We start from the raw sequence: 72,089 nt of genomic DNA on the forward strand, positions 1-72,089 counted from the left end.
CAACGATACTCGATACGGATTTAGAGGACAATGGAATTTTCGCTGTTATGACTGTTTTAATTACGTGACTTTAATTACACAAATACATCCGTATTGCGAATTTAAGCCAATTAGAGAAATAATGGCAGCGAGTGTGTGTATATCACGTGTGTTGTGACTGACGGTGCTCGCCGCTCCGCCTCGCTGCCAATCCAGCCCGATCCTTTTATTAATGTGGTTGGATTCTCTATAATGCAACGCGGATGGACTCCAGTACAGTGATTTACTAAAGTGTATATGTGTGTTTACATTTCCTATTAGACCAAGTACCGTCTAATGGCACGAGGTTGCCCGTTCTCTCGCTCATTACAAGGGGAAACTGCAGCGGAATTTGGCGTGATAGAGACAAATAAGAGCGAGGGATCAGAAACTTTAGCAATACTACTTGATTCTCTCTGACGTAAACTGGTCGTGAGTTCCAAGATAAGTTACGATTGATAGTTACGACACACGTGGGGCCTAGTGGGGGCAGGGCGGGGCAGGGGATGGTGTTCGGCAGGGTCAGGGTGTACGAGGAGCGGACCCAGGGGAGGTGAAGGTAGCCAGGCACCTCTGGCTTTCCTCCCTAACCCTTCAAACCCTGTCGCGACGCTGCCCACACCTCACACTTTCTGATAAAGAAGTGCCCGAAAAAAAAAAGTAGAATCGAAATGGAAAACATCGATACAAGAAGATAATTACACAGAACTCTAATATAACATAGAATGCACAAATAAAACTACTTCCCCTAACTTTTCCTCCACCCTTAATAAACAAATGGAAAATATTGATACGCACAGATGATTCCACTGAGTATTAATTTAACAAGAATACACAAATTAAATATCGATGAGGGGAATTTCGTACGTTTATGGTGACACATCTAACCTTATGCTAACAAGCGACGTGATTGGTTAATGTCGCCACAATGACAGGGGCGGGAGGACTATAACAGGGATGTGATTTCAAACTACTCAATACCACGAAATCTCTCTCTCTCTCTCTCTCTCTCTCTCTCTCTCTCTCTCTCTCTCTCTCTCTCTCTCTCTCTCTCTCTCTCTCTCTCTCTCTCTCTCTCTCTCTCTCTCTCTCTCTCTCTCTCTCTCTCTCTCTCTCTCTCTCTCTCTCTCTGTCTTTTGGTATGGGAATGATGACAAATTTCGCTATCATAAAAATCACTTTAATTATTTATCCTCTCCCTCCCCAAAATAAATATAATCAGCAAGTCAATTTATCAGTTTGACAAGTTGCAATGTGTGATGGAATGATGGAAAGCCCGTGCTACCCATTAACCCTTTAGCAGGTACAGCCACGAGCAGGTGCAGTGCCTCAACTCACCGTGTCCAGCCGGGAGCCTCGTGCTTCATTGCTCGCAGGACAACACTAACATGGGATCATACCCGTGTCCTGCATCGACGTACATCACATCAGCAACACACCTGACAGCGCTACAGCCTCCTCCTCTGCCTGCCGCGAGTAAGAGACGGCGAACTTTGTATTAGTGAAGGGTCTGAACATTTGATAAAGAGGGGAAAATGACGGGAACATAAATCATTATTCCCTTGCAAGAACATCACACTACCAGACAGCTGGAGGATGAGGTACATCAGCGCCACGTCCCGGCCTCCCTTCACCAGGCGGGGCAGTGAGCGGGATCGTCGGCTTAACGCCACACGTAAAGATACACTTGTCAGGGAGTGAAAGTGAGGTGGAAGTGTAAAGGCGCCGTCACACTAGTACCTTTACCATCATTTTTTTTTTCCGTCAACTTTTTGAAAATCGACAATTTCCTGAACGCGTCCCATCACACATGCAGCCGTTCGTCTGTACTCTCCATGTGTAAACAAACATCGCTTCGACACACAGGGAAGCAGTCGCTTGTTTGCACTTAATTAAGCGTCTTGTCAATCTTAGACGAGCCGAACTCATTAAAGATCGTGGATGGATGCGTTCATGGTTGGCTCGTCGGGAAACACAAAGCTTTCTTGAGGTACATGTCACCTTCGTGGTCCCGAAGACAATTGTGGCTTCGTATGCCCTCAGACACAAAGTCTTTTAAGGAAAGTGTCCACCAAGGATGATACATTGCGGCCTTATGGGAAATAAAGTTTCGTTTATGAAACGAAGAACTCCAAAATGTGCATATCAGTCTAGTCGTGCGGGGGACACTGCCGGTTGTTTCAAAACCACATTTTTAATGAATCATTATTAATATATATATATATATATATATATATATATATATATATATATATATATATATATATATATATATATATATATATATATATATATATAATATTATATACCGCAAAACTTTTGCCAGCTTTCCTGGACAGTTTCCCTAAATATCATCATTTTTCCGCTCTGCGTTGCCTTGCGCAATTTGCAGATTGCACTCTGCAATTTAGGCAAAGTTGGAAAATATTCTGACCGAGCGCGACAAGGATCAGGACCACGGCAGGGGAGCGGCAGAGTGTGACGCGGCCCGGCGGTGAAGCAGGGTGAATGGCAAACAGGTGCGAAGTGGGAGTGAGAGGCAGGCTTAGAGAGGACAGGCGCGTGCATAACGGGCAAGCATAAGCGCGCACACGCACGCACGCACGCACGCACGCGCACACACACACACACACACACACACACACACACACACACACACACACACACACACACACACACACACACACACACACACACACACACACACACACACACACACACACACACACACACACACCAAACTCCAGGAAACACTCACCCGGTCACAGGCCAGATTCCTGCAGGTTCTAATCCCCATCACACTGCTCCCCTCCTTGCTCTCGCCTCACTCCTGGCCTCCCAATCCTCTCAGCGTCCTAATCCTCCTTCCACAGTCCCCCCACTTACGTGCTTCTCCAATTCTCCATCTCCCCAAAAGGGCCAGTTTACCACCCCTCATCTCTCCCCGACTCTGGAACTTCCCGATGCTCGAGGTGAACTTGTTATGCGACGAAACCTCCAAGTCCATCTATCGATCATTTCATCTACGGCTTTGCCTCGCCAGGGTCTCTCCTCCTCTGACCTCCGAGGCTTTGATCAGAGGACCCACGGTATTGGACGGCCACTGTGTTCGGCTTCCAGCTTCCGAATTCATCGCTTATAACCTCCCTGCCCGCCTCAATATCTCTGGTGGCTCGCTCCCCTCTTCGGCCATGCCACGCCGCGCCGCAGCCACAGATGACGATGGACAGGTCTGAAAAGCATCTGACCGCCTATCCTTGCAAGGCCTACTGAGCCTGAGAAAGGAGGAGGAGGAGGAGAAGGAAGAGGAGGAGGAAAGTTATTGGGATGGGAGGATGGAGGGTGGCAGGAGGAAGCGGGTGGGAAAAGTAGGAGTAGAAGAAAGAGATGAGAGGATATAAGAGTGTGTAGTGGTGGTGGCAGTGATATTATTGCCCTCATTTCAGTTGTTTTCGTGGCGTTGGTTGCTGGGCTGTGGTGGTGGTGGTGGTGGTGGTGGTGGTGGTGGTGTCTCCACAGCACAGACATAAGACAGCTAACACATTTCAAAGCAGTTTTAACTTCTTTTCTTCCTTGGAAATAAACAAACTAATTATCTTGTGTTCCTTCTCTCAGTTTCTTTTCCTTAAATTGCTTCTGTGTTTCTTTGTTTCTTCGTCTCCTTTCTGTTTTTTTTTTCATTTTTAATTTCCTGCCTCCTTTCTTCAGACTAAATTCTCATTGTCTTTCTTCCACCTCTTTCCCTTTCTTCTCTGCTCAGCCTCTTACTTTCTTCTCCCTTTTTTTCATACCTATCATCTCCCTTTACATTCCTTCACTCTCCCTCTCTTCTTTCACTCCTCCCATTCCCTTTCCCTTTTCCCTCGTCCTTCCATAATCCCATTTGTCTATCACTTTTTCCTAATCTATCTTCCTCTTCCCTTCCCCTCTACTGCTCTCACCTTTCCATCCCTCAATTTTTCCTCCCTTCGTAGCTCCCTTCCACTAGTGTCCTCTCTCATTCCCCTTCCTTACTCTCTCCTCTCCACATATTCCTTGTCCCTTTTCTCGCATGCCTACCCTCTCTCATGTTCTCTTGTCTGTCTCCAACCCTCTACATCTCATTAGTCTCTCTCTCTCTCTCTCTCTCTCTCTCTCTCTCTCTCTCTCTCTCTCTCTCTCTCTCTCTCTCTCTCTCTCTCTCTCTCTCTGCAAACCAAGACACTCCTTCCCACCAGCTCACACACGCCGAAAAATTAGGATACACAAGCATTCCTCTTCTACGTAAGGGTCGAGTTACTGTGCACAGCTTCTTATTTCCCCTTACACGCTTCGCCTTACCACGCTCCGTTCCATCCCTGTCCCTTCATCTCCCCTTTCCCTTCCCTTCCCTTCCCTTCATGCCGCACTGTAGGGCCAGCCGTGAGATGGACGATAGTTGCCCAACACTAAAAGTTCTGCTATGGTATTTTCATTACCCGTTTCATCTCGCTTGTACTGCTACTGCCGCCGCCGCCGCTGCTGCTGCTGCTGCTGCGGGAAACGAGTGATGACAACGGCCACAGAATAGGAATCCAGATAACGGAGATGACGACGATGATAATGATGGTGGTGGTGGAGGTGATTGAGAGAGAGAGAGAGAGAGAGAGAGAGAGAGAGAGAGAGAGAGAGAGAGAGAGAGAGAGAGAGAGAGAGAGAGAGAGAGAGAGAGAGAGAGAGAGAGAGAGAGAACAAGGATTGGAAACAATGACTATAGATAGATAGGTAGATAAATGGATAGCTAGATCTAGATCTAGAGAGAGAGAGAGAGAGAGAGAGAGAGAGAGAGAGAGAGAGAGAGAGAGAGAGAGAGAGAGAGAGAGAGAGAGAGAGAGAGAGAGAGAGAGAGAGAGAGAGAGAGAGAGAGAGAGAGAGAACAAGCTAGGGGTAAAAATGAAAAATGACAGTGATGAATTTTCTGTTTTGGTTTGCAGAGACTGTTCTTGTTTTCTCGCTTTAATGAAAAACGGGCGCCATTCAGTCTCGTTTGCGCGCTCAGGACAACAGTTTGGGAAGCGATTCGATCCTATCAAATCTTTGCAAATTTAATCGCCTCTCCATTTTCTGTGATAATTGTCAATCCATTTTCTTTCGATCTCATTTCCAGGCAGGTAATGGAGGGTGTAATTAGGCAGACTATTTTCGCACTCCGACAGAAACTTTTTGACTTTTATGCGTGTGTGTGTGTGTGTGTGTGTGTGTGTGAAATGAAGTAACTCTCTCTCTCTCTCTCTCTCTCTCTCTCTCTCTCTCTCTCTCTCTCTCTCTCTCTCTCTCTCTCTCTCTCTCTCTCTCTCTCACACACTCACACACACACATCCGTACAACAACAAAACAAAGCACACACACACACACACACACACATAAACAACAACAGCACACAACAACAACAAAACACACACAACAACAACACACACACACACACACACACACACACACACACACACACACACACACACACACACTAAAGAAAAAAAAGAAAGCCATTAAACAACCACATTATAAGCAAACAACCGCTAAACAGGACAAAGAAAACCGCGACTTTATTTTCTCCCCTGCCAACCTCCCTCCAGTACACCTGCCTCACCTCACCTGCCTCATCTCACCTGCCTCCGTACACCAACACACCTTTAAATTCGCTGATCACACGCAACCACTTTCTAGGAATCACTGGAGGCGGAGAGAGGGAGCCTGAGGTGTGGGATGAATGGGGCGGGGAGGTGGAGTGGATGTTTAAAGGGGGCTGTGGATTTAGTGTTGGGCGTGTGGACCGCGGCGGATCGTGGTGGAGCGGTGAGGGCGTGGGCGTGATGGGTGGGCTGGAGGCTGAGGCGGGTGGGTGAGTTATGGGGGACTGTGATAAATGAAAGAATAAAAACGGACTTGGTTTATGGAGACTAGAAAGGGGATGGGAAGATATTAAACCATGGATGCGTGAGACGAGGGAAGCAACGTGGAATACGCAGAAAAGACACAAAATGAAGAGAGGAGTGGGGTAAGAGACGCTAAAACTGTAAAACCTCTAAGGGTAATGAAACAATAAAAAAAAAAAAAATGCAGTTTATGGAGAGTGGGAGGAGGGCGGGAAGATAACTCGGGGATGCAAGGCGAGGGAAACAACATGAAGCAAAATACAGTAAAGGCAAAAATGAAGGATTGGATCGTTTTGGTGCAGCGAGACTCCTTTGGCTAATGAAAGAATATAAACGAACTGAGTGTATTGCTGCTGGGAGGAGGACGAGAACGTAACAGCATTGTGTGTGTGTGTGTGTGTGTGTGTGTGTGTGTGTGTGTGTGTGTGTGTGTGTGTGTGTGTGTGTGTGTATAAAAGACAATGAAAACAACACGAAACAGACTCAAAAAAACACGCAGAACATGGAAAGACTATATCACTTGGACGAACTGAAATACCTTTGTACTAACGAGACTTAACCTGCAAATAGCCCACCCACGGCATTACATTCCTCGCTCACTGGGAAGCAGACTGACAATTTTATCCATTTCCATAACTCTTCCTGCAACTGCTGCCACTCTCTTCTGTCCCTCCTGCCTCCTTCTTCACTCTTTATACACTTGTTGATCGCCTGTCTCTCCCTGCTCCTCCTCCCCCTCATCCTCCTTCTCTCCCATGGACCATTCCTCCCTTTTGAGTGATTTCCGCTTCCCTCCTCCTCCTCCTACTCCTCCAGACACGATCACTCCCCGTCTAGTAAAGAAGACCCCCACGTGTCTAAGGCAAATTCAGCTTATCTCGATGCGCTCGCTGCTTCAACTATGCTAATGTTCCGAAGGCAAAGAAAGAACGGGAGAGGGCGGAAAAATATACACAAAAAATGGATATACAAGAAAATATTTAAGTCTCAGGGAAAGTGACGGGACAAAGACTGTAGTATTTTACGTTATGAAAAAAATGATAATAAAAAAAAAGGAAGAAAGGGAGAGGGCGCTTGAAAGAACAAAAGAAGACTAAAGTGAGGGAGCGAGAGAGAGAGAGAGAGAGAGAGAGAGAGAGAGAGAGAGAGAGAGAGAGAGAGAGAGAGAGAGAGAGAGAGAGAGAGAGAGAGAGAGAGTGGGGAAGGGATGAAGAGCAGCGAGAAAGGTCGTTTAAGAGGGTAAAGAGAGGGGAAAACAGGGTCAAGCTTGCGTGTTGTTGATGCCAAAAAATAAGCAAACATTAGATATATCTCATAAATTCTTCCTCGCTCGTCATTTTTGTATGTATTTCTTTCTTTTTTTTTATTTTATTTTTTTCATCTTTCCCTTCCTCTCCTTCATAATCTCTCGTACCTTTTTCCTGTCTTTGTGCTTTCCCCTTTCTCTCTCTCTGTCTCTCTCTCTCTCTCTCTCTCTCTCTCTCTCTCTCTCTCTCTCTCTCTCTCTCTCTCTCTCTCTCTCTCTCTCGCTCTCTCTCTCTTTTCTATTACATCCTCTTTTTCTTGATTCTCCTTCTCCTCTCCTCTTCACTCTCCCCTCATTTTTACTTTTCGTCTTCCATATTCTCTTCCTTATATTTCTTATGCATTTCCACATCTAACCACTTTTATCTCTCTTTTTTTTCTTTATAATTTTCCTCCTCTCTCTCTTGTTTCCATTTACATTCTCTCTTCCTTTTCCTCTTCCATATTTTCTTCTTTATCTCCCTTCTGATCCTATTCCACATGTAATCGCTCTTCTCTTATCTCCTCTCTTTAATCCCCCTTCTCTTCCTTTTCCATCTTGAACATTTCGTTTTTCTGTCTTTTATCTTTCTTTTTTTTTAAGATCTTCCGCATCGTCTTCCTCCTTTCCTTAATCCCCTATCCTATTTCTTTTCCTCCTTGTGCATTTTCTCTTCCTTCCTCTCCTTCCTCTTATTTCATAGTTCATGCGCATCTTCTCCATCTCCTTTGTCCATTTTCTTCTTCCTTGTACGCTTCCTTTTTCCCTCTTCTCATCTCTCCTGGCTTACGCATATTTTTCTTTGTTTCCTTTCCTTTTCCTTTTGTAGCATTTACACCTTTACTCTTCTTTCCCTTTAGTTTCTCTCCACGAATCTCCTCGCCTCTAGTATCAATTCTTCCATGTACATATACTATTCCTTTCCTCTCCTCTTTTCTTTCTATCCTCACCTCGCTTCTGATAGCTCTAGTATAACCTCCTTCATGTACATCTTCCATTCCTCTCTTCCTTCGTCTCCCAGCTTTATATAGGCATCCTCTTCAGCTCTTTCCTTACGCGCATCCTCTTCCGCCTTCCCTTTCCTGCGTTGGTGTCCTTCCTGACCCACACCTAAGTGATATATTGTGATGGTGTAATGGACGAGATGCGATGTCTCTAGCGCATCACACGGCCGGCAGATATAACCTTTTGTCGACGAAATGACGGTGATAATAGGAGCGAGGAAGACGAGGAGTAGGAGGAGGAGGCGACTGGCAACGGGGTAGACGGGATAAGCTAAGACAAATACATGGGAAGGGATGATGAGAGGGGGAAGGAAGGTAGAAGAATAGTAATAGTAGTAGTAGTGATGATAATGTATAATAATAATATGAAATGGAGAGCTTGTGAGGATAATGTCGAGAGGGGAAACTTGTTGATAACTACAGAGAGAGAGAGAGAGAGAGAGAGAGAGAGAGAGAGAGAGAGAGAGAGAGAGAGAGAGAGAGAGAGAGAGAGAGAGAGGGAATATTCACCCTTACACGTTCTGGGAGGTCGTGGCGGAAGAGAAAGGGACGTGGGAGGAGGAGAGAATGGGGGAAAGGGGGAGGGGAGTGAGGGTAAGAGTGAATAGGGGAAGCTCGATAGGGGGAGATGAAAAGCGTAAAGATAGTAGGGGAAATAATAAGAGGGGGAAAATATAGTGATAAGCTGAGAAAAGACTGAAGCACGTGATGGAAAAAACGTGTAAAAAATAATAAAATAGTGAAAAAAGTGAAGTAACAGAGAATCTTTGCTTAATTTTCATACGGAGAGAGAGAGAGAGAGAGAGAGAGAGAGAGAGAGAGAGAGAGAGAGAGAGAGAGAGAGAGAGAGAGAATAGGTTGGAAAAGATGCTACTATCGCTCAAAGAGTTTCAGGAAACCCCTGGGAAGACCCATTAATTACTCTATTCATCCTCCATACAGCCTTCTCTTGGCCTGGAGGGGAGGCGCGCGGAGAGAGAGAGAGAGAGAGAGAGAGAGAGAGAGAGAGAGAGAGAGAGAGAGAGAGAGAGAGAGAGAGAGAGAGAGAGAGAGAGAGAGAGAGAGAGAGAGATGAAATAATGTAAAATCTTTATTGAGTACATAAAAAGAGGAATAATTTCAGATAGTAATTTCCTATAATTTGTAACTTCACGACGCGGAGGTGGAAAAAGCGCGCCAGACGAAGCACTTTGGAGCAATTTACACGAAGACCCTCCGCGCGAAGTTAAATTAATCGCATTAAAAATTTCATGCACTCTGTTGGCATTTATTTTCACTTTAATCATTGGAAGTGTTTCGAGTGTTAATGTACCACCACCACCACCACCACCACCACCACCACCACCATCTCCAATCCCACATCTAATCCACCACCACCACCGCCACCACCATCACCATCACCAACACCAACACTACTATGGGTGGTAGCATAAGGCACAAAATCCACCAACTCAGGGTTTAGGATGCTCACTATAATCCTAAAACTATCCTGTAACACGATGCCTGTTTTGGTGCCTTCCCTGGCTCTGGATAAGCACTCTCTCTTAACGCCACCTGACTCACTCCGTCCTGATGAATGGCAGACGTTTAAGTGTGTTATGAGGGGATGCAGGAACGAGACAGGATTGAGTGACTGATTAACTACTACTGATTGATTAGTTGGCTGGTTGATTTGAAACGCCGCTACAACGGGATCATAAAGCGTTGTACATTAATTTCTAATATGCAACGAGCAATACTACCAAGATGGAATATCGTGAAAATAAACGATGTCAAAAATCAAATTACATCTAAAATCAGGTTAACTAAAGGACAGCAAGGGGAGGAAAAGCGACGCAAGATCTAATGAGTAACAGAAGACTTCAAGTGCCTCGGTCATAAGTGTGTGTGTAATGTGCTGGCTAAACACTCCTCGCCCTGACAGAGAAGTGTCGTGAATATTTTCTATATCTTTTGCAAGTAAATATTCCTCTTTTCCTGCATGTAAGTGTTGCTTGAAAAAAAAAAATGTTTTACCTTCTCAGCATCATCATTAGCGTCATCATCACCATCATCATCATCGTCATCATCACCATCATCATCATACTCAGTCTTCCAGTATCTCTTTCTGATGTCTCTCTATTCCAGGCCAACCCAGCAAAATTTCCTATCTCATCTCTCTATCTATTATTTTTTCTCTATCCTGCCTTCTTTTACAATTTTTTTTTATCTTCTATCGGAACAAATACTTTCTTTTTTCCATGTACTGGTGGTTGATATTTCCTTTGCAAGAGTGAATACTATTTCACGTGCTTATTTTCCTTTATATATCTCTCCTGAATATTACTCGTCTTTCCACAGATATTAAGAACCCGCACATACTACCGAAATTTTCTTTTTCTGTGTAAATACTTCCTCTTTTTCTGTAAATTAAATTAGTATTACTTTACTAATCTTAAAAGATAAAAAAAGATACTCCGTTCTTTGTAAGAGGAAAATTGATATCGTCTCCGTTTTTCTGTTACCTAAATTACTCTGCCGTACTTCCCTTTTCGTGTGTGGTAAGCAAACATTCCCTCATATTCCAGTGGTGCTAAAAGAGTAAATTCTCTCTTTCTCAACATGAACTCAATTAACACTTCATAAACATTCCCTCTCCTCCAAAGACGCAGAAAAGCAAATGATTCCCAAGTTTCCGAGTGACGCTGTAAAACAAACTGAATACTCGTACAAGTTCCTGCGCTTTTTGTTCTCTTTTTCCTCCTCTCTAATCGAATAAAGGTAAGAACTGTAGTGATTTTTAATGGTGCTTGGGTCCTCAGGAATGTGGTCCCTCTATTTGAAGTGTAAAAGATATTTTCTTGTTATTGATTTATTTTTTTTTTTTATTTATTTATTTTTTTAAGCTACGTTGGATTTGATTTTTTTTTTTTGTGTTCGGTGTCTTTTTGATTAGAATATTCCTCGTCAATGTAATGTACTGATGCTACCTACAATAAAACACGCGGGGAGGATGATCAGCAGACAACACGACTCTTTCTGTAACACTACACTGGAGAAATCAAGATTCTGCAACACAACTACCAACACAAAATGCAACAAAATCTTCATCCTGCAACACACCATCGATCCACATCACTAAGATACTTTCACCCGACACAATTTCACACCCTCCACCACACACCTTCCCCCTCCAGCACAACACGCAGCCACAAGAACACACACACACACACCACCACGGCAGCGTCATCATATTAAAAAAAAGTCTTATAAACAGCGCCACTTAATTGCATTATAAGCGACTATTAATAACCTGAAACGATCACCCTATAGAGCCAGGCAGGACAGGCTCCCTCAGGTCCTCCCTTCACCCTTTGTATCTTCCTCCTTTACCTGTATTCCCTATCTGCCTTCCCTCTTCCACCCAGACCTGCTTTATTGCCAGGCCTCTTATACTTCCTCTACACATCTTTATTCTCATCTCCTTTCTTTCTCGTCCTTTTCTCCCCTTTCCTTCCTCTCTCTCTCCCTCCCTCTCTCCCTCTCTCTCCTCGCCACTTCGTTTGCACAGTGTTAAACAAGAGGGATGGTGTGAGTTTGCCTCTTTTTTCTTTCTCGTGTCCTCCTCCTGTTCTCCTCCATGCCCGCCACCTCCTTTTCCTTTACTTCTCATTCCCTTCTCCACCTCCTTCACATTTTCATCCTTCTTTCCGTCTCGTTTTCTTACTCCTTTTTTTTAATTATTCTTGCTCTCACCTCCTCCATTTTCTTCTCCCTGTCTCCGCCTCCTTCTCCTCTTCCTCCTTCTCCCTCTTCTCTTCTCCTCGTTCTCCTCGCCATTAGTTTTCGTTTCCCTGTCGTTTTTCCTCCTTTTCTCAGTCTCCCTTTTCTCTTCCTTCTCCTTCCTCTTCCTTTTCTTGTTCATCATCTTTTTTTTTTCGTCTCATCTTCATTGTTTCCTCTTTCCTCGTCCTCGTCCTCCTACTCCGCTCCCAATTTCCTTTTGGTCCTCCTTCTCCATTTCCTCCTTTTCATTTCCTTCTCCTTCATTGTCGTTTTTGTCCCACTCCACCTCTTTCTTCTTTCTATCATCTTTTTTCCCCTGCTGCTTCACTCATTTTCCTCCTCCTCCTCCTCCTCCTCCTCCTCTTAAGTATAGGGTGCCAGGCTGGTGGTCATAATAATAATGTGAAAACTATGTAGTATGTAATTAAGAATAAGTAATAGAATACATAAAAAATGCAGAGAAAAACAGACTAGGAGATCAAAGCTTTTAGTTAAATCATGAAACTTATAACACTAGTATTTTTTTTAAAGAAAGGGAAGAAAATCATATTACACGCGAAAATTACGTACAGAGTTAGAAAAATATGACAAAAAAAAGAAGATACATGTTAATATTAAGAGTGGAGCAGCTTTCTTTTTTTCCTGTTTTATTTCCAAGCACGAAGACTAATAAGAGGTGAATAACAAAAAAAAAAAAAAAAAAAATGTAGAACCGATTTTTTTTTGACGCATAATATAACAAAAAAAAAGATACATGTGAACAGTAGTAGTCTTCCTTCTTCCTTCCTTCCTTTCTTTCTTTCTTTCTTTCTTCCTTTATTTCTTTCTCCCTTCTTCTTCCTTATCAGAACTTCATAAATATGGTATAAAAAAAACACGTGATAAAAGTTTCTTATGCTTTCCCTCTCCTCCACTCCTCCTCATCATTTTCCTTCTTCTTTTCTTTCCCTTTTCCCTCCTCCACCTCATTTTCTCTCCCCTCCTCTCCGCTTTCTCTTCCCTCCTAGTGCACCTCATTTTCCCCTCCTCCTCTTCCCATTCTTCTTCCACCTTCTCCTCTACTTCCTATCTCCTCCTCCTCACCTTCCACTTTCACCTACATTTTTCATAACCCGAAAAAAAAAAAAATGCAAAATACAGATGTTGCGGGTGAAAATCTAAAGTAGTGGGGAGAGTTGGGGGAGGTTGAGGCGCAGTCCCTTCAGGCAAGTGGATGGGGCTGGGCTGGGCTGGGCTGGGGTGGAGTGGGGTGGGTTGGGGTAGGCAACGACACACACTCATTAAGGTGGAGGGTCGATCAGATAAACACATGGTAACGAAATGCATATTTTAACCACACGGAAAGTACGTAATTACCGCTGTTTGTTTATGTAATTACTGAGATTAATAGCCGCGTGTAATGATTTAGTTAAGGGTCATTGGTCTTCCCCGTGTGTTTGACCTGTCTTCTCTTCTCCTCGCCTCCCCCACTTCTTTTGTTTATTCTAGTCGTATTTATCATTCGCTGTTTCTTTTTTCCTTTTTCCTGCTGTGTTTGTTTGGCCTTCCTCCTCTTCCTGTTTGTCATGTTTTTTTCTTTATTTTTCTTTCATTTATTATTGAGCTTGACGTATTTTTCTCTTGTGATTCTTTGATTTCTTTTCTTTTCCTGCACGTCATCAAATTTTATCTTCCACTTTTCCCTCCCTTCTTTTATTTGACATTTTCTTATTTTTTCTTCCGTTTTTCTTTAACCTGTTTTTTTTGTTTCTCTCTTCTTTTTATTGTTTATTTTCGCAGTATTTATTGTTGACTGCTGGATAAGTGTATCATTCTTTCCCTCTGTTTCCCTCCAGTTTTCCATGATTTCTATTTATTTATTTCTCCATTTCTTAATTAATTAATTTATTTATTTCTTGCGTCAACGACGCTGGCCAAGGGAAGAAAGGTAAAAAAAAAGAAAGAAAAATGGGAATAAAAAGCAGGTTAATTGCCGCTTCCCAAAAAAATTCAGTGGAAAAGAGTTCTCGTTTAATATTTTACCTCTCTCTCTCTCTCTCTCTCTCTCTCTCTCTCTCTCTCTCTCTCTCTCTCTCTCTCTCTCTCTCTCTCTCTCTCTCTCTCTCTCTACTTCAATATTATCTTTGCATTTCTTCTCTTCTGCCTCTTATTCTTTCTTATTTATGTCCGTTAATTCTTGCTTTTTCTCTCCTCATATTCATCTTGACTTCTCTTTCTCCTCTTAATTATCTAAGTGGTTCCTCCTCCTTTCCCACTCTTTCTCTTCCTCCTTCTCCTTTTAGTCCTCCTCTTCTTCCTCATTCATCTCCTCCAGGGATGGGGTATTCGTATTCGGTATTCGTATTTGAATACATTCAAATACAGTATTTGGGTGTATTCGTAATCGTATTCGAATACTTGTCATCTGACATCAAAGTATTCGCATTCGTATTCGAATACTTGGGAAAAGTATTCATATTCTTCGAATAATATGCCGAATATTCTTAAATCCATCATCAGAAATAATAGTTATTGTTCCTTCCAAGTTACAAATCTTCGTTCCTGTTTGTCCGACGTGTATGATATATATATATATATACTCGTATATATATATATATATATATATATATATATATATATATATATATATATATATATATATATATATATATATATATATATATATATATATATATATATATATAATAGAAGTGAGATCTACAGCAGGATACTAAAAAGGCTTAGCTATTACAATTTGATACAAGTATTTTGTTATGTTTCTTTCAGTACAGCTTAGATATATACTTGAAAATTTTGGAAAACAAATATGTCTAGGTGTGATAAACATGTACAAAATACTGGCATTATAAGTTCATGACGTCATTTTACTATTGAATACTTTTAGTACCATATTAGTTTCATTGCCGAACTGCCTACATGAAAAAAGTGATTTTAAACGAAAAGTATTCATGAATGCATTCACGAATTCTCTCATAAAAGTATTCGCATTTGTATTCGAATTATCATTATTTCAGTGTATTTGTATTCGTATAAATATGAAGTATTCGTATTCGTATTCGAATACACAGTTCTTGTATTCACTCTATCTCTGGTCTCCTCCTCCTCCTCCTCCTCCTCCTCCTCCTCCTCCTCCTCCTTCCCTCATCTCATCCCTATGTCCTTCATAGTCCTCCTTCTCCACCTCATTTTCCTCCTCCTCTTTTCCCGCTTCTTAATTTCTTTTAGCTGTTTATCACTCTGCCTCTGTCATCTATCCTTTTCTCTTCGTTTCTGTTTCATTTAGTCTTTCCTTTTCTCACATAATAGCAGTGTCCAAAATATTTGAGTGCTGGTAATTAAGAACTTACTATATAAATTGAAAGCAAACTTAATGATGTGAAAAAAACAACAACAACAACAACAACAATCGTCACGTTTATACAAGCAAAACACTCCCCGAAAAAAACAATAACAACAACAACAACAACAACAACAACAACAACAACAATGTTGAAACAAAAGTCATAAGAGTTTGTTTTTTCGCACAAATCGTGTTGTCGCTCAGTGGGACAAGCTATCAGTTGCGAGTGCAATATCGACCAATTTGTTCAAAAATCGCTCGGGTAAACATTTGGTAACAACAGGACGTGATACAAGTCAACATTCATCACGCATCTAACTGTTTCCATCACACGCCACGTTCATGTATCTGTGATTTCCCGTCCATACCTCTGATGCCTCGTCGTCTGGCCTGCCTCATGCGCGTGTTTCTTCATTCGTTTCAAGTTTAATTGTGTCATACCATCACGGCGCCGAAATATGTGACATGAGTTTGGCTTGCGCCTGCGAACTATATATATATATATATATATATATATATATATATATATATATATATATATATATATATATATATATATATATATATATATATATATATATATATATATATATATATATATATATACAGTGTTACCGTTTCTTGTTTTGTAAAGTCATGCTATTGAGTGTCACAATTTACGATAACTCTTGGAAAGATGAAATTTGGAAACTGGTTCAGACGGAAATACGTTCCCTTATTTATCATGTAAGACTGTTCTTCATCATTATTACAGGATATGTAATAAATGCAATTTACAAAAATTAAGTATATCTATTCCTATGTGAAAATCCTTAATTTCTTTAATTTACAAAGCCCTTTCTATAAATCTTGAATTTTGAAATACGGGGCAAATTCAGTCAATAACTTTATATTTGGACGTAAAACTAGCGTGGTACAGAAATGATTTTGCAGGAAGGAGTATGGCATGTTTGTTGTCAGGCTCATGCATGGCCTTCCTCTACTGCTTGCTTCCCCTTAGGCTTAATTTTCAGCCGGGTGTTTGGCCTATTACAACTACACTATCTTGTAGATTGTCTGCTGTTAAAGCTACGATGCATATTAGAACTAGCTTTTATAGTGCGTGATGTGTGTAAAAAATAAACTTTACAAATCCAGTGATGCTGGATATGGTAGCGCGGGGCAGCTGACGGCCGTCCCGCCTCGTGTCTGCCATACAGGTTTATAATATTTTTCCACAGTGCCTATCACTAGGGTGAACGTAAAAAGCAGACGTCAGTAGGGAGAAAAATCTCACATTCCAATTAGGAGTTTCTTCCACAGCACATGACGTAATTAGGCGATCATCTGAACATCGTCTTCAGTAAAAGATTAAATTAATTAGTTGTTTTTAACTGATTTGTTAGGAAGGTCTGTAATTTAATATCCTGACGTGCAGTGCAATATCTTGACGTGATGCCATTGCTGTGTGCTGCAGTGCAATATCTTGACGTGATGCCATTGCTGTGTGCTGCAGTGCAATATCTTGACGTGATGCCATTGCTGTGTGCTGCAGTGCAATATCTTGACGTGATCCCATTGCTGTGTGCTGCAGTGCAATATCTTGACGTGATGCCATTGCTGTGTGCTGCAGTGCAATATCTTGACGTGATGCCATTGCTGTGTGCTGCGATGTCGATCAAAAAATGAAATGATGCTCAAATTTCTTATTAATATATTTATAGTCTTTAGGGAACAGTGTCCATTGGCCCTCGTGAAAGCCTTATTTATTGGGAAACAAACTCATGTGATTACTGTTTAACTTTGGACAAAAATATTGAACAGCATACGATTCTAACCGTCAATTTGTCAAAGGGTTGGCTTGCTAAAGCTGTACCATCTCCCATCACAACTGTTTCTTTGTCTTTATACAGCGCAGCGATTCTTCTGTGGTTCAAAATCTATCACATTTTTTTCTTTTGTATAAGCGTTACTGGAGTTATTGTTTAGATGGACGTCTCTCTCTCTCTCTCTCTCTCTCTCTCTCTCTCTCTCTCTCTCTCTCTCTCTCTCTCTCTCTCTCTCTCTCTCTCTCTCTCTCTTTCTTTTACATTTCCACAACGTTCTGACTTTTCCGTTGCCTGTGATGAGGGGAGGAGTCTTCTTGTTTTTCTATTTTTCCCCTTCACGGATTTGTAAAGTGGTCAGGTCAATTAGTCACACTGAGCTGATGTATTTGCTACTCCCTGTTCCTTTTCTTCCTCCTCGTTTTCTTCCGTCGCCGCCGCCTCTTCCTTCCTCGCTATCTCCACTTCCAAAAGGGTAAGCACTGTATTAATTCAGGATGCCACTCATCATCATCATCATCATCATCATCATCATCATTATCATCATCATCATTAGGCAGGCAGTAAGTTAGTTTACTCGCTCCGTGTTAAATTTGTATTGTCAGCAAACACACACAGACACACACACACACACACACACACACACACACACACACACACACACAGAGAGAGAGAGAGAGAGAGAGAGAGAGAGAGAGAGAGAGAGAGAGAGAGAGAGAGAGAGAGAGAGAGAGAGAGAGAGAGAGAGAGAGAGAGAGAGAGAGAGAGAGAGAGAGAGAAAACTTTTGAAGCTAAATATAATGACTTCATATTTCAAACGTGGCCCGTCATTCAATCTGCACTTTATTAAAAAAAATGAGCGACACAAACAGGGCAAATAATTCAAAGGCGTTCTTTGTGTGTGTGTGTGTGTGTGTGTGTGTGTGTGTGTGTGTGTGTGTGTGTGTGTGTGTGTGTGTGTGTGTGTGTGTGTGTGTGTGTGTGCAGGGGTGCGCCACAAGGCAGGCCAGGTGGGCGCCGCTAGTTAGGCACCATAACATCATAATGGCGTTAATGGACCCGCGTGGATATTGTGTTGCTGCTGTGCTCGCCACCCCGGGTCCGCGCCTCCCTAAATCAAGTTACGGTAAATACATTAACAGATGCACACGCGGGAAGGGCACGCAGCGAGGGGAAGGGACAGGATAGGGGAGTGAAAAGAGGAGTGGATGGGGAGGTGGTCACGGGGAAGGGACAAGATAGGGGAGTGAACAGGAAAGCGGTCACGGTGAAGGGAGAGGATAGAGGAGTGAGTCACGGGATAGGGAGAGGATAGGAGAGAGAATAGGGAAGCGGTCACGGTGAAAGGGATAGGCTGACAGTAGTGAACAGAGAGAGAAAAGCACATAGAAAGGGCGGCAGGTGTATGAGTGGGAGAAGACCGCAGGGAGACGAAATGCGTGAATGCGTAAGGGAGAGTATGCGTGTATGGGTGTAGAAGAGAAAAGGGAGATGGACGTGGAATACTTTAAGGTGGGCATGATGGGAACACGTGGATAGGAGGACGAATGTATGGTACAGCTTATGACAGGGTGAAGAAGATAGGAAGGTGGAAAGAACAAGGTGTAAAGAGTACAGGTGTTAAAGGATGGGAAAGAAAGAAAGAAAGGATGAGATAAGGAGGAAAGAAAATAACAAAAGATAATGAGGTAAACTGGGAAGAGGATAATGGTGGGAGGAGGAGGAGGAGGAGGAGGAGGAGGAGGAGGAGGAGGAGGAGGAGGAAGAGGAGGAGGAGGAGGAGGAGGAGTGAGGGAAAAGATAAAGTAGAGCAGTAAGAGATGAAAATTAAGCTTGCAGGGGAGCATGTAATAGAGAGAGAAAGGAGAGAGAGAGAGAGAGAGAGAGAGAGAGAGAGAGAGAGAGAGAGAGAGAGAGAGAGAGAGAGAGAGAGAGAGAGAGAGAGAGAGAGAGAGAGAGAGAGAGAGAGAGAGAGAGAGAGAGAGAGAGAGAGAGAGAGAGAGAGAGAGAGAGAGAGAGAGAGACTACATTCCCCTCACACACACTCACACACACTCACACACACACACACACACACACACACACACACACACACAGAAGAACGAGTGAATGGAAGTCTACGTAGTGTGGGAAAGTGGGCATTGTGTACAGTCTGGGGCAAAGGAAGAGCTGGACACGATGAGCTGAGAGGACAATGTAGTACCTTTGATAATAATCCGTAAGCCCCAAAGAAAGGAAGGCATCAAGGGGACATGGAGCACTTGAGAGGACAGAGTATGCGAGGACACACAGACACACAAAGTACTTGAGAGAACGAAGTACGAGTATTTGGGGGCACAAGACTTCCAAAAGCACTGAGGGCACGGGAGAAAGAGCTGGGACGCGAGGCTGTGAGGGATCATTAGAGGACAAAAGGTACAGAGGATATGAGGATACTCGAGAACACGACACATGGAGGGAGCAAAGATAACTGTGTGCTGGATGGGTTAAAGAGGACTAGCACGGAACAATGGTAATGATGGGATGGCGGGAAGCACTGACATATAAGAGGAACTCAGTAAGAAGGTAAGGTCAGTAAAGGGGAGAGAAGAGAGGGGAGAATATTTAGACGCTAGGGACAGTAGTAAGAAGCAAAGGTAATGGAGAGAAAAGAAAGATGGAAGAGGAAAGGTGCCAGTCAAGGGAACTACAGGCACGGAGACAGAAGGAAGGAACTGAAAAGAAAGGAGAGAGGGAGGCAGAAAGGTACAAATACTAACTCAAGAAAGATGGTTAATGAAATCTTGAACGAGAGAGAGAGAGAGAGAGAGAGAGAGAGAGAGAGAGAGAGAGAGAGAGAGAGAGAGAGAGAGAGAGAGAGAGAGAGAGAGAGAGAGAGAGAGAGAGAGAGAGAGAGAGAGAGAGAGAGAGAGAGAGAGAGAGAGAGAGAGAGAGAGAAATTTTGAATACACAGCTGGACGTAAGAAAAGAGAAGGTGCGGGAAGAAGAAAATGAAGGGAAAATGAAAAAAAAGAAAAGAAAGGAAAAAGAGAAGCGAAGGAGGGAGGAAAGGACTGACATACACCAAGGCACACCACTACTCAGGGAGAAAGAGAAGATAAAAAAAAAGTGTACACAAGCGAGAGTTACATCACCTCTGAAAAATAATTAATGGACAGTCAAGGGCACAGTAATTAAATAACACCGGAATTGTTGACATTATTCCCTTCCTGTGCTTTTATAATGTGTCCAGTTATGGGAAGGGGTCTAGTGGGTGGGGCGGGAGGAGCAGAGGGCGGAGCAGGGGGGTGTTAGTAGGGGCGGGCAGCTGTTACGGGGGAGTCAATAACCTCTAATGGCACAGAGGCGGGCCTAGTGATTATCATAAAAACATTTGGTCCGGTGGTCATTGGAAATCTAATTGTCCTACGAGAAATACGGTATATGCGATTTTTTCTTTTTTTTTTTGGGTGGGGGAGGTGGAGGGTAGTAGGAGGGAGGTAGAGGAAAAAGTATTAGGGGTAGTGGTGGTGGTGGTTGTGGTGGTGGTGGTGGTGGTAGTAGTAGTAGTGGTAGTGGTGGTGGTGGTGGTGGTGGTGGTGCTGGTGGTAGTAACTATTGGCTTCCCTCAATTTTAACTGCAGCTGCTCAAATGACTTTTCTTTTTTTCTTGCTGATAATTAACTTTACTGTGCGGCCGAACAAAGAATCAAAACAAACAAAAGAAAATAAATAAATGAAAAATAAAAGCACAAAAAATAAAAAAAAAGAAACACAACGCAATAAACTTCAATAAAAAAAGAAAAAAAAAACACTTCACGATACTCTCTCATTTTTCCCCCTTTTCTTCCCACGAGGTCACTCAGGGAAGGATTTATTCACCCCACTGTTTGTCGTCAGGCTGCGATGAAAGATGGCTGAAGTTGCCAACACGAGGATCGACGGCCGGACTTGCTAATGGCCCTCTGGTTACTTGGTGTTGTTCCTTACTCCTGGAGCTAAGCAGGCCATGTTGCTTCCCCCAGGTGCAAGGAATTCTCTCTCTCTCTCTCTCTCTCTCTCTCTCTCTCTCTCTCTCTCTCTCTCTCTCTCTCTCTCTCTCTCTCTCTCTCTCTCTCTCTCTTCGTTCTTTCTTCCCCCAGTCTCATTTCCTTGTATTTCTCTTTTCCTTTATTCTTTTCTTTCTGCCTTGCTCCCGCCTTCCTCTTTCTCCTTTTCCTCGCCATTCCCAGCATCTCTCTCTCTCTCTCTCTCTCTCTCTCTCTCTCTCTCTCTCTCTCTCTCTCTCTCTCTCTCTCTCTCTCTCTCTCTCTCTCTCTCTCTCTCTCATAACTCACGCACATCTCTCCATCCATTCCACAAAGCATCACTCACTCAAACACACACTCCCTCTTCCCCCTTCCCCTTGTACCTCCGGGCATCCACGCTCCCTCCATCCACTCACAAACATTAATAACGCCCCCTCTCTCTCTCTCTCCTCCCTCACCTTCAGGCTCTCTCTCTCCTCTCACCCACATTCATTCACACAGCTTCCTTAACACCCACACAACCCCCTAACTACCCACATCCATCCACACTCCCTTCTCCCTTTCTCCTTAAGTTCCCTGCACTCCACAACTCTACGAATATTCCCCTCCAGTCTTCATTCCTCCTCCTGTTCCTGCTCCCACTCACACCCAGCGAACCTTAACCTCCCCTCGCAGCCTCCTCCTTCGACCCTGCAGCGCTTCCCTCGCCCTCCCAACACGACGCTTCGCTGCTCCAAGTCGTTCTTCGCTCCCCAGCCGAGAACTCAATTTCACAGGTTGTCGCCGCGCGGGCAAAAAACACCGTGACGACCTCGCCTCGAGAACTGATGGCACCCGCGTGACCTTGGGATGTTGTGGTGGTTGTCCTGGTGACTGTGAGATGCTGCAGCGGTGTTTTGGTGATTCGAGTGTTACGGTTATGGTGACTCTGAGGTATTGAGGGTGTGGTGGTGGCCTGGTGGTGACTCTCAAGGATTGTGGTGGTGATCTGGTGATGTAACGATTGTAGAAGTGACTTGGTGATGTTGAATGGCTTAGGAGGTGACTTGGTGACTTCATATATTGCGGCTGTGACCTGGTAACTGCGACTGTGAGTTTTTGTGATGAAAGCTTGGTGACTCCTAAGATAATGCGAGGATGACCTGGTGACCTTAAAAGGGTAGAGAGCTGACGTGGTGATTCCCAAAATGTTACAACTGTGATAACCTGGTGACTCTAAAATTATGTGAGTGACCTTATGACCTTAAAACGTTACAAATATGACCTGATGACTTCTAAGATTTTACCAAGGTGACCTGGTGCTATGCTATGCTATGGCCGCCCGCACTGCACACTCCACATTAAGCTGGTATGGACGGGCGGCAGGTGGGCGGGAGGGCGGCGGGAAGCTAGCAAGGTGTTATGGAGGCTTGGGAATTTCCTCCAGCAAACTTAATCCAATTACATCGTCCCCTTATGTCTTATTCGCGTCTCTCTCACCCTTCCTTCAGCCCTTGCCTCGCCCATCACCGCCTCGCTCACTCATCACATCGCTTTCCCCTCCCCTATATAGCTTCTCCCTATCTTGCCTTTGTCCGTCTCTCTCTCTCTCTCTCTCTCTCTCTCTCTCTCTCTCTCTCTCTCTCTCTCTCTCTCTCTCTCTCTCTCTCTCTCTCTCTCTCTCTCTCTCTCCTCCTTCTCTATCTCTTCATATGGCTTCATCATTGGTCTCTCAGTCTCCCTTCCTCTCATTTCCCTCTCTCGTCTTTCTTTGTGTGGCTTTCTTCATCTCTCTCTAGCTCTCTCTTTCTCGTTCTCTCTCTCGTCCGGTTTATATATTTCTCTCCTTTCTCTCGCTTTCGCTTTCTCTCTCTCTTTCTTTTCTCCTCTCCGGGATCGTATTACAAGTACACGTTTCCACGCATTTGTTTTATCGCTCTCTTAAATCAACGTGGCCGTAAACTCGCCCCAACTCACTGCATCTTGATCTATGTATTAAAGTTATTTCGACGGGTGCATTCATTCTTCTTTTTTTCTCTCTTTGTCTTGAGGTTCAGCCGCTTTGGTATCGCGCCAGAGGTTAATGCTCAAAAGATGACTGCCTTTGTGCTGCTTGTATACGTAAAATGTAGGTATGTGCGTGAGATTATTCTTTTTTTCTGTTAGTCTGTCCATCTATTTATCGATCACTGTCTATCTGTTTATCCATTCACGTACGTAAGTATGTACATTTCTATGTAATTATGTATTCCGTAGCTCTCTTAACATACGAGTGTCAATAAATCTTGTTATCTATCTATCTATCTACTAATCTATTTACAAACCTATCTACGTACCTATCCATGTAATCTTCCTCCGATTATCTTTCAATCATTAATCTACCATTCATTCAAGTTTCTAATCTGTCTATTAACCTACCTACCCACCAACTTATCAATCTATCCATTTATGAAACTATCTTCATATATAAGCATTTACCTGCCTATCCATCTGTCTGTCTATCTACATCTCTCCTAATCGCCTAGTACCTCTCAGTCTGTGCAAGTGTGTCGGCGTGTAATGTGTGTTCTGAATCAGGTTGACTTTGAGATAACTTCCAAGACGGGGTGCTGGAGCCAAGGCGCAGCGGTAGACTTGGACCTATTACCGAGTCATTTTCCCTTCATTAGACGCAGCCGGTTAGACGACCCAGAAGACGGCAGCGGCCTTCACCTGCGACCTAAAGATGAGGCAGCGATCGAGCAGGGCAGGGAGTGAACGTATCCATCATAAACAGAGGTGCTGTTGCGTTGCTTAGGGAAGAAAATAAGATATAGGATAGTAGGTGGCTGGCGGAGGGTGTGTGTGTGTGTGTGTGTGCGTTTCGTTCAGACTGCTCATTACACGAGGTAATTAAGAGATGGGGCACAGGACGGTGGGGTCGAGGAGGAGGTGAAGAGGAGGAGTGGGAAGAGCAGACTCTCTCCATTACCAAAACTTTAATTGGATGTTCTCTCGCTGTGGCTAAAGTTACTCAGGCGCTTAACAGGTTCCCGATGCAGTAGCCTCCAGCGGCTCAAGGCTCGCGATCAACTTCACATATTAAGATGTTAGGCGCGCGGCAGCGGTGGATATTAATGCTGGCAGGGAAGTGGGCGAGCCGCGGGGGCGTGGCGGCCAAGCACCTGGCGGGCTAGCGGGTCACACAGGGATTACACCGCCACATGTCCCGCAGCACAGACGAGGGGCGATCACCTGCACGTATTTGCAAAACGTTTTATTGCCTCTTTTGTTTCGCTCGCTTCCCTCTGGTAGGGTTGAGATTGCCTTTGGAACGACTCCCTTCCTCTTGTTTGATCTGGTCGTTTGCTGCACTTGATTTTATTGCCTCTGGTGTATATACTCGATGATGCATTATACGTCTTTATTTCCTCTGGTTTTAACATTATTCAGTACGGTTTCTGCCTTGATGTGATATGAAGACGGATGGGGGACGTATGGTCGTCTTTAGTCTTGTACTTATTACGATACTGGCTGCTTGTTGCCTTGCTGCTTCAGTATTGGGTATTTAATATGCGGAGACAGGCGAGCTGACGAGGAGTATTAGGAGGGAAGACATTAAAGGACATTTGCCACATAATGCCAACTCAAGCGGAGCGTTTTCTATCTGTTGGCACCTCGCGCTTGTGGCAATAATCATCTCATTCCCACATTACCTGAACTCGTTAGACGCTGTTAATGTGCAGTTTTCCTTACACCTTAAGTCTGAATGGTGACACTTTACAAAAAGGAGTAAGAATCACCTTCTCACACCTGGGTAGCGGGAGACGACCCACGCTCTCCACTCGCTCAGTTACAGAATGTTGAGCTGCACCTTCTGTTTCAGTTCAGTCTACACTTGAATAACACGAGACAAACTATGCATATTCCCTTAGCATCACAGAGCGAGAGAGAGAGAGAGAGAGAGAGAGAGAGAGAGAGAGAGAGAGAGAGAGAGAGAGAGAGAGAGAGAGAGAGAGAGAGAGAGAGAGAGAGAGAGAGAGAGAGAGAGAGAGAGAGAGAGAGACGCTTTCCTTCTGAGCATCCTGAGAGCCATCTAGCAGTGGTGGTGTTCGGTGCAAAACGCGATCGTCTGATGGGTCACCTGGACACTGGCGATGAGGATATGGTAAGCTAATGACCTTCTTTAATTAGATAGAAAGAAAAAAAAAGAAACATGCAAAACCTTACTTCATTTTCATGCAGTTTAGTTCCATATTAAATTTTAACCTTACGTATTTCACTTTCACACCTGCTAATATCACACATTTCCTCATTAGCGGCAAATTTACTGGGGCAGTGTTCTGAGGGAAGGTACACAACAGGTCTGTGGGCGAGGCAGTGTGAAGGTAAGGTTAAGAGGAGAAGACTTTATGGTGATCCCTTGTCACTGGGCTGCTGCTGCTCCTCCTCCCGCCATCCACCATCACTTACGGGCTTCCTCCTCCTATTGTTTACATCGAGAGCTGTTGCCAAATTAATTGAATCTGCTTCGGAATTAACAGTGCTATTTTTTGGGTGTTTAACATGAGATATATGTACACGTTAATTAAGCATGTTTATTTTACCGTTTTTTCTTTTTTCAGTATCTTTTATTTTTTCGTCCTTTATCCAGGTAAGGTGAATGTTAATTAGTATGTTTATTTGTGGGGATTGACATATTTGGTGATAAATTTTAGAGGATTAAAAAGTTTGTGTGTGTGTGTGTGTGTGTGTGTGTGTGTGTGTGTGTGTGTGTGTGTGTGTGTGTGTGTGTGTGTGTGTGTGTGTGTGTGTGTGTGTGTGTGTGTGTGTGTGTGTGTGTGTGTGTGTGTGTGTGTGTGTGTGTGTTTGTGTGTGTGTGTGAATATCCAGGAACAAAAAGCACCAAAAAGTGACAGTCAACAAGATAGAGACACGTATACTTACAATGATACATGTCAAGTCAAAGTGCTAAACATAATGGATCAGTATCATTGCTTTCCATTCACTCTGTTTCTGGCTTTTATCTTAATTTTTTTTTATATATATATATAACTGTAGAATTCAATATCGTCATCATCAGCCTTCCAAGTTATTCGTTCATTTTTTTTTTTTTTTTTTTTTTTTGTATTTCTTTGTTCTATGGTTCTGCTTGCCTCAGGTAATTTCTGGCCTGGTCTTTCCCATCTCGTTTTCTGTGTCCCTGCGCTCCATTTTCTATTTTTGGGATGCCGTTCTGTCAACCCAACAATCCACGTTATAATAATTTGCATCATCACATGACCATCATAAGTTGATTTTTTTTTTTCTTTACGAGGATACGAGTATTGCCATAATATCTTCAAATATGATCCTTCACGTGCGTGCGGACACACACACACACACACACACACACACACACACACACACACACACACACACACACACACACACACACACACACACACACACAAATACACACACACACACACACACACACACACACACACACACACACACACACACACACACACACACACACACACAAATACCAACACACACACACACACACACACACACACACACACACACACACACACACACACAAATACCAACACACACACACACACACACACACACACACACACACACACACACACACACACACACACACACACACACACACACACACACACACACACACACACACACACACACACACACACACACACGGTTTCGAGCAGACCAAACAGCCTGACGGGTGGGCGGCAGCAGCAGCATGCAGGCACGCAGGGGCCGCGGGTGGGCTGCACGGCGGCGCCTAACCCCTGCGCCGTACCGCACCAAGCACTCATCGCCCGCCTGCGTTACACACTAAAACAACACATAAATAAGTGTAATTGAGTACTTCGTTCTCGTTTTTCACTTTCAGAGAGAGAGAGAGAGAGAGAGAGAGAGAGAGAGAGAGAGAGAGAGAGAGAGAGAGAGAGAGAGAGAGAGAGAGAGTCTCTCCCTTGCTCTCGTCGCGCGCGGGGAGCAACACTCGCAACACAGCTAATTTTCCCCTGCGGGTCTACGGTTGGGTCTGGCGGTCATTACGCTCCATAATTCGGTTAACCTGGCCGGTGGTCAGGTAACAGTGGCGCTAATTAATTTTATACACGCTTAATTACCCCACAAGTTCATTGTGCAGAGTGAGTTCGGCGTGAAATTTGATAGAAGTGATGAAATTTACTTTGACTTTAGGGATACATAAGTGTGTTGCCACGGAGCGCTTGTTGTGTTTGTGTTGCTCTACATCTCTCCTCCTGCCACTTGCATATTCCCTCGTAAAGTTGATTTTCCTCCTATTTCTGGTTCTCTTGTTCCTCCTCCTTCTCTGTCGCTCCTTCCTCTCTTGTCTGCCACAATTCCCACTTCTCTGTCTCCCTTCTTCCCGTCCCTGCCTGTCACCTCCTTCCCGGTCCTTCCCCTCTCGCTGACGACTGCCCTGGTTAGTGTATCAAAGAAAACCAGCACGAGCTTGTTCCAGTAACACATTCCCCCCGAGGACTAATTTACATGAGCAGCACAACGAGGCGCGGCAGCTAATGGAACTCCCTTGTTGTGATTGATTATGAATATGTAAAAGGGAGGCGCGGGCTGGCGTGCTGGAGGCTGGCTGGGCGTCTCTGTGGCTTGACGCTTTTCACAGGCTTTTCTGTGTCGCCGAGGATGCGTCTGAAATAACATGATGAATAAGAATATATCCAGCACTCACTCTAGCTGTGTGTGTGTGTGTGTGTGTGTGTGTGTGTGTGTGTGTGTGTGTGTGTGTGTGTGTGTGTGTGTGTGTGTGTGTGTGTGTGTGTGTGTGTGTGTGTGTGTGTGTGTGTGTGTGTGTGTGTGTGTGTGTGTGTGTGTGTGTGTGTGTGTGTGTGTGTGTGTGTGTGTAAGAGCAATTTTTACATGAACGAGTTAAAAAAAAAGTAAAAAGTAAAATAATGTGACGCCACTCAGCGAAATATTACAAAAAGAGGTTTAACGCACACTCTAAGTTGCTTAAAATAAGTGTTTGTTTCATATAACTAAAATATTTTGTTAAAATTACACTGCGCCATTCATACTCGAGCGTGCTGCAGAACACAAGTTTTTTTGAGCTAGAGAAATAGGCAGCTTTAAATGTCACCTGCCCGAGGCCCCTCCACACCCCACCCTACACCCGGCACTGCTCTCAGCCCCTAGTGTCGCCGACTACTCCCCAAATCTCACTTATTCACAAGTCTGCGTCCATGCTGCACACATGTGCCACCCACTGGAGATACATATGTGAGCATGCCGGGTCATGGCCATCCACGCCATGTGTTTACAGTAAATAGCCAAATAAGCCATCGCTGCGCCACTCCCATGAAATTATTCCACGAATCTGTGAATATTACACACACACACACACACACACACACACACACACACACACACCTATGTACGTATTGAGCTAGAAGCACACAGCTTTAGTTGGTTGTTGTTGAAATTTAGTGCAAAGTTAATCATTTCGCTAACTTAGTGAGTTTGTAGAAATTTCATTAAATCAGAAAAATGCGCAACAATTAACGTCAAACTTTCATTTCGAGTCGTTGCGAGGCAGGCTTCAGGTTACTCTCGCAACTGCCTCTGCTCAAGGTCAGCTTGCACCTCGGGCCGCGCGAGAATTAATGAATGCGTCTGTGCGGGAATGGCCGGGGTAAGTAGGCCTGGATGAATGAAGAGCAAAGATTAAGGAGGGTAATGTGATGTTGAGCCGCGCTTTGACGCTTTAAGGCTGAGCTGAGTAAACATCTCGTTATGTGCGACCCACTCTGACGCCTGGTTATAGCAGCCTGTGCTCACCTGCCTCGCCTCATGCAAGTGGCCATTCATCAGCCAGACAGTGACGGTACGAGTATATAAAACAGACGGGAAGCCGTACACAACAAGACATCCTGGTACTAGAACTTGATGTCCAGCCATTACTCAGCGAAAATACTTGCAAAGATAAATAACTGAACTATAAAGAAGAGTTCTGAGTAATTAGGAATACGAACAACTGTAAATATGTTTTCTTTGTAGACCATCCTGTGACTTGGGTGAACAAGGTGTGGGAGGCAGGCAAGTGGCCCGGGGCATGGGGGGCTAATACCCTGGGGCGCCGAGGAGCACATGGGAAATACAGCACGAGCTTGGAGACCTGGACGGGAATCAGACTAAGCACACATTTTACAGGTCGCAAAAAAAAAAAAAAAAAAAAAAACATCTTTTAAAGCACATCCATTCCCTGCCATCGTGTTACATTACTTTTCATGCGGGAAAGAGAGAGAACACTTTTATCGACGTTTTATCATTTCACTGCTTTCCCACTTATTTATTTTTTGCCATCCCTTCCCGGCACTCGTCGCAGCTCGCTAGGGAGTCTCCCCTACAATGGTTCATTTTTTCTCTAATTCACTTGTCCGCGTAAGAGCACGTGTCTGCCGGGATTTCCTCTCTCCTCTCACATTCACTCCATTTTCTTTATAAACGGATGCGTGGGAAGGTTTTATGCTCGTAACATTTTCTTTACATAAAAAAAGTTAAAGAAAAAAAGAAAAAAAAAAGCAACACCTGCATCTCACCGTCCGACTGTCCCGCCGTCACGCTGTCCCGGAGTGAGGGTGAGGAAGGCCGAGCAACGCCCCACCCATTCAGCCGTCCAATCACCCATCCCTTTCCCGCTTCCGGTAATAGTCTGGATCAGAAAACGTTGCACAATTAACCGTAAACTCTTCTGAAATATAGCACTGCCCTGAGGAGAGAGGGAAGGAAAGGAGAAGACAAGGAGGGATGCTGCTCAAGGAAGTCATTAAGAAGCAGCTTAGCGTTCTAGTCAGATATGAAGAGGCCTGGGGACAGATTCTCCGTGGTAATTGCCCCCGTTGACGCTCTCCTCCAGACATGATTCATTGCCCCAATTATGCCGTTCCGGACCACGGGGACAGATATGAAGGACGCGCATTTTAGTCGATATTACGGCCATAAACCACGCCACTAACGCCCTCAAGCCTCCCTATACGCCGCCGAGCCTCCCTGCCACCCGCGATCGAGTCTTGCCTGGCTAAATAACACACTATTAGAAGGCGACGCGCTGGACTCAGGATCGGCTGCGGATTAAATTTTCCCCTCTGAATGTAATGCTCCGGAAGCCCCTTGTGTCTGGGCGATCTTTATACCAGCCCTCGGAAAAGTTTATAAGAGAGAGAGAGAGAGAGAGAGAGAGAGAGAGAGAGAGAGAGAGAGAGAGAGAGAGAGAGAGAGAGAGAGAGAGAGAGAGAGAGAGAGAGAGAGAGAGAGAGAGAGAGAGAGAGAGAGAGAGTATAAATTGTACGTTTGACAGCTTTCTTATAACTATTTTGATCCTCTTGTTCTCTCTCAATCACCTCAAGCGAGGGCCCATTCAGAAATAACCACCCACCTGCCCACGCTCCTTCCTCTTTTTCCTTCTCCTTTCTTCCTCCATATCTTTCCTCTGCCGATTTAGTTTAATGTTCATTCATATACCATGTCTCCTTTGCTCTCCCATTCTCCCCGTCCTCATGTTCCTCTTCTTCTTTCATTCCTTATTCTTCTCATTCTTATTCCATCTCCTTCCTTCCCTCCTACTCGCTCTTGCCTTCCTCCTCCTCCTGGTGGGCTGCTGCGGGGCGGGGCGGGACGAGGAGTAAGCCAGCATCAGCAGCAGCAGGAACCCGACGGAGCCTGACTGAGCGGAGTGACTGCGTCCGTGATGGAGTGGGTCGTTACGAAGGCTTTGCCACGGCCCTGCCTCACCTACTGCCCTCCCCTCTCTCTCTCTTCCTCAACACTCACCTGCCTCCACCACCGGCCCATCCTCCTCCTTCGCGTCCTTCTCCTCCTCCTCTTCCAACTCTGATTCCTCTTCAAGCACCTCCTCCCTCCAGATTTTCCGTCTCTCCGTTCCTGCGTCTTTCCCTCTCATCCCTCTCGTTGTCGTCGTCTTCGTCCTCCTCCTACTCCTCTTACTTCTCTTCTTTTCTTTTTTCCCTCCTTCTCCTCCTCCTCCTTCTTCGCCTCCTGACATGCCCTCCTTCCCTGCAGGCATCCACAAGTCTTTCTCCTTTATGTCTCGCATGAAAACTCTCTCTCTCTCTCTCTCTCTCTCTCTCTCTCTCTCTCTCTCTCTCTCTCTCTCTCTCTCTCTCTCTCTCTCTCTCTCTCTCTCTCTCTCTCTCTCTCTCTCTCTCTCTCTCTCTCTCTTTCGTCCCCTCTAGACAAACACTTTTCCCTGTGCATGCAAACCTCCAGCTATATTATCACGCCCACAACCTTTTCTGCTGTCATCTCCAGGCGCTCCCCCCATGTCCACCACGGGGGTACTCGGCTCCCACACGCTACCCACTGACCCTCTTCCCTATTTACCTACTAGCGTATCTCGCAGGAACTACCGGCAAAGCTTTAATCTCTTAAAAAATTGTAAAATTTCTAACGAATAAAGACTACAATATATTTATTTACCTAAGCTAGTGCATCTGTTAACTTAATGTTTTTTTTATGCATGAACTAATGAGATTCTAAGGCTAATTATTCTATATTTTTAAGCAAAAAAAATCATAAACTATCACCATGTGCATATTTAGTTAGTTAAACAAATCTTTATATCTAGGCTATTTCATGTAATTACCTCTATGTAAAAATAAATAAATAAATAAGTAAATAAATAAATAAATAAATAAAAACACAAACCCACACCCTTCCACATCCCAAATTGTCATTCACAGTGTACACATAATGCCACTCAACCATCGCATCATGTTCCCCCTTCAGGTGCACTGCGTCTCCTCAAACACACTTCCTCACCCAGTCCTTTCATCCCAGTGTTGTCCCTCAGCCGCAGTCAGTCTTCGCTTCATCAGATAAGGTTTCCTCACTCTCTTGCTCCTTCCCACTCTCTTTTCCTTCACTTGCCTTCCATTCCTTATACCAACATGCACTTTCTTCTGATAAAATAATGACGTAATTTGAGTAATTCTTCTAATCTACACCATTACAGCCACGTTCCACTCACTAATATCTCCTCCACCTCACTTGTCCCCCATATTATCTACTCTCTCTCTCTCTCTCTCTCTCTCTCTCTCTCTCTCTCTCTCTCTCTCTCTCTCTCTCTCTCTCTCTCTCTCTCTCTCTCTCTCTCTCTCCACTTTGTTAAGCTTCCATCTTCGTAAAGGTCAACAAATCTGCTGCTGTTTGTTTCTTATGGGCCTTTGTATTATCTCCATGGGATGTCAATGGTTCACGTCCTCCACATCTATCCATTAGGGCGCCATACTCGTACTTATCCCCATACGTACAATACTTCTTTATCTTATCGGAGAATACAGGAATCAACGTCTTACTTTGTTATCTCGCTTCCCTCTTATTTCATTATTATTATCATTATTATTATTATTATTATTATTATTATTATTATTATTATTATTATTATTATTATTATTATTATTATTACCATCATCATTACTATTGCCACCACCACCGCTACCACTACTACCACCACCACGACAAATATTACTATACTACCACAACAACTACTACTACTACTACTACTACTATTACTACTACTTCTATAATGATTAACCTTTGCCTTCACACCCTTAACCACACACACACACACACACACACACACTCTCTCTCTCTCTCTCTCTCTCTCTCTCTCTCTCTCTCTCTCTCTCTCTCTCTCTCTCTCTCTCTCTCTCTCTCTCTCATCCCTTCATGCAATATTTGTGATGACTTCCATTTTCATATCTCTTTCCCATCATGTCCAAAAATAAGTCACCGGAGAGAGAGAGAGAGAGAGAGAGAGAGAGAGAGAGAGAGAGAGAGAGAGAGAGAGAGAGAGAGAGAGAGAGAGAGAGAGAGAGAGAGAGAGAGAGAGAGAGAGAGAGAGAGAGAGAGAGAGAAACGGGATGAAGAGAAGAGGAAAGAGAAAAGAGACACACTGAAATGGAGAATGAAGAGAGGATAGAAAAAGAAATCAGGAAGGGGATGAAGATGAAGAGGAACGAAAAAGGAGGAAGTAGGTGAAAGAGAAAACAGTGAAATTGAAGGAGGGGATGAGAGAGATGCGGGAATAGGAAATAAAGGAAGGAGAGGGGGATGAAGGAATTGAGGAGGATGCTGTGGGGAATAGAAGAGGGAGGAAGGCAGAGAAAAAGAGGAAAGAGGGATAAAGGAAGGAAGGAGGAAGTGAGGGAGGGAAGTGAGGAAGAGATGAGGGAGGGAGGCAGGGAGAAAGAGGAGAGGGGGAAGAAAGGAAGGAGGAATTAAGGGAGCGAATGTAGGGAAGAGAAGAGGTGGAAAAGTGAAGAAGAGGAGAGAAGAAATGAAAGAAGAAGAGAGTGAGGGAGGGGATATAGGATGATAAGAGGTAGATAGGAGGAGAAGAAGAGGAGATGGGGAAAGAAAGGAAGGAGAAACTGAGGGAGTGGAAAAGAAGAAGAAAAGAGGCGGGAAGGTGAAAAAGAAGAGGAGAGGGAAGAAAGGAAGGAAGAAGGAAGTGACGGGGATGAAGTAGAGAAGAAAAAAGGGATTAAAGGATAGAAAATGGAGAAAAGAAGAAAAGGAGAAAGGAAATAAAGGAATGAGGAAGGAAATGAGGGGAAGAGAAGACTGGAGAAAGGAGGGGAAGAAGAGGGGAGGGAGGTCCTCAGACTGACTACAAACACACGTAATGTCCGCCCATCCCCACCAACAATAGAGGCGTGTCTGCATGAATTTCACACTATAATGGCTTGTCGTAGGCACACGCCCTTGGGAGACACACGGCTCGAGGAGGAGGAGGAGGAGGAGGAGGAGGAGGAGGAGGAGGAGGAGGAGGAGGAGGAGGAGGAGGAGGAGGAGGAGGAGGAGGAGGAGGAGGAGGAGGAGGGAAGGAAACGTACACTAATCAATTCCAAACAATGGTGCCTCTTCAGGTGACAGAAGAGAAGGAGCTGCGGGTGTCTGCTATTGGGATCTAACTTCGCCCCAACAACTCCTCCTCCTCCTCCTTCTTCTCCTCCTCTCCTCCTTCCTTCTTTCTATGTATGCCTCCTTATTTTTTTGTTTTCTTTTGTGCCTCTCTTAATTCTCCGCTTTCTCCGTCTCCTCTTCCTTGTCCTAATTCTCTTCCTCCTCCTCCCCATTCTTCGACTCTGCCTCCTCGGCCTCTTTCATCATCATCTTTTTCTTTTTCTTCTTTCTTCTTCTTCTTCTCCTCTTCTTCTTTTTTTCTCCTCCTCCTCCTCCTCCTCCTCCTCCTCCTCCTCCTCCTCCTCTTCCTTCTCCTCCTCCTCCAACTCTTCGTATGATTCTGTGGTGGTTCCTTTTGTCCTATCTTATTTCTCCTCCTCCTCCTACCAATCTACCTCTCCGTATGCCTCCTCCTCCTCCTTCTCCTTCTCCTTTCCGCCTTCTCTTTCCTTTCCTCTTCCTCTTCCTTTGGTGGGGTAATTACGAAGAGGGACGCCCTGAGTTGCTCCTGTGACATCTCCCAGATTGATCTCCTCCCCTCTTATCTCTGTCTGTATGTGTGTCTGAGTGAGTGTCTGTCCATCCGTTTGTCTGTCCGTCTAAGGGTGTTCTGGTTCCGTTCGTTAGTTCTTCTTTGCCTTATTTGGTATGTTCTTTACCTCCCTCCTTCCCTTCCTCCCTCCCTCCCTTCCTTCCTCCTTCCCTCCCATTAATACCTCCCTTACCAATCAGATTACAGGACAAAGAGCAATAAAAGAAGAGGGGAAAAAATGGCCGGTCTAATCTCCCTTAATTCCCTTCCTTTCCTTTCCCTTGTCGTGCCTCTCTCTCTTCCTCTCCTCCATATTCTTCTTCTCCCTCCCATGCAGCCTCCCTTCTTCACTCCTCCCATGTCTCTTTCATGTTCATTAATTTCCTTCTTTCATGTTTTACTTCTTTTTCTTCAAGTTTCCATTTCTTTTCTCACTCTCCCTTTCACATCTCCTTGTTGTCTCTCTCTTTCTCTCTCTCTTCCTTCCTTTATTCCTTCTCTTCCTGCTTACATCCATCTTTATCTCTTTCTCCCATACCTCCTCTTCCCTTGCGCTTATTTTCCAGCCTCTTTTCTCCTTTCTTCCTTACTTCCTTCCCTCCTAAGTTCAGACTGACATTTCAGCCTTCCCTTTACTTCGTCCTTACTTCGTTTTCCTTCGTCTCTTCCTTTCTCTTTCCCTCTTCCATGTTCCTTCTCTCCTTTCCCTCCTTCCTTCGGTCTTATCTACAGAAGGAAAGGTAGAAATTTAGTGGACTTCGCCGGACCAGAGACGAGACTTTACGCAGCTTAGTGTAGGAAGGAAAGGAAGAAAGGAGGAGGAGGAAGGAGAGGGAGGGAGGGATGGAGGGAAGGGAGGAAGAAGGGAGCGGTAGTTCTGTAGGCGGGAGGGTAAAAAATGGCGAAAGACATTGTTTAAGAGAAGAAAAAGCGTCGTGAGAGCCATATAAATGAGAGAGAGAGAGAGAGAGAGAGAGAGAGAGAGAGAGAGAGAGAGAGAGAGAGAGAGAGAGAGTTTTAAGAGGTACGCATTTTTTCTCACAGGCTCCCAGCAACACTGCACTGAAGACAAACATTTGAGCAGCAAAGTGATGGATGGGAAGGGAAGAAGAGGCAGCGAGAGACTGGCTCATCCAAAATCACAACTGAAACACAAAGAAATACAAAAGAAGAAAGAGCTTTAGCTGTCCTGTCGACCATTATGAAACTGTCTGCAGCAAAGTGGGGAGAATACTCGTGAATTTCATCTTCTGCAATATTTTCTTCAGTTTGCATGTTCTCGTAACAGATTACCTTTATTGAACCTCAACTGCCAATTAAAATAATTGCCAATGGCAAATATTTTATTTTTGTTCTTGTAATCTTAAAAAAAAAAAAAAGCAACACAACCGCCAACACCTCTAAGATCAGCAAACAATGATACCAACTGCAAAAATTTTACTACAGCTTCTGCTACTATTTCTACTACCTCTACTATTACCAATACTACTACTACTACTACTACTACTACTACTACTACTACTACTACTACTACTACTACTACTACTTCTACTACAACTACTACTACTACTACTACTGCTGCTGCTGCTGCTGCTGCTGCTGCTGCTGCTACTACTACTTCTATAAATTTAACAACAACAACAACAACAACAACAACAACAACAACAACAACAACAATAAGAATAATAAAAATAATAATAATAATAATAGTAATAATAATAATAATAATAATAACAATAATAATAATAATAATGATAATAATAATAATAATGAATTAATAACAATAATATTAATAATGATTATTATTATTATTATTATTATTATTAGTAGTAGTAGTAGTAGTAGTAGTAGTAGTAGTGTCGTTATTCTTATATCATAATTATCATCATAATAATCAGTTTTCCTCCTTTTAAACATCATTCATTTTCACGATTAGTATTACTCCCATTACTACTGCTATAACCCCTGCGACAACCACCACCATCACCGCCACCAAATTTCACTCACACGGCACAAAGCCGGTCAAGATGGAGAATGGCAGCCACAACCCGCCCTTCCTCCCACCAGGTGAGTTTTACAGCACACCTCGTGACGTCTGTCTCGTCAAAACGGCCGCCAATCAAACATTTTTCATTCCCTTGAGATTAATTAGAATCGAACTCCTTGATTAATTTTTCTTCCGAAGCGAAATTACTAGTATTTAATTAAACCCTTCACTTTTTCTACTTATATATTCACATAATTTTTCTTTAACATAATTACCATTGTCAGTTTTGTCAGTATACTGTGTAATACTCTTTCTTTCGATATAAGCCTCTTAGTGTCCCGTTTTCTGTCACTAAACTGATTAAAGTAAATAAGACCTTTATTTTGCAACTTTAAACATTTTTCCGGCATTAACTTCTTAGTCTATTATTATACAAAGTACTATTTTTTTCCCCTCTGGTTTTTACATGCAGTTATAATTCTCGAGTATAAAAGTACGACTTTTTACAACATAAGCATACACGTTATTAAACAGGTACACTTTCCTTCCCCTAAACACCTGAACACACGCCCTCCATCCTTCCTCTCACCTTTGTCACAATTCCACACATTCACTATTTCCTGCACTGCACATAATTCGCAACAAGTTTACCTCCACTACTTTCACTCACTCGGGACTTCTCATACTAATTAGCAAGCATTCGGTAATGAAGGCACTAACACTAATTCATGCAACTCCCACCACCACCACCACCACCACCACCACCACCATCTCCCTCCCTTTACTGTTTCTGTACGCAAGTTTATATGTACTTATTGCGGCTTCCATAACTCGTGCCGGCCGCTCTCCTTGCGCTATTCCCAGTCCTGCAATTCTGCTTCATGACTAACTTTATCACTGCACCACCACGGGGATATCAAGTATTTAAACCAAGTCAAATGTCTCACAATTCACCAACACAATGCACTCTCAATCTTCCTCTATTTCCACTCCCCTTATTTTATTGCTGTTCCCACTTGTTCTCGCTGCCCTCCTCCTCCTCCTCCTCCACACCCTCGCCACTCAGAATCATAACAACTCAACGTAAAGGGAAGGTCGTTATTTGAAAACAACACGCCATCATTTCCATATATATCATTTTGTTTTCCTTTTTACGAGGGGCGCGCCTTGTATTTCATTATTTCCTTTAGTCTTACACCACTCTAATGTCTTTGCCTCTCCCTGTTCTTACCTTAAAAGAGATTCACTAACAACAAGAACAGCAACAAAAGCTCTCCTCTTCTGCCTCGGAAAAATATATATCGTCACAAGCAGAAAAATAACAGTAACTAAAATTATTACACCTCTTTCCTGATAAAATACACGCAATTTTCAGCCAGCCTCTCCTTCTGTGTCACAACGAAAAAGGGAAAAACAGAATCCTATGGTCCACATCTTTATCACTCTCCACTCAGAAAGGAAATACTCGTACCATATAACTAATACTTTTCCACTATATTAAGTCCCTTTCCTAATACAATACACGCAACTTTCAACCAGACACTCCTCTTACAAGTATATCACGACAGAAAAAAAACCCTTGATCCGAGGAGTATTCTTTATCACCCTCGACTTGGAAAGGAAATACCGCAATGTTTATGGCTGGCTACTCATTCCGCCCGTCGTGTTCTGTCCGCCACACTCTCCTGCCTTAACCTTATCTACGACGATCACCACATTTATTGCTCCGTTATTTTTGTACCCGCAGTCGCCTATAAGTTTTAACGCGGTATGGAAGGAGAGGAGGAAGGAGCGCAGTTGTGGCTACTTTCCTGTGATCTTTTGGCTGGTCTCCGTTCTTCTTATTATTATCAAAGGCTGAATGTCGCCAATGAGTGTAAAAGCGAAGGTAAAGAGCAAACTATATCACTCGTCACACGCATGATGGGTAGCCCAGTGCACCTCTTCACCCACACGAGACCTGAGACATCCTAAGCTACCAAGAAGACGTGCTGTGACTCAACCCGCTCCCCACCCCTTACTCGCAGGGACAGCAACGTCTGACAGCAGTGAAGACTTGAACCTCATAATAGCAGCCACGTCTCTACATTATCAACCAGACGCTATCATTATCATTATCACTATTTTCACCACCACGTGCCTGTCGTCGTGCGGGAGTCACAGCTTGGGGTTCGAGTGCCCCATCCATCCCAGCGGCCTCATTCAGATCACTCAAACCACACTTCCTCCACGCGCCGTCCCTCTACAGCTGCCTCCACCAACCAATCACAGCCCTCCGTTCAACAGCGAGCCAATCAGATGACGCCATTATTTGTGGGGGCATATTAACACTAACAGCCCCACAACTGCCCATCAGACTCCCTGCCGCCAAAACGAGCCTCTCTTCCTGTTCTCAATGGCCCATCAGCCCTCCTAGTCTTGCCTCCCGCCCGCCCATCACCACTCGCCCGCCCTGAGTCGCCCCATCCCCGCCTGTTGCACCCACACACCCACACATACACACACCCACGCACTTACACACCTACGTAGCACCTTCAACCCCTCCTCCCCGTCGCCGCCGCCACACCAACGACACGGTACGCTAACTTTTCTCTGGTGGTTGGGTGTCATAATGATAATAATAATTATAATAATAATGATAATAATAATACTTCTGTTGCTGCTACAACTACTACAGCTGCTGCTGTTGCTGCTGCTGCTGCTACTACTGCTGCTGCTGCTACTACTACTACTATTACTACTACTACTACTACTACTACTACTACTACTACTACTACTACTACTACTACTACTACTACTACTACTACTACTATTACTACTACTACTAACAATAATAATAATAATAAGAATAATAACAATAATGCTAATAATAATAATAATAATAATAATAATAATAATAATAATGATAATAATAATAATAATAATAATAATAATAATAATAATAATAATGATAATAATAATAATCATAACAACAATAATTACAACGACAATAATATATATAAGACTTATCTGAGTACGATATTTTCCTTACAGTTATATAAAAAAAAAAAGCCTCTATCTAAACTTCTCTTTCTCGACTTCATGTTTTTTTTTCTCTAACGCAGGACAACATACCTACATAACTCGAGTTTTATTTTTGTTGTGTCATTCATTATTTAGGTTACCTGCCTCACAACTAATTCTGCTTTATTTACTTACTGCCTTGCTTAAATATTCAGTTCACTTTATTTAATTCTGTATGCTTGTTGTGCGTCTAATAACGTCGCTGTGTATTGCATTATGGCCGTCACATTATTTCTTGAGAGCGCGTCCCCTAATTCACTGCTTGAATTACTCTCCACTACTGCTGCTGCTAAATCATGCATTTATCCAACGCTGCGTTTTATGTGCACATATATATATATATATATATATATATATATATATATATATATATATATATATATATATATATATATATATATATATATATATATATATATATATATATATATATATATATATATATATATATATATATATATATATATATATATATATATATATATATATATATATATATATATATATATATATATATATATATAAGCTGCTTAATCCTCTATTGTCCCTTTAAATAACCGACGTCATAATTTTTAACATGAAGAGAACGACAATATTTCGTCTTTTCTTCGTTTCTTTCTTTCTTTTTTTCTTTTGTTTTTTTTAATGAAGATACTTATTTCGAGCTTCCTTACACGATAACCAGTAACGTAACTCTTACAGGAACGAGTGCAGAAAAAAGATATATATATATATATATATATATATATATATATATATATATATATATATATATATATATATATATATATATATATATATATATATATATATATATATATATATATATATATATATATATATATATATATATATATATATATATATATATATATATATATATCACCAAAAATATAATCAATATTTTTATAAACAAGTATAGATAAAAATCACCCAAGGAAAGAGTATATTTTGTATTCCCCACACAGCGACATAAAAATGGATGAGAACACTTGACCCACACTGAGGAGGGGAACCCAAGGACGCACTGCATTCAGGTGGGGTCGCTCCGGAAATGGGTCAGGCACCTGCCATTATACGTGCAGGTGGGGCCCCGTGACCGCCCAACGCAACCTTCCCTCCTCTCCTCCCTTCGCTCCACAACATTCTAACCTCAGTGAAGGTCATCAGGAGACATTAGCGGCCACTCGGCAGCTGCAGCTTCTTCCACCTGACTTCCCGCCTCAAGGTCATGGCAACGCTTAGATACGAACAATATCAAGCTGTTTCTGGCAGACCACTGTTGAACCATTTTTGAGAAATCCTTGTTCTTCTTTCTCTTCCCTCAGCCAACAGACCAGGGAATTGAACATCTAAACATCTGTTTGTCTGCTGTTATGCCCAAATGCTCAGTAAAGACGAAATTTTAGAGAATTTTGGAGCTTCCTTATTCTTGTTTTTTCTGTCATAATATTATCTCCATTAAGTACGTGCGAAATCTACACACTTTCTAGTCTGCCGCTAAGGACAAGACAGTGTTGTCTCACAGTAGAATAATTTCCATAGCACATTAAAATACTGCAGCCGAGTGTCATACTTTCATGTAATTAAGACCAAAACTCACAACTTTGAACGGAAAAGAACATGAACGAAGGACACCACATAACTCTATGCAAATAACATCAATCGACCAAATAACGCATATGATATTGAATTTTTTGCCAAACATTTTTGTCCCGTCAGTTTTTCTATAAGACACTACACCCTGAGATAAAGAGAGAGAGAGAGAGAGAGAGAGAGAGAGAGAGAGAGAGAGAGAGAGAGAGAGAGAGAGAGAGAGAGAGAGAGAGAGAGAGAGAGAGAGAGAGAGAGAGAGAGAGAGAGAGAGAGAGAGAGAGAGAGAGAGAGAGAGAGAGAGAGAGAGAGAGAGAGAGAGAGAGAGAGAGAGAGAGAGAGAGAGAGAGAGAGAGAGAGAGAGAGAGAGAGAGAGAGAGAGAGAGAGAGAGAGAGAGAGAGAGAGAGAGAGAGAGAGAGAGAGAGAGAGAGAGAGAGAGAGAGAGAGAGAGAGAGAGAGAGAGAGAGACAGAGAGAGAGAGAGACAGAGAGAGAGACAGACAGAGAGAGAGAGACAGAGAGAGAGACAGAGAGAGAGAGAGAGAGAGAGAGAGAGAGAGAGAGAGAGAGAGAGAGAGAGAGAGAGAGAGAGAGAGAGAGAGAGAGAGAGAGAGAGAGAGAGAGAGAGAGAGAGAGAGAGAGAGAGAGAGAGAGAGAGAGAGAGAGAGAGAGAGAGAGAGAGAGAGAGAGAGAGAGAGAGAGAGAGAGAGAGAGAGAGAGAGAGAGAGAGAGAGAGAGAGAGAGAGAGAGAGAGAGAGAGAGAGAGAGAGAGAGAGAGAGAGAGAGAGAGAGAGAGAGAGAGAGAGAGAGAGAGAGAGAGAGAGAGAGAGAGAGAGAGAGAGAGAGAGAGAGAGAGAGAGAGACAGAGAGAGAGAGAGACAGAGAGAGAGACAGACAGAGAGAGAGACAGACAGAGAGAGAGACAGAGAGAGAGAGAGAGAGAGAGAGAGAGAGAGAGAGAGAGAGAGAGAGAGAGAGAGAGAGAGAGAGAGAGAGAGAGAGAGAGAGAGAGAGAGAGAGAGAGAGAGAGAGAGAGAGAGAGAGAGAGAGAGAGAGAGAGAGAACGCAAGCAAGCAAGAGAAAAAAGGAAGAAAGAAAAGAAAGACACTACAAAACAAACACACACACACACACACACACACACGAATGGTTCCCCAGACGCTGCCACAAGACGCTCCATGAAATCCTAATTAACCCTCAAGCTTCCACGGGATGCAGCCAACTCGTCCCCGACACGATCAAGCCATTCCGGATCACCGCATGAGACCACCGGACCTCCTCCTCGCCAAGCAAAAGTGAGAAAACCAACCTGCCCCGGGCCAAGGCAAGGGGGACGACCCGTGACCCGAAGCTCCCCCAGGGTTTGTGGAGGGAGCGCCACGCCTGGGTTCCTGGAAGAGAGATAAGAGGAGGCCAGGAGAAGAGGAGGGAAGACATCTTAATCTTGCGGGAGGGAGATAAGGCTCCTGAGAAGGTGGTGGAGGAGGAAACGTGAAATGGAGAGGTGGACGAACTCTAGAGAACGTGAATGAGGAGTGTGTGTGTGTGTGTGTGTGTGTGTGTGTGTGTGTGTGTGTGTGTGTGTGTGTGTGTGTGTGTGTGTGTGTGTGTGTGTGTGTGTGTGTGTGTGTGTGTGTGTGTGTGTGTGTGTGTGTGTGTGTTTCCCGTCTCTGTCTGCTTTTCTTTTTCTCCGTTTCTCTCTTTGTTCCTTTGTTTGTCTTTTATTGTCTTTACTGTCTGTCTGTATGATATCTGTCTATCTATCTGTCTGTCTGTCTGTGTCTTGTCTACTTGTATTTGTATTATGTCTCCATATAAGATAAATAATGAACTGGTTTATATAAAATATAAAACATATCCATTATTCTTTATTCACTGTTTGTCGATTGAAGGATAACTCTCTCTCTCTCTCTCTCTCTCTCTCTCTCTCTCTCTCTCTCTCTCTCTCTCTCTCTCTCTCTCTCTCTCTCTCTCTCTCTCTTTATGGAGGCGGCGAGGACCAGAAGCTACAACACACGGCAATGGCGAGAGGAGGAGTCACATTTTACCTTCACTTCACTCTGGTTATGGTCGGGCTGACTGGGCCTCCCTGTCTGTCCTGGCCTGCATGTCTGCTTCGTTTTTGTCGATCTGTCTCTTTCCTCTGCTGCACTGCTTCTGTCTGTCTGTCTGTCTGTCTCCTCCTCCCTTCCCGATCTCAAGTGTGTCTCATCTTGTTGCGTTAAGTTGTGTCTCGCTAGATCTGTATCTTTTTCTGCCATCAGCCCCTATACGACACCGCCAGCATGGTGGGGCTCCTCGTGTGCTCTATCTTCACTAGAAATACTCGGCGAACCTGCAGAATAGCATGCATTTTGTTCTTGATTAAATTTCAAAACTTCCATCTGAACGTACAAACTTTTCCATTTAGTGGGATACGTTTTCAGTTGAAGCGTTCCCTTGATCGGGGCTCTCAATTTACCATGCCAACCTCTTCAGCCAAAGCCAGTTCACCGCGATACAGCAGAACCCAGAGATCTGTTATGATCAAACTCCGGCCATCTAGAATCTTATCTCTAATATTCTGTATTATTCTACTTTAAGTAACGTTAAACACTGATGTCAGATCACCAAAAATACATACCCATGGCTGATTATACTTAGAACCAGGTGGGTGCTGAGAACTATATTGAGGAGGTTAAATGAACGGTGTTAGGCTGAGGGATATTAATTGTGACACTGGTGCTTCTTTTATCCCGAATATCCCTTCCTCAGTGATGGCAAAGGGTCCTCAAAGGTAAACTGAGATGGGTGGTGATGTTACAGGGTAGAATAGCGGGTTACCGTAGATAATGTGTGAAATAAGCGGTGGTTTTATTTTCATGTGACGTCACTGGACCCTAAAGAGTAAATCGGGATGTTTGGTTATAAGGAATAGACATTTACTAGAAAAAAAACAAAAGAGTGGGTGGAATGAGCTGTGGTAGGTTACATGGAAACTGGTTCCTTGAGCGTCGGCAGCTTCAGCTTGAGCCTTTGCAGTCTCCTTATTTTCTTATAATTTTATGTTCTCAAAACTTTTCCTGACTGCCTTTGACTCCATATATTAAGGACATAAAAACATTAAATTCCAGGGAACGTACTATATAAAAACTAATATCGATGATTGAAAGGAAGACTTTTTTTTTCATTTCATATTGATTCGTGAGCTGCATGCAATAAAACGTGGTTCGGTTATTGATACTCGTACATTCCTCTGCATTCCACGATGAATTAATTGACGATCGACGTTTGGTGGGCAGAGTAAGTCCTCACCTGCCGCCGCGCCACATAATATGCTCACACCTCAATTATTGCCAGTAAACGTATGCAGACCTTTATTAATTAATGGTGCTGACATGAACTTGAAGCTGCATGCAATCAGAAACAGGCCACCTTTAATGGACAGAAAGGTGTCTCTCTCTCTCTCTCTCTCTCTCTCTCTCTCTCTCTCTCTCTCTCTCTCTCTCTCTCTCTCTCTCTCTCTCTCTCTCTCTCTCTCTCTCTCACACGTGCAGTTCTTCATCAGTTTTCTCCTTTCCTCTCCTCGTTTACCTTTTTTCTCTACATCACTTCCTCCCCGCATCGTGTCCTCTATAATACATCTGGTCCTTCCTCTTTCCTTCACATCTCCAACCACAAACTTGCCACCGTTCTCTTTCACTCCTTCCTCTTCTTCCTCATTCCCTTTCTCCTACCTTCACTCTGTCTGTCTGTCTGTTTGTCACTATTGCTCTTTGTGTCACTTTGTCTGTCTGTCTGTCTGTGTACATTTGTTAGTTTGTCTCATTCTGTTGGTGTGTCTGGGGTTTTCTCTCTCTCTCTCTCTCTCTCTCTCTCTCTCTCTCTCTCTCTCTCTCTCTCTCTCTCTCTCTCTCTCTCTCTCTCTCTCTCTCTCTCTCTCTCTCTCTCTCTCATCTTTCACCCAACTTCGTTCTGTTTCAAGAGTTGGTTGCATACGAGAAAAGTTAAACGGAAAGAAGTCTATTATAAAAATCAATCCTGAAGTCAAATACTTTTATTTCCTCCCTACCTCCCTCCCCGCTCCCCAGCGCCCTTTTTTCCCCTCCTTAATCAGAGTAATTAGCGAGGGGCTGCCGGGTCACGTGACACTAATTGAACTAATCACGGGCAAAGTTTCCCTGCTGGAGCAATTGTTATCTCGGGTTCTGCTACAAAGTTTCCCCTTCTTCCTTTCTTCTCCTTTCTCCTCCTCCTCCTCCTCCTCCTCCTCCTAGCTTCCCCCGTCTCCTCCTCCTCCTCCTCCTCCTCTTCCTCGTTGGTCTCCTTTTTTTCAACACCCTTCCAAGTATTGTTTTTTTTTTGCGCTCTTTTTTTATCTCCTTTTTTCGTTCTCCCTTTTTTCCTTCTTTCTTAATCTTCCTTCTCCCTTAGAGTGATATACCTCCATATACTTGTATACATCTTTTGTTAAACAACAACAACAACAATTACTATTACTACTGTTACTACTACTACTACTACTACTACTGCTACTACTACTACTACGTGTACTACTACTACTACTACTACTACTACTACTACTACTACTACTGCTTCTGCTGTTGCTGGTGCTTGTACTACTACTACTACTACTACTACTACTAGGCTACTAATGATACTAGTGGTGATGCTGCTGCTGCTGCTGCTGCTGAAGGTAATGTTGTTTCTGGTACCGCTGCTTAAGATGGAAAATGATGATGATGATGATGATGATGATGATGATGATGATGACTATGTTAATGAAAATAACAACAACAACAACAACAACAATAATAATGATAATAATAATAATAATAATAATAATAATAATAATAATAATAATAATAATAATAATAATAATAATAATAATAATAATAATAATAATGACGACGACTAAGACAATATTTTACATGTAAGAGGGAGTCAGGCATAGGACAACAAAGACATGGAAGGAAAGATGCCCACTGAAGGTGCCAGACTCGACAGAGGACAGACCAAAAAAGAAAGCAAATCCAGGATTACACTGAGAGGTATTTTGAGCGCTCCCTCTTGAAATAGTTTTAGACACAGGCAGGAGGAAATACAAAAGCAGACAGGGAGTTCCAGAGTTAATTAATAAAAGGATGAAACAATAAGAATACTGGTTAGTCCTTACATTAGGAAGTCGGACAGAATACAAGGTGAGAGAAAAGTGTTGCACAGCGAGAACATGGAAAGGGAGATACTTATACATACAGTTAGCGAGATCAAAAGAGCAGCCAGCATGGAAATAACGAGAGGTAAAAGCAAGAGATGCAACCTTGCAGCGGAGAGAGAGAGAGAGAGAGAGAGAGAGAGAGAGAGAGAGAGAGAGAGAGAGAGAGAGAGAGAGAGAGAGAGAGAGAGAGAGAGAGAGAGAGAGAGAGAGAGAGAGAGAGTTAAAAAAAATAAATAAAAAGGCGAGGTTGGAAGGAGTGTAAAAGCAGAGTGGATGGAATAAACATAACTGAAAAAAAAAAGAAAATACACAAAACCTACAAAGTAAAACAAAACAAAACACGCAGAGAGAAAACTTGGAAAAAACAACAACATAGGAAACAAAAATTCAAAATGACATAATGGAAAAGAAGGTGAGAAAACTCGGGAAATTACGGAGAACAAAGGAAGAAGAAAATGGAGAGAGGAGAGTTTCAACTTCACGGAATGAGTAAAGATAGCGGAAGGGTGTATTAGGAAGAAGAAGAAGAAGAAGAAGAAGAAGAAGAAGAAGAAGAAGAAGAAGAAGAAGAAGAAGAAGAAGAAGAAGAAGAAGAAGAAGAAGAAGAAGAAGAAGAAGAAGAAGAAGAAGAAGAAGAAGAAGAAGAAGAAGAAGAAGAAGAAGAAGAAGAAGAAGAAGAAGAAGAAGAAGAAGAAGAAGAAGAAGAAGAAGAAGAAGAAGAAGAAGAAGAAGAAGAAGAAGAAGAAGAAGAAGAAGAAGAAGAAGAAGAAGAAGAAGAAGAAGAAGAAGAAGAAGAAGAAGAAGAAGAAGAAGAAGAAGAAGAAGAAGAAGAAGAAGAAGAACATTGGGTTGATGATGATGATATGATGATCAGAGAGAGAGAGAGAGAGAGAGAGAGAGAGAGAGAGAGAGAGAGAGAGAGAGAGAGAGAGAGAGAGAGAGAGAGAGAGAGAGAGAGAGAGAGAGAGAGAGAGAGAGAGAGAGAGAGAGAGAGAGAGAGAGAGAGAGAGAGAGAGAGAGAGAGAGAGAGAGAGAGAGAGAGAGAGAGAGAGAGAGAGAGAGAGAGAGAGAGAGAGAGAGAGAGAGAGAGAGAGAGAGAGAGAATGCCACAAAGAAGAAATAAACAGCCAAACAGAATAACATTAGTCTCTCTCTCTCTCTCTCTCTCTCTCTCTCTCTCTCTCTCTCTCTCTCTCTCTCTCTCTCTCTCTCTCTCTCTCTCTCTTTCTCATTTTCATTCTCATTCTCTCTTTGTTCTTAACGCCTCTATTTCTCTCCCTCCCTCCCTCCCTCTCACACTCTTCCTCCTTTATCTTCCATCCCTCCCTGCCTGCCTGCCTCCCTCCCTCCCTGTCACTAAATCTCCCTCCTTCGCCAACAGCTGGAAATAAAATCAACATATGCCAACTCTGCTGAAGTGCATCTCGGCCTCGCTTCAATATGGCGCCGGAATCTCCATATCAAAGCTGGAGGACCGAGAAGGCCTTATTTTTTCCCTCTCCTGCTTCGTCTTTCTTTACTTGCGAGAGAGAGAGAGAGAGAGAGAGAGAGAGAGAGAGAGAGAGAGAGAGAGAGAGAGAGAGAGAGAGAGAGAGAGAGAGAGAGAGAGAGAGAGAGAGAGAGAGAGAGAGAGTGTGTGTGTTCGGCGCCCTTTGAACTCCTTAAAGGAATGTGTTGACTTCTTCTTCTTCTTCCTTTAGGCTTCAAGACAAAGCAATTATTCTCATTACTTTATTCTTTTTTTATTCTTTTATTTTTTTTTACGTTCTTTTTATCGATGTTTTTTTTGTTCAAGTCTAAAGTATTTCTTCCTTCCCGGAGAATATTCATTGCTTTGGTCTTTAAAAAGAAACCAAATTTCTGAAAAATGTCGAAGTTTCCTGATGGCGAAATATTTCTCTCTCTCTCTCTCTCTCTCTCTCTCTCTCTCTCTCTCTCTCTCTCTCTCTCTCTCTCTCTCTCTCTCTCTCTCTCTCTCTCTCTCTCTCTTCCATTATCATATCTAAATACAAGGAAAGTGCTAGGGATGTTTTTATTTTCTTCACTTGTCCCTGAGTCCATTATTAAGTGGAGCAGGAGGAGGAGGAGGAGGAGGAGGAGGAGGAGGAGGAGGAGGAGGAGGAGAAGGAGGAGGAGGAGGAGGAGGGGGAGAAGGAGAGAAATCTGGGCGTTGAATGAAATCTCGAATCGAGGGGGGAGCATCAGAAAGTGAACAGTGGAAGGAAGACACGGAGGAAGAAGAGGAGGAGGAGGAGGATGTTGAGAAGGAAGAAGAGGGGAATAGAAAAGAACACAAAGGCAGAACAAACAGCTTGACATCTGCTTGTGGCGTTGCTTTGGTGTGGGAGTGTTGTGTTGCTTCACCACGCGTGGCGGACACAACTAACGGAGAAGTTAGTTTCAATTACCACTGAGCTGTTGCTGATATCTTAAATTTGATAACGCTAACCCGATAATCCACTGACAGGCTAATTATTATTTTATGAATTTAGGTTTGGTTATTTGGCTAAAAATGCTTAGATATATCAAATGTTAATATGTTGGAGCTTAGAGTGAGTTTTCCGAAAAAAAAAATATATGCCAATATTATATTGTGATCAAGATATACATAAATAACTAAATGAATTAATGAAATTAATAATTAGTTTACATTCAACTGGTTCAAGCACCAGGGACGTGCCCTTTCGGCCTGGTATGCCCGGCCCTTGTAGTCCTGTAAAAGAAATAACAAAAGTCACCCAGCATTCCACTTCCCCATCAGCTCCACGGACGTCTTCATCTTTATTGTGTGCTACAGCCGCCGACGAGTGGCCATCTACCTCCTGTTCCTGCCAGATCAGCATCAGCGGCTGGGGGGGCTGTGAGGGGTCTCGAGGGTCAAGGGTCCAGAACAGGACTTCATCTTATCCAGCAGATTACCGAGTGTGGAGTGAAGGACCCTTTTCCCGGTGACCTGCTTGGCCCAAACCTTTACCCTCAGAGGCAGGACAACGCGGAGCCTCTTCAGTTCTGCCGCGTTCAGATGATCCCACATCATCTATTGCCAACATTCACTGACTGGCTCTTCCTACTCGTCTCCACGGAGGTTACACGCGACTAGGAGGCGCTTCTTGGCCCAGAAACATTGCCTGTGAGTAACATTCATCCACAGGCGGGCCGGCCATTCATAAAGGATCGTGATGAGAAACAAGCAGCAAATAGAAAAAAAAATTATATTACCTGTAGTACTTGGAAATGGAATTGTTATATCTATATTATTTCGCATCATTCAGAAAATCCTTATGCTCCCGACATACCTATAAGACAGCGTTTTATTCTTAAGGCAAATAGATTTTCTAAACTGATAGACGATTAGTTAGCTGAAAATCAGCTTGGTGGAAAAGCAAAGATACGCAAACAAATAAAAAGATAGTATGTTACAATAAATTCTGATTTGGGTCGAACTTTATCTTTAATGAGATATATCTAGTTTTTACTTATACATCGCATTTATTACCTGTATTGTAGTAGTAATAAACTGACAACAAGCGAGAAACATCGTCAAGATCCATAAAGCAAACAGGTAAAGAACACACTTCTCATTATGAGTATCACAAAATAAACTGCTCCAGCATCCTCAGGAGAAAGTGTGGGGGGGGGGGGGAGGCAGCCTACAAGGAAGAAGAGAAGACCAACTCATCTGACCAACATTTAATTTCTCAATGTCCCTCCTTCGTCTTCGTTAGCAAGTAGACAGCGACAACGAGACTCAAGCCCTTCACGCATGTAAGTAAGAGCCAGCGCCACGATTCCCTTTGGGGGGATACTGAGTACATACACATTTTTTTTTTCCCTCCATCTCTTTTCCATCATCCTCTCACTCCAGGTTTCTGAAGAGTGGTTCTCTCCTGGGACACGTTGAGGCGATGGATGTGTGTGAGGGAGGAGATGAGTATGACAATGATGGTGATGAGAATGACTGGAGGTGGTGATGGTGCTGATGGAAGTGTGTGATTAGGCACCACTGCTGAATCCTATGTGGACCTGCTCATATTGGGAAACATTAATTCTGAGTTATGGGCTTCTCTAAAAATATATTGCGTCTACAAATCTGTGGCGTGGATGTGTGTGTGTGTGTGTGTGTGTGTGTGTGTGTGTGTGTGTGTGTGTGTGTGTGTGTGTGTGTGTGTGTGTGTGTGTGTGTGTGTGTGTGTGTGTGTGTGTGTGTGTGTGTGTGTGTGTGTGTGTGTGTGTGTGTGTGTGTGTGTGTGTGTGTGTGTGTGCGCGCGCGCGTGAGCGCATGCGAATCCGGACTGAGGGGTTGGGTGGGTACTGGCCGTAGAAGTCAACATGGGGGGCAGGTAAGTGGGTGGCCTTAATCAAGTTGACTTGTGTGAGGCGACAAAGGAGCACAGGTGAGGCGTGCCCTTGTGGAGAGCCTCCCTTTGTGGCGTCGCGGCTGCCAGGCCTCGGGTGCAGCACAGACAGGGAAACGCTGTAATGCACGTGCTGCGTTTGTTTGTTTGTCAGTGAGTGTGTGTGTGTGTGTGTGTGTGTGTGTGTGTGTGTGTGTGTGTGTGTGTGTGTGTGTGTGTGTGTGTGTGTGTGTGTGTGTGTGTGTGTGTGTGTGTGTGTGTGTGTGTGTGTGTGTGTGTGTGTGTGTGTGTGTGTGTGTGTGATGGTAACAGCTCATGAGAACTTACTACATTCAACTGTTAAACGAAACTATATAAAATAACACATGTATTCAGCGTTTCGATCAATGTTTCATGTTTTGGGAAGATATATTGATCACACGTCGTGTCATTGGTTACATAATGCAAAGTAACACAGTGAAAAATCAGAAAAACGGCAATGCAATGAGTAAATGTATATAGATTTATCACACTTCAATTTTTCATAAAAAGTTCGACCACAACGCATTTGGCCTCTGGGTGACGAAATAAGATTAAATTGCCTATTCATAAATGATTGCTCTGTCCCCCTCCTCCCCCGCCCAGCGACTACCAATACCACACCCTAGCCCCGCCCCGCACAGCCCCGGCCCTCCATCACCACCACCACCACACCATTCACCCCACAACTATTTTTCATGAACCTGCCAAAACTATTACCAGATTTACACCGATATCAACAGCACCACAAAATATTATCTCCTACTACTACTACTCCTACTACTACTACTACTACTACTACTACTGTTACTAGTGCTACTACTGCTGCTGCTACCATAACAACAACAACAACAACAACTACTACTACTACTATTACTAGCGTTGTGCTGTAATGTTGTTGTCATTGCCATAACTAACGTTGATACTTCGCTGCCAATGAGATGTCTTTATAACCCTTAACATCTCCCCTACAACCATCACCACCACACCCCCATCACCACCACACACAACACTCCTCATCGATCCCAAGGGCAGCACAGTCAGGCTGACATCCCTGGAAGGATTCGAAGCGCCAGTGATAAAGAGCTACACGTTCCTTTTTTTATTCTCTCCCTGACGTGGCGGCTGGTGGTACTCACTCTCTACTGACGGAGGCTTCGTGGTGAAAGACTCTCTGTAACGAATAGTCTGCGGCTGTGTCTCTGTGTTCAAAGCCACAGAAGCCCGGGAGTCCCTCATTGTGCTTGCGTGTAATGAGCATAATTGGAATTCCCGGAATATAGTTTACATGCAATAACGGAGTATTTGCATAACTGAACAATGTAGTTAATCCCCGTAAACTGATTGAAACAGATTTACGAAAGCCGGCCAGAATCACGTACTAAATTGATGGCTTGCGTCACGACCACACAACCAATGGATCATCTGCGCCGCTGTTACCGCGTCTTCTTACGTCTGGCCTCCTCTTTGTTGCAAGGGCGAATGTTTATCGTTAAATGCATTGTGTTGTACTACTGAGAAGTGAGTGATATTGGAGTGATCTAGCGTACGTATGTATATCTTTGTTTTCTTTCATTGTCATCCTGTATTGTATTACTGACTGATAAGACTCCTGCCCTCCCGGAATGAAGCACATCTTCGTTTTCCCGGTGGGGAGTTTCATCAGACGTCGACAGGAGATTGTATCACTGGCACAATAAATGATGTAAAGAGATCCAATATGAATGTTCTTCCTATTTCATCCTTGTTCCTCTCATCTCTCTCTCTCCTCTATAACAGCCTCTCCCTACTCTACTCCACTCCACTCCCAATCTCTCTCTCTTCCGCCTAATACCATTTTTCCCCTTCACTCTACCTTTCCTCCTGATATACTCGATTTAATCTTTCATCCATTATTTACTCACTCCCTCACGTCGTCCACCCCACATTGGGTCTATTTTTGGCTCACAACTCACTGCCAAATCTTTCCCTTCATTCTCCATCCATTTCAATGCTCTCTCTTTCCTCCTTCCTCCCACTTCTATTTCCCTCCTCCTCGTTCTCCTCCTCCCTCCCTCCCCCTTCTACTTCATCGTCCCAACGTAGCTGCCACGACACCCCTCCCACTCATCACTCTCCCATGCAGTGTGTTCTCTCACGCACCAGCGCACTCACCCTCCTTCCTTCTCCCTCTCCATTCCTCTTCCGCTCCTTGCTACAGCCTCCCTCCCTCCCTCTTCTTCCCAGGCCCTCAGTGTTCTTGTCTCGCGCGCGAAAACTAGTCACAGATGCTGTCAAATGCTTACTTGCTCGCACTAACTGCCCTCCTCTTACATTTCGCGACTTGTACAGCCTCTCCCTCCCTCTCATTCTTCCTCTCCCTAACCTCTCTCTCTCTCTCTCTCTCTCTCTCTCTCTCTCTCTCTCTCTCTCTCTCTCTCTCTCTCTCTCTCTCTCTCTCTCTCTCTCTCTCTCTCTCTCTCTCTCTCTCTCTCTCTCCAAATTCCCAGGTAACAAAGACACCAGAATATCGTGTAGGAAATTTAATACTTATGCATGAAAGAAATGTTTAAGAGGATGTGTGCCGGGAAAAAAATAAAACAGGCGTCAAGGCAGAAATGTGAAGGGAACTCAAGTGTGCATTATACGAGACCTACCGCAGTAATTAAATATCGAAAGTGAAAGAAAAATGTAATAATCACTTTAAAAGATTCAAAGGACAAGGAATATACAAAAAAGATTAAAGATGAATATTCAGGGAAGGGATGGAAAGGGATGGGAAGGGAAAGGAAGGGGAACGAAGGGAGGAAAGTGAAATGAAGAGACGAGAAGGGAAGGGAGAGAAGGGACGGGAAGAGAAAGGAAAGGAAGAAAAAGGGAAAGAAAGAAAGGAAAGACAGGAGAAGGGAAGAGAAAAGAAAGAATGAGAAGGGAAAAGAAGGAAAGAGAAGAAGAAAAAAAGAGGGAAGAGAAGGGAAGGGAACGCAAGAGAAGGGAAGAGAAAGGGAAGGAAGGAAAAGGAAAAGAAAAGCAAGGAAAGGATGAAAAGAGAAGGGAAAGGAAGGGAAGGGAAGGGAAGAGGAGGGCTACCTGAAGAAAAACGTTGTTATAATTTGAAAGGTAACAAAAAACAAGGTGTAGTGTAAACAAACGTAAGATGACGATTTATTGAGTGAGCGACAGCAAGGCAAGGCAGGGCAGGGCAGGGCAGGCAAGGAAGCAAGAGGAGGGAGGGAGGGAGGAAGGATAGATGAAGGTGGAGGAGACATCTGTCGACTCAAAGACCAATTACAACTTTGAAAACTCTCCCTCCTCGGTGAAGCGGCCGAGAGGTAATGAGAAGGGGTTCCTCTCACTCTCTCTCTCCCTCCCTCTCCCCGTTCCCTCCTCTCTGTCTTCCTCCATCCACCATCCCTCTCCTCCTCCTCCCACTCCTTCCAGTTAAATCCTCCCTCGTCTTCTTCAACCCCTCCACCCCCTTTACTGCCTTAATATTCTCTCTCTCTCTCTCTCTCTCTCTCTCTCTCTCTCTCTCTCTCTCTCTCTCTCTCTCTCTCTCACGTCAAAGGAATGTCTATGGATACGATCAAAGAAACGAACAAGTTGTAGAGAGAGAGAGAGAGAGAGAGAGAGAGAGAGAGAGAGAGAGAGAGAGAGAGAGAGAGAGAGAGAGAGAGAGAGAGAGAGAGAGAGAGAGAGAGAGAGAGAGAGAGAGAGAGAGAGAGAGAGAGAGAGAGAGAGAGAGAGAGAGAGAGAGAGAGAGAGAGAGAGAGAATCACAATGAGACACAAACACACACATACACACACACACACACACGATGCTCTACAGGTGACGCACTCTCATCTTTGTTAACCTTTGCCAATGTCCGGTTCCAACAAAGAAATACCTGACGAGGAGCCATTCTTTGTGCTCGTTATTTGTATTAAAGAGGGGAGCTTGCGTCCGTCCTCCGCACTGCTGCTGGTCAATAAATACTCAGTGAGCGTATGGATGTGATTCCTGTCTCGGGGGGGGAGGATGTGATTTACCGAGAAATAATGTGATGCTTTTATATCTTAAAGCCGCATTGAAACACTTCGATATTATTAACTTAAGTCGAGGTGTCTTTTTCTGTAAGTCTACTCAATCAACGTAAGGATGTGTTTCTTGTCCGGGAGATGAAACTTACCGAGAAATAATGTGACACTTTAATCTTAATGTCGTATTGTAACACATCGACACTATTGACTCAACTAACCGACTTTCTGCATTAGTCTGCGGGAAATACAATTAATGTTTCACTGTGTAAATAAAAGAATGTTCTCACTCGCTCACGAGCTGACTCGCTTCTTCCCAACTTTCGGTGAGGTGTAGAAGTTCTCCTAATGCTGTCTTGATAAAGTTCTCATAAATACTAACAGTAATGTACAGAACACAACAGTCGCACTCCTGTCACCGCTGCGTTGTATGTCTCTGATGCAACTCCGCCAACGAGTGCCACGTTCATTTGCGGTCTCGTGTGAGCTGCAGATGATTGGATGCTTGTCTCAGGTGCAGCGGCAGGAGTGGGGCTTAAATGCAGGGATTCGCTTCAATACATTTCTGATGCATCGCTGCGCACGGGAAAAGTTGAAGTTCTGATGCTACAGCTACAAATGAAGCAAACATTTAATGATATCAGAGCGTGCAAATCTTACAACAAGGAACGTTTGTTATCAACTGCTCCCCTTTCATGAACATGTTATTTATCTACTTTCAGTGATGCTTATCAGGTAGATATCACATTTTCTCATTAAGAGGATCATAACATTTGATGTCTCTGGACGTCAAGAAGCACGCACAAAATGATTGGCTTTTGATGCCGCGCCGGTTGTAGTTCGATACAATCTGTCTGTTTGGCTGTCCGTTTGTCAGTTTGAGTCTGTTACTTACACACACTTACACCTTCCCCCCCCCCTCTCTCTCTCTCTCTCTCTCTCTCTCTCTCTCTCTCTCTCTCTCTCTCTCTCTCTCTCTCTCTCTCTCTCTCTCTCTCTCTCTCTCTCTCTCTCTCTCTCTCTCTCTCTCTCTCTCTCTCTCTCTCTTTCTCAATCTTCTCACAATTATCAAAACATTTACAGTAAAATCTGTACCCTACCATTACAGCACATCATCACCACAGTACAACTTCTACAGGCACCAAACAGAGACGAACCAGGGGGCGGCTCATCACTTATACACACCGCCAGTTCCTGCGGACTTCCCTGATACGCTCCTGCCCACTGACAAACACTAGTACTCAGTTAAGTTACAGCTGATAGCGGCACTCCTAAAGTTAATTACGCAGGCGAGGGGCTTTATCACGTGTGTTTTCAAAGTTACAGCGCCAGGGGAACCAGTGCATGGCGTCGAGTACAGTATAATGAGCTGAAATTCATGAGCTCGCTTTCCTCTCTTGGGTGTTGAACGCGGGACGAACGAACGAACAAGGGTTTTGTCTCTGATTAGAGCTGGGAAAAATTGTACAAAGAGAGAGAGAGAGAGAGAGAGAGAGAGAGAGAGAGAGAGAGAGAGAGAGAGAGAGAGAGAGAGAGAGAGAGAGAGAGAGAGAGAGAGAGAGAGAGAGAGAGAGAGAGAGAGAGAGAGAGAGAGAGAGAGAGAGAGAGAGAGAGAGAGAGAGAGAGAGAGAGAGAGAGAGAGAGAGAGAGAGAGAGAGAGAGAGAGTACACACACACACACACACACACACACACACACACACACACACACACACACACACACACACACACACACACACACACACACGTATAAAAAAACATATTCATCACATCCAATTCATACCTTTAATGAATAACAATGAAGCAGCACAAACAGAAACGAAAAGAAACAGAAACACATCTACCTACCTATGTATCTATCTACCTGTCTACTCATCAACCCCACCTACGTCTATATCCAATGGGTGTTTTTAAATACTGAAAAGATCACGCCAAGTTTCCCTGGAGCCTATCAGGTTAAGTTTCGCTCTGCTGCAGGCTGTGCTGTTTTGCTATATACATAATCTATTTCAGAACGGAAATACTCGGAATTACATTAAACGACAAAGATAAGACCTAAAGACAACACTGTATCTATCAACCATTAACTAATATATGTATCTATTCGTTTTTTTTTTTTTCTGTCTCTCTCCAGTCATTCACGAAAAGTTCCAAACATATTCCAGCCTGGAGCATGAATACAGAAGTCATCCATAAAAATTGAAAAGAAAACGAATAAATGTAATAGGACTCCAGAACCTCCATCGGCACGCGTCTTATGCTATTTCCTTTTGAAAACATATCGTTTGCCATTATTTTTTTACGTCTCCTCAGTTCTCATCTCGATGCGCCTCAGGCTTCTTGTTATTCCTCCTCCTGCACCTAAGAAGGGCAGGGAGGAGGAGGAGGAGGAGGAGGAGGAGGAGGAGGAGGAGGAGGAGGAGGAGGAGGAGGAGGAGGAGGAGGAGGAGGAGGAGGAGGAGGAAGACGACGAGGAGGAGGAGGAGGAGACTGCAAGGAAAGAGCTACTTCACCAGTCCTACCATCGCAACGTGTCTCCTCCTCCTCTTCCTCCTCCTCCCCTCCACAGCTGCCAGTCTTCCCACACGTCAGTTTGTTTAAAGCTCTTTTGCCTCGCCTCCAGAACCCTGATGATGGGGTGACAGGGAGGGGCCGCACTCCTACCCATCCCTCCTCTTCCTCTTTCTCCTCTTCTTCCTCCTCCTCGGCAAAGTTTCTCCTCTCTCCCTACTGTTCTAAAGTTCTCCTCCTTCTAATCCTCCTGATGTGTACTCTAGCTCTTGTAGGATTGGTGTTCCTTCTTTTCCTTCAAGTTCTCTTAGTCTCCTCCTCCTCCTCCTCCTCCTCCTCCTCCTCCTTTCCTGTCGTCACCGCACATCTCCCTTCATCTATAATCACTCCTGACGCCCCAAAAGCCTCCTTCAACCCTACACGAAGCCTCCCATAACTTCACCAACTCTCCTGGAATATGCGAAGCCTCTACTCAACATAAATGGAGTTTGCGTTACGTAGCTACATAATAAGGCGGCCTCTCTCTGCTCCATGAGAATACGTATGTCAAGTCTTTCTGTAACTCCTCGAAGCTTTCCTCAACTTTCCTTAGGCTTCTCCAACTTTCCAGAGCTTCTTCCAGGACTTGTGTGGCAAAATGTGTCCTCCGTGACTCTCTGAAGCCTTCTACAGTACTGGAAATCGCTGGAGTGTCGGTAGTTTTCATAAATTTCGTTGAAGCTGCCAAGGTATCTCCTGCAGTTTTCTTCCTCGTGTGTTTTTGGTGAAAAATTCCTCCCGAGTACTTTGAGGCTTTTGTCAACGTGTCCCTCCCTGCTGGGTGGTGTTCCTGAAGCCTTTATGAAGTCTCCTATCCTTTGATCTCACATGGAAATATATACTTGAGTCTCACAGTCCAGAGCATTGAATAAAATCTGCTGCTTCTCCTACGCTTGTTTCTCTTCACGTTTTGCTTTCTACTTTCTTCCTCTTCTCCTTCTTCTTCTTCTTCTTCTTTTTCTTTATCTGTTTCATCCTCTCTTTTATCACCTCTTTCTTCTGTTCTCATATTTTTCTCCTTGATATTATTCCTTTGCCTTCTTGCTTGTTCATCCTCCTCTTCCTCTCCCTTCTCTTCCTCCTCCTCCTCCTCCTCCTCCTCCTCCTCCTCCTCCTCCTCCTCCTCCTCTTCCTCACGCTCTTGTTCTTGGTCCTGTTTTTCTTCGTTTTCTTCTTTTTTTGCTCTTCGGAAAGATCTTGTTTTGTTGTTATTCCTCCTCTTCTGTCTCTTCTACTACCACCACCACCACCACCACAACAACCTCCTCCTCCTCCTCCTCCTCCTCCTCCTCCTCCTCCTCCTCCTCCTCCTCCTCCTCCTCCTCCTCCTCTTCCTCCCCCACCCAGGAGGACACACTTACCTTTAATGTTTCAGAAAGGTGGCTCCTCCCTCCCTAATGCTTCCCCTCACTAATTCATCATGCAGCCCTTCCTTCCTTTCCTCCTCTCTCTCTCTCTCTCTCTCTCTCTCTCTCTCTCTCTCTCTCTCTCTCTCTCTCTCTCTCTCTCTCTCTCTCTCTCTCATTCTTTGCACATTTTTACCATTAACTCTGATCCCCGTTTATTTTTTCCGTTTTTTCCTCTCTTTTCTCCTGTTTTTTTTTTCTTTATGTCTCTCTCTCTCTCTCTCTCTCTCTCTCTCTCTCTCTCTCTCTCTCTCTCTCTCTCTCTCTCTCTCTCTCTCTCTCTCCACCATATCACCTTCAAAACTGCATCTTCTCCTTCCCCTTCCTTCCATCTTCCCTTCTTCTCACACGTACCTTTCCCATTACTTCTTGCCCCCTCTTCCCTTCCTTCACCATCCCATCACCGCAATCTCTCTCTCTCTCTCTCTCTCTCTCTCTCTCTCTCTCTCTCTCTCTCTCTCTCTCTCTCTCTCTCTCTCTCTCTCTCTCTCTCTCTCTCTCTCTCTCTCTCTCTCTCTCTCTTCTTGGCTGCTCTTTACTATGTTTCTTCTCCTTCCATCCTTTCCCGTCTCTTCTATTATTCCATCCCACCATCCTTCCCATCTCTGTCTTCCCATCTCATTCATTCTTCTCATCTTTCTCTCCTCTACATACATTAATTCCGTTATTTTATACTCCCTTCCTTTCCCTTCCTTTCCATCACTGCTGTCCACCTCTTCGTTTTCAATCCCTCCCTATTATTCCCACCCTTAAACACACCCTTTCCATTACTATCCCATTCCCTCTTCCCTTCCCTTCCTTCCCTACCCTTCACCTGTTTCTCCCTTCTCTTCCCTTCGAATTCTCCCATCACTGCAGTGTCCACTCTTCTCTTCATTCCCTCCCTTAAACACACCCATTCCATTACTTCATCTCTTCTCCCTACCCACCATTGCTGTCTGTCTCTCCCTTCCCTTCCTTCCCAGCCCTCCCCACCCTTCCCTCTCTCCTTCCGTGAAATATCATGTTACCTTCAAATCCATTTACTCCCTCGAAGGCTGTGTGTGTGTCCCTTTCTTTCTACCGCTCCCTCTATCCACTATTTAAGGGTCGCATTATGGTGGGTCTTGCCTCATCAATCTACTCTTGTCTCTCCATTATGGATTATGTATATATGAAAAGGGAGGAGGGACACCAGTTAGGGGGATGAGAGAGAGGAGGAAGGAGAGAGGGAGGGATGGACGGAGGGAGGGATGTGATAAGAGATAAAATAAAGGAAGGAGAAAGGGTGAAAATAGCAGATGTTAGTGCTCATAAAATATTTCCTTTCATAAATACTGGCTGTTGTGATGACGAGAGCGGAGGGAGGGAAAAAACAGATCAAGATGTTAAGAAGTAGAGGGTTGGTAAGGGATTAAAAAAGAAAAAAAAGAAAAAAAGAAAAAGTATGTTTATGAAGAAGGAAGGACAGAAAGAAAACATGTAAAAAAAATAAATAAAAAGATACAATGAATGAGAAAAGACGAAAAGACCTTAAAAAATTAACCAATTAGCAGGCAGTGAAATAATAAAAGAAAATGGGAATAAGGATGCGGAGGAAAGGAAGAAAAAAATAATAAAAAAAAATGGAAAAAACAAAACAATAGAAATAGGAAGTGGTGAAAAAAGTTGAAGAAAAAAATCGGAAGCAATGTAAGAATAAAAAAAGAAAGTGTGAAGGGAAGGAACGACAGAAAGAACGAAAGGAGGAAAAAAGGGAAAAAGAAGAGAGGACACCATAATAAGACAGAGCGTTCCATAAGAGACAAGGAGGACAAAAAGGGAAAATATACGTAAAGTAAAAACATAATGGAGGAGGAGGAGGAGGAGGAGGAGGAGGAAAAAAAAAAAGAAAATGACAATAATGATAACTGAGAGAGAGAGAGAGAGAGAGAGAGAGAGAGAGAGAGAGAGAGAGAGAGAGAGAGAGAGAGAGAGAGAGAGAGAGAGAGAGAGAGAGAGAGAGAGAGATATGAAGTAAGGGGAATATCTGCAAGGGAGGAAGGCTGAGAAAGAAGGGGGAGTGAAAGGACAAGAAGGGAAGAGGAAACAGAGGGTGGGAGGGAGGATGCAGAGGGAGGGAGCGGGGGAAGGTACACAGGGAGGAGGGGAGATAATGATAGGCCTGAAACTTAATATCCAAAGCGTGGTAAATACCCCCCAAGAGACCCGCCCCATGTCCCCCACCCGCTCCCCTCTCCTTCCATCAGTGCCTCTCGTATTATATTTTTTTCTCTCCCTCCGTCCTTCTGTCCTGTCTAAATCCTCATCTTCATCCTCCTCTTCATCTCCATCTTCATCCTAGACTTGCCTTCTCCATTTTTTCTCAGTTTTCTCAATATCTTCCAATCACGATCAACAGCTCCATCTAATTCTCCTCCTCCTCTTCTTCCCCCTCTTTCTCCTCCTCCTCCTCTTCTTCCTCTCCCTCTCTCTTTCCCCCTTCGTTCATGTCACCTGTGCATATACGACTGACTCTCCCTCCTTCTCCCATTCCTCCCCTCCTCCTCCTCCTCCTCCATTCTATTTTTTTTACGTTGTCAACCACCTCAATATCAGGGCAGATTTTTACGTATGCAAGTGTGAACAAAAATCTATATTTGATTCGCTTAACATTCTCTCTCTCTCTCTCTCTCTCTCTCTCTCTCTCTCTCTCTCTCTCTCTCTCTCTCTCTCTCTCTCTCTCTCTCTCTCTTTACGTGTGTATGCGTGTGCTGCAAAGAGAGAGAGAGAGAGAGAGAGAGAGAGAGAGAGAGAGAGAGAGAGAGAGAGAGAGAGAGAGAGAGAGAGAGAGAGAGAGAGAGAGAGAGAGAGAGAGAGAGAGAGAGAGATGGAAGGAAGGGAAAAAAAATTCTCTCTCTGTTTCTCCCTTTTCCCCTTTTCCCCTTTGCTATCTATTCTCCTTTATCTGGTAATCGTTATCTCTCTCTTCTCCCTTTCTCCCGCGCCTGTGGTGTGGCCCCTGGGGATGGGGAGAGAGCGAGGGGAGACGAGAGAGAGAGAGAGAGAGAGAGAGAGAGAGAGAGAGAGAGAGAGAGAGAGAGAGAGAGAGAGAGAGAGAGAGAGAGAGAGAGAGAGAGAGAGAGAGAGAGAGAGAGAGAGACGAGAGAGAGGATGGGAGGGAGAAAGAAGAGGAAACAAAGGAGGGAAAGGGTGAAAGTGTAAAGAATGGAGAGCTGACGAGGGAGGAGAGGAAAACTGTAAACTATAACTGAGGGACGGAGGGAAAGAAGGGAGGGAAGGAGGAAGGGGGAGGGAGGGAGAGAGAGAGGGAGGGAGAGAGAGAGAGTGAGAGGGAAGACCATTATTCTCTTTCCTATTATATTCCTTTCCTTCTTCTCACCCGCAGCATCTTCAAGCAGTGTCCAAAATGTGGTAATATTTTATGCAATACCTTTTTGTGGAGAGAGAGAGAGAGAGAGAGAGAGAGAGAGAGAGAGAGAGAGAGAGAGAGAGAGAGAGAGAGAGAGAGAGAGAGAGAGAGAGAGAGAGAGAGAGAGAGAGAGAGAGAGAGAGAGAGACTTGTTTAAATGTTCCGTAATAGGTTTTATTTTCATTTTTTCTTTAGACGTCAAAGAAGAAGAAAAAAAGATAAATCTGCTCCATTTCACCGCAAACAACATCAAAGGAGAATGTTGAAGTGACGCCTGTATTACCGATGAATATTCGTAATTTCTATAGGACCTTCTATAATTAAACTACCTCTGTCTTGTCCAGCTATGAGGGAGTAAACAAAACTTACTTATTTCACAGAACTACGGAAAACAGTGTCGGGATACAAGACTCCATTCCTCTAATATTGAAAACAACAAATACTGGATGACAAGTGGTATTTTTGAGCCTCTTGTTTACTCTACCAATAATTCCATGACGTACTCTTGTATCAAATCTATAGTCTACCCTCCACTCAGTCTGCAAATATCTCCATAACGTATTCCCGTATACAGCTTGCAGCCTCTAGTCCTGTCTTCACAATCAAGGGATACATAACGTCACAATACATGGAGAGATGACTTCAATGGGAGTTTGATTTTTCCTGCGTTTCCTCTACTCTTTTTATTTCCTGAATCTGAACGATCTCTCCCCTCACCCCACCCTTCCCGCCCTCCCTCCCTCCTTCCCCCTCCCCTACCTCCCTCAAAACACGCCGCGGTTTTCCTCTCCCACCCACCACGCCTCATTTTTACTCTCTTTCCCTCCATCCCTCCCTCAGTTCTCCCATCCAGCAAGCCTCTCAGTTTTTCTCTCTCCCTCTCCCTCCCCTCAATGTGTTTATCGCACCAGATGGAGTCACTGATGATGAAAGATGATCCATATTTTTGTGTCTTCTTTTCTTCCGCGCTTTTTTTTTTTTTTTTTTTTAGAGCTCTGCCTCTTTCGTGATTTAGAGTTTTCTTTTTTTTTTTCTCCGAAGCTTCCAAATTGTCTGCCTGTCTACCTGTCCTTCATCCACTGCTGGCCTTTCTTTGCCCGCTCTTTCTCGCTGTATGCATGTCTTCTTCTATCCAAAAAGTCTGTACATGTGTCTGTTTCAATGGAAAAATCTAACTTGTCTGCATCACTTTGCCTGGATTCGTGTATTTTTTTTTCTCGCTTTTTTTTTCTGTTCTTTTTCCCTGCGGCTTTTGTTCCGTGTTCCCCTCCCGCCGCCGCCACCGCCTCCGCCGCCGCCGCCGCCGCTGCTGCTCTCCGCGGCACACGAGTTTCAAGAAATATGGAGCCGTAAAACAAACTCCCTTTTCTTGCATTCCTCGTTCTGCTCTCTTCCATTTCTTTCCTAGTTATACGTTTTCTAGTCTTTTTTTTTTTTTTTTTTTTACGAACTTTCTTTCATTTGCTTCATCTATGTAAGTTTCCATTTCATCATTATTTGTTTTTTTTTAGATTATGTTTTCATGTCCCCTTGTTTCATTATTATTATTATTATTATTATTATTATTATTATTATTATTATTATTATTATTATTATTATTATTACTTTACTAATACTACAACAACAACTACTGCTACTACTACTGTTACTATTATTTACTCACGTCTCTCTCTCTCTCTCTCTCTCTCTCTCTCTCTCTCTCTCTCTCTCTCTCTCTCTTTCATCTTTACTCTTCTTGTTTCGCATTTTGATTTCTTCATTTAATTTTTCTTTATCCAACTTTCACTGACGTCCCTTTCGTCCATTTTTTGTTCCACACTAACTTTGATGCTTTCCTCTCTCTCTCTCTCTCTCTCTCTCTCTCTCTCTCTCTCTCTCTCTCTCTCTCTCTCTCTCTCTCTCTCTCTCTCTCTCTCTCTCTCCCCATCTATTTTTGTTTCAGCCCTTCTTCTTCAATCATTTCTCCCTTTTACTTCTTCACTAGTCAAGATTTCTTTCCTCGGTTTTTACTTTTCAATGTTCTGTTTTTTGCGATGTCAGTTTTTCGCCGCCTTGTTTTGTTTTGCAGTTTCGACGTTTCCTTTCTTTAATCTTTTCCAGTCTCTCTCTCTCTCTCTCTCTCTCTCTCTCTCTCTCTCTCTCTCTCTCTCTCTCTCTCTCTCTCTCTCTCTCTCTCTCTCTTCTCTCCTTTCTTCACTGTGTCTGCTCCAGTTTTCTATATCCATTTCATTTTCTTTATTTCAACTTTATACCTTTGCTTCGATTTCATTCGTATTTTTCTTATTCAAACTCCCAACCTCTCTCTCTCTCTCTCTCTCTCTCTCTCTCTCTCTCTCTCTCTCTCTCTCTCTCTCTCTCTCTCATGCTCCTTTCATTGTTTCATTTTCTTTTCCTTCGTATTTCCATTTTTCTTTTCCCTTCGGCCAAACTTTCTCCACATCACTATTTCTTTTTATCTTCTATCTTCATTTCTCCATCCACTCTCTCTTTTTATTCTCTCTCTCTCTCTCTCTCTCTCTCTCTCTCTCTCTCTCTCTCTCTCTCTCTCTCTCTCTCTCTCTCTCTCTCTCTCTCTCTCTCTCCCTCTCTTTTCTTTGTTCTCTCCACTACTCCTTCCCTGGTTTCGTGTTTCATCTATATTTTTCTCTCTCTTTCTTTCTCCCTTCTCTTCCTCCTCCTTTACTTTGTCTGTGCTTCCGTTTCATTCTTTCTCCTTATTTTTTTCCTTCCAACTTTCACCTCTCTCTCTCTCTCTCTCTCTCTCTCTCTCTCTCTCTCTCTCTCTCTCTCTCTCTCTCTCTCTCTCTCTCTCTCTCTCTCTCTCTCTCTCTTACGTGCAATACTTTACACGCTATTTTCATCGCTGATTGAAATTGGCAAGTGAAATATTTAATTGGAGAGGAATTACCTGCCTGAACCAATTAATGTGCCTGGGTAATAGCAGGTAAAGGGAGGAGAAGGAGGAGGAGGAGGAGGAGGAGGAGGAGGAGGAGGAGGAGGAGGAGGAGGAGGAGGAGGAGGAGTAGGAGGAGGAGGAGGAGGAGGAGGAGAGAGAGAGAGAGAGAGAGAGAGAGAGAGAGAGAGAGAGAGAGAGAGAGAGAGAGAGAGAGAGAGAGAGAGAGAGAGAGAGAGAGAGAGAGAGAGAGAGAGAGAGGGTATTGAAAAAAAATGGAAAACTATGGAAGAAAGAGTTTGTGTACGGAAGATATGCAACCGAAAAAGAAGAAAAGAGAAAGAAAGAGAAGGGAAGGAAAGAAGTGGAGATTGTCTGTAAACGTGAAAAAGAAAAAGATCCGGGAGGGAAATTAAGGGAAGAGGGAGTTCGTAGAGGGAAGAAATGAAGCAGAAACCTATGAAGAGGTCAATAAAGAGGTTTAAAGGGAAGGAAAGAGAAGGAATTGCTTACACGTGCTGGTACCTGTGAGCGTGTGGAGGAGATAAACGATCAGACTAAGGCACAGAAGGACGGAAGGATGGATGGAGGAGAAAAGAGACTTGAATATTCAACAAACATTATTTATTACCACACAAACGTAACTTTTTCACCTATTTCAGTGGAATGCGGTAGGGACAGTTTAATTAAAGAACTAGTTCTCTCGGCTCTTTTCCGTCTGTCTGTCTCTAATATATATATATATATATATATATATATATATATATATATATATATATATATATATATATATATATATATATATATATATATATATATATATATATATATATATATATATAACTGAGTTATTCTACAGAAAGTATTAGCTCTTCATATAGTTGCTGGTGTAATAGAATTACACTTTTTTCAACAAATTCATAATTGAAATTAAAATGTCTTTTTTTCTTTTACTGAGGAAATTGTAGGACAGAAATTCAGCTGTGCTAAAGTAAAACTTAATGACATGAAACAAAGATTATGTGATTTCCAGCTTGACCTTTCTCCACTTCAATTACTGTGAAAGTCAAAGGTGGATGAATTTTGTAGGTCATGTTCTTTTCACACGATATACACTGGCTGCCGTGCTCGTTCCTTATTACTTTTTCTCCCAGTCATCTTACCACCACGTGTTGTTCATCTAAGCAGCTTCTGGCAGGACAGAGGCGTCCCACAGCCCTACCCACTACCCTCTGACGGCTGTCCATTGGTCACAGACTACCACGGCACTTATTATCTTATCTTGGCGTTCTTAACTATTTCTTATTTTTTTACTGAATTTCTGCGTCAACACTGTGTTTCATTTTGAAATCCTGACTTGGGAAACCTCTTGTGTATTTCTAATGAAAGTAACATGTATTTTCACGCACATTTATTTCACAAGGAAGCACATTTCGTCTGACAGATAATCACGCCAAAGGTTGCGGTTGTATTATAAATTATTTATGCCAGCGGGAGAAGAGTTTTTTCTCGGGAAATATTTCATGGAATTTCTAATATCACATAAATAAGGAATGTAAACACCAAACATTTTTCTGGTTCAGGGAATCCTATCATGGAACAAAAATGTTTACCTGCTACCATAAAAATATAATAATACTGAATAAAATCATCCGCCAGTGCGTTCTCTTTTAGGCCAGTATTTTGTCCAACTAAATCCCCATATACTGATTGACTGTGTGTGTGTGTGTGTGTGTGTGTGTGTGTGTGTGTGTGTGTGTGTGTGTGTGTGTGTGTGTGTGTGTGTGTGTGTGTGTGTGCGCGCGCGCGCATCATGGTCTGTCTGTTTGTTTATCTGTCTGTCTGCCTATATGTATCCATTAGTCTTTTTACTCTCCTGTCTTCGTCTGGCTGTCTACCCGCCCATCTCTGCCAGTATCTCTTCGTCTTAGACATCGAAATACAACGTTATATTGCATAAAAAAATCTTCACTTTAAAATAATCGAAGTAGTATTAAATTTTTAGACACTATATATATATATATATATATATATATATATATATATATATATATATATATATATATATATATATATATATATATATATATATATATATATATATATATATATATATATATATATATATATATATATATATATATATATATATATATATATATATATATATATATATATATATATATATATATATATATATATATATATATATATATATATATATATATATATATATATATATATATATATATATATATATATATATATATATATATATAAATTCCTCCAGAAGAATCAATCGGGATCATTAAAATTAATCTTCTCCAGTTATTTAGACAAACTAATGTTCCTGTAATACTCTAATGGAGAAATTATGGTGATGTACAAAATTGAACCTACGTGTTTTGGGAACGGCAGAAGTACCAGCGCTATAAGAGACGCTGCAGGAAAGTTTTTGACGTGAGAAGGATGGTTTAGGCGAGTCCGGCCCATTTCAAGTAGACTAACAAAACTTTTGATGCATTAAAAGCGAATAAAAACCTACAGAATCCCTCGCCAACCTTCACAAAAGTCTCATACACACTGCAGGGAGCTTTTTCCTGTTTTGACTACACAGTTCAACGAGTCCACGTGAGGGGCGCGGCACCGGTGGGCGAGTGTTGCCGGAGGGGCGTCATGCTATACCTTGATACTGTTACCAATTACTGCGGTAAGCCTCCTCAAGCCTCCCTGCACGCTGCCTCTATCATTTCTCTTTCCTCCCTCCCGTCACCCGCTTCCACACTCCCTGATAGGTCTCCCTCCCGTTCCATATCTACCGTTCCACCTCCACCACCACCACCACCTCCTCCTCCTCCTCCTCCTTCTCCTCCTCCTCCTCCTCCTCCTCCTCCTCCTCCTTCCATCCATGTTGCTCAGGCCTACTCACTCGTTCCACACCGATGCCTCCTCTCAGGTTTCTCGCTCTCGACGACGACTTTATTCGGTACTCTGTTTTCCGCATCGCCTGTAATTGTTACGATCTATGGGATGTTTTCAGTTTATCAAGGAAATGTTTCTTCTCTAGACCTTCATCATTTTTTTCATACCACAGTTTGTATTTCTTCTAGTAACTGGTGTTATGAGAAAAGTACGAAAAACCAGACATAACAACTTAAGTCTGCGATGATGGCGGCTCGTGTAGTCTGTGTAGGACGAGATGCGTAGATAAAAGAACATATGACGCTGTTCTCGCGACGCAATGAGAAAAGACACACACACACACACACACACACACACACACACACACACACACACACACACCTGTCCCTTTAGTCCCGCTGACACACTTGCAACGTGTCTATCGAACAGTGGGTGCCCTTCACCATATAACGGTACACATGCACGGTACACAGAACACACATCACATCCTCGTCAGATAAAGCAAAGTTCCTCTTATCTCTCATTATGCATCTTCCTCTCACTCCCTTCCATCTCCCTCTACCTTCGTATAACTTTACCTCCCTTTTTTTATGTTCTTATCATGTAGCGCCGGTGAACAATTCTTCTGCAGTTCTGATTCCCGAAGATCAGTTGGTGGGTCCCTTATATTTGCGGCGGCTTGGGTGTTCGGCTACAGTAAGAATTTTTAGGTGACGCTTTTGTAGAGGCGAGTGCACAGCCTTCCCATACAACAGGTGAATATACGATTGACAGGAAGCATATGTGTACTCTTCGGCAAGTAGGAAAAGCGACCAACTTCAAACTCGAAATCTGGTCACCAGTGTCATGCCCGAGCGCTGACCACTCCACCACCACTCCCCCTTCCTTTAATTCCTCAATTCCTCTCTTGCTCTTTGCCTCCCCACCTTCCTCCACGCCACATCCTCTTGATCCTTCGTCTCGCTGCTCTCATCTTCCAAAATTCCCTTCCTGTCCCTCCGCTCCCGCCTCCTGACGCAATACCTTCCCGCCTCTGCACCTCCTGCCATCTTGCCCCGCCTCCCCTCACGCCAGCAAGTGCACGTATACCTCTGTCTGATGAACGCTCAGGAACTTCAAATAAACTCACATAAAGGAACGAGCAGTAGTGAACGCCGGGGAACGGAGGCGGGGCAGGGCGGGGCAGGGCGGAGCGTGGGCGGGGGACATGATGGTGGTAGGGGGTGGCGGAGCGTGGCGAGGCGGAGCAGGGGTCATCACTTTGTTATTGAACTGTATCATCTAGAGTGAATGACGGGCCCCCCTCCCCCAGTACGCCTTCCCATCCCTCCCTCGCCGCAGCCTTATCTCCCTTGTCTCCTCCAACCTGCCTCTTTACCATCCTCGCGCCCCTTCATCCCCCTTCACTTCCCCTGCCTGCTCTGTGCTCTGCCGTCCCTGATGCATTCACCCTTCCCTGCAATTCTCTGCCTCCCAAATCCTCCCTGCTGGGGATTACAATTTATTCAGGATTACTACAGGACTCAGGAGTATTGAAAGGTAATATATAAACTGGCAACGTTCTGGTGGACAAAGGATTAAGCGAGGTACAAAAAAGGTGGACAAGAATTAATACAGCACGAGAAGTCAACATTAATGGCAGCGGCGGTGTCTCCTCACTGGATGACTGCGGTGATAGCCAGGACGTATTTCACTGACATATTCATTTCCTTCACATTAATGAGTTACTAAATATTTCACTTATGATACAAATGAGACTAAGAATTAGGAAGATTTATCGCCATCTCATTCTGATTAAGTAATTACTGCTGCACTCAGGATACACTGATTTAGTCAAATTGTTACTTTTGTATTGTCAGTTGGCCGAGCGAGGCATCAAGGAGAGTAAAATGAAGAGTAAGAATCCTAAAGGGATTCCTGTTACTTTACTGGCTCGTTCTTGCAGTGCCATCATGATTTAAATAAATAATAGGACATTAAAGAAATATTTGACAGTACAAAGGTTATACTTTATTAGTAAGGCGATCTTGTGTAATGGTGTACCACTATCAACAAAACTAAACATATATCCCACAGATTAGGTTCTCATTTCAGAACCAGCAACGTTCTTTCCTCAGCATCGTCCCACTAAGCTGGTTACTCTAGTTAGACAAACAAATCCACTCAACTGGCGGAGTGAGATCCTGCGGCCAGACCCTCAGCCTTGGACACACACACACACACACACACACACACACACACACACACACACACACACACACACACACACACACACACACACACACACACACACATGCACGCCGCGGGATTGTCGTCGCGCGTATAGTGACTGCCCAGCATCAAAGTGCATCCTGACAAGAGCTTCGGATGCTACGATGAGTTCCTACAAGTGTTCAGTATTTTATATATTTGTTTTTAATATTCATTAATATTCAGTTCTAATAATCATCAGTATCCTACTTCACTACAGGACGAAGGCTTCTCCAGTCATTACCATTTCATCTCTCTCTCTCTCTCTCTCTCTCTCTCTCTCTCTCTCTCTCTCTCTCTCTCTCTCTCTCTCTCTCTCTCTCTCTCGGCTGCCCGTCTATTCCAGGTTGCCATTGAAAAAAAAATCATTTAGATGTCCGTCTGCCTCGCCTTCTTTTCATCACTGTAATACTCTTATGAAAAGAAATATGCAGCTTTGTATGTTTCGTGAATAACAGGAATCACGATGTACAGCATTTGAGTGCCTCTTGGGAGGGAGGCGATATTTCCGTCTTCTGTAGAACATGTCCTCGTCATAATAACGAGAAAACCGAGACAGAACTCTCGTCTCTCTTCACGTGGGCAGAGCTTAGCTAGGGTGGCTTGAAGGGATGGACTGCAGCACAAGCTTCGGGCCAATCTAGTGACACCCACGCACCGTAATACTATTGTGGAGATTTTCCCGAAGGATTCCCACAAAGATCGCAGCTGATATCGCCGTCCAGCCAGCAACAGGAACGAATGAATAGCTGTGAAATTAACGAAAGCAACATTCTTACTCGAACTAAAGCCTGCATGAACTATATATAAATAAAAATGTACAAAAGTATCTACATAAATAACTTTTTAAGTACCAAAAAAAAAAAAAAAAAAAAAATTCACGGGAAAAAAATATAGTCAAGATAAGTATACTTAAACTGAAGCTTTTTAAACTGAGTAATATATATATATATATATATATATATGTATATATATATATATATATATATATATATATATATATATATATATATATATATATATATATATATATATATATATATATATATATATATATATATATATATATATATATATATATATATATATATATAAACCACTACCTAATACTGAGGAAAAACCAGTACGTCTAAGAGAAGAGGGCAGCGCGGCGAGGCTTTGGGCCGCCACTACTAAGCAGAGGCAGCAGCAGGAGGCGGGCGGGCAAGGGCGGGGGACACAGCGAGCCCCTGCAATATCCTGAATGCAAGCTAATGTCGGGTCAATAACGAAACGGCTTGTTAGGAGGCAACGAGGCGCGTGTGTCTGCGTGTGAGGGTGGAAGAGATGCGAGGAGCGAAGGAGAGGATGGAGGAGGACGGCAAGGAGGGGGAAGATGGAGCAAAGGAGAGATAGTAAGTGGATGATAAACAGGACAGAGGAAGAAGAGGAGGAGAAGGCGGACGAGAAGGAGGAGGAGGAGGAGGAGGAATATGAGTGGAGGGATGCTGTGGAGGAAGAGAAAGGAGGGAAGGGCGTCGAGAGGTGATGGCATAGGTAGTTTATACAATGAAGGAGGATGGAGAGAGAGAGAGAGAGAGAGAGAGAGAGAGAGAGAGAGAGAGAGAGAGAGAGAGAGAGAGAGAGAGAGAGAGAGAGAGAGAGAGAGAGGAGGAGGGAGTAAAGTAGAGAGGTGCTGGCAGCGGAGGAGAGCGGCGAAGGAGAAAGTTAAATGGAGGCGATAGGAAACGCTATTGGAAGAAGTTATAGAAGAAGGCGAGAGGAAGAGGAGGAGGGGGAAGAGGGCAAGGGTGAGGAGGTGGAGGAGCAGAAGCAGAGGGCGAAGGTGAAAGCGAGAGAGAGAGAGAGAGAGAGAGAGAGAGAGAGAG

This window comes from Scylla paramamosain, chromosome 5 (assembly GCF_035594125.1).
Source record: "Scylla paramamosain isolate STU-SP2022 chromosome 5, ASM3559412v1, whole genome shotgun sequence".
Classification (NCBI taxonomy): Eukaryota; Metazoa; Arthropoda; class Malacostraca; order Decapoda; family Portunidae; genus Scylla; species Scylla paramamosain.